General features: G+C 36.9%; 1 long non-coding RNA gene across 1 annotated transcript; it reads left to right on the top strand.

Moving 5' to 3' along the window:
- The first annotated feature begins 9,456 nt into the window (after positions 1-9,456).
- Positions 9,457-37,048, top strand: LOC309649953. The gene is made up of 2 exons (XR_014257372.1): positions 9,457-18,410; positions 32,093-37,048. It is a non-coding gene; the product is annotated as an uncharacterized lncRNA (long non-coding RNA).
- The last annotated feature ends 35,041 nt before the right edge of the window (positions 37,049-72,089 follow it).

Genomic DNA, 72,089 nt, shown 5'->3' on the forward strand with positions numbered 1-72,089 from the left:
CCACCATTACAGCAGGGAGAAGCCCAGCACCCTCAGTGCTGTGATTCCAGATCCTTGGGGCCCTGCCCCACCATTGGCCAAGGTGGCAATCACCATTGCTCTGGGGTTAAGCCTGGATCTCTCAGGGTTCCCGCTCCAACTGCTGGGGCCCTGGCTCTGCCCCCAGACAGTGTGATGACCAACATTGAACCTGGGATAAACCCTGGCTCACACCAGGCATTAGGTCTAGCCCCTCTGACTCCAGCCATACCCCTCTCCCATCAAGAAGGTGAGTGCCAGTGCACCCTGGGAGAAAACAGCCCATGCTCACTTCAGCCTCAGCTCTACCCCCAAAATCACGGGGAACAAGCAGAATGCATAGGGATGATCCCACATAAGGACCTGCCTTCAAGACTGAGATAGGTAAAAAAGAATTAGAAGACGGAAATATCTTACAACCAGAGAACAGGATAAAATCCCAGGATTAATGCCAAAGAAGCAGAGATAAGTAATTTACTCAACAATGAGTTCAAAGCAATAGTAGTAAAAATATTCACTGGATCTGGGAAAATAATAAAGGAACACAGTGAGAACTTAAATAAAGAAATAGAAAATATAAAAAGAACCAAGCTGAAGAACATAACAACTGCAATGAAAAATACATTAGAAGGAATTACCAGCAGATTCAGTGATACAGAAGAACACAAAAGTGACCTGGAGGACAGAATAGTGGAAATAAACAAATCAAGAGCAAAAAAAAAAATTTTGTTTAATTAAAAATTAAGATAATTTAAAGAACCTTTTGGACAACATCAAATCATACTAACATTTGCATTATAGTGGTCCCAGAGAGAGAAGAAAGGAAAAGGAGCAGGAATCATATTTGATTAAATTATGTCTGAAAATTACCTACCTGAAGAAGAAAACAGATACATATGTCCAAAGTGCAGAGAATCTCAAACAAGTTAACACAAAGAGATTCATACCAAAACATATCATGATTAAAATGGCAAATGTTAAAGATATAACTAGAATTTTAAAAGTGGCAAGAGAAACAAAGAGTCACATAAAAGGGAACCCCTGTACTTTATCAGCTGCTTTTTCACAAGAATTTTGCAGGTCATAAGCAAGCAGTCTGATATATTTAAAGTGCTGGCAGGAAGAAACCTACAACCAAAGACACTACCCAACAAGGTTATCATTCACAACACAAAGAGAGAGAAAGTTTTCCAGACAAGCAAAAAGTGAGAGTTCATCATCAGTAACCTACCATACAAGGAATGTTTAAGAATCTACTTTAAGCAAAAAAGAAAAGTCTATAACCAGAAATAAGAAAATAGATGAAGGAAAAATCTTACTGATGAAGTTATATATAGTACAAGCAGTGGACCAACCACTTAAATAAACTAGTTCAAAGGTTATAAGGCAAGAAATTTAAAAATTAAGTATAGCTATATTAAACAATTAAGGGATAGATATGAAGACATAAAATATGAAACCAAAATGTAAAACGTTGTGGAGAGAGTAAAAAATGTAGTTTTTAGAATGATTTTGAACAAAATGACTATCAGTTTAAAATAGATAGGTATAGTTATAGTTTGATATACATAAACCTCATGGTAAACACAAATCAAAAACCTACAATAGATACAGAAAAAATGAAGAGAAAGAAAGCCAAACATAACACTAAAGGAAATCATCAAACCACAGGGGAAAGGAAAGGGGAATAAAACAATAGAAAAGAACTACAAGAACAGCCAGAAAACAAGTAAAAAATGGCAATAAGTATATACCTATCAATAATCACTTTAAATCTCAATGAACTAAATGCTCGAATAAAAAGACATAATGGGGCTAAATGAATAAAAAAAAAAAAGATCCATCTCTATGCTGCATATAAGAGACTCACTTAAGAGTTAAGACAGACACAGACTGAAAATAAGGCAATGGAAAAAGATTTCCATGCAATTGGAAACACATGAAAAGCTGAGGTAAAAATACTCATATCAGACTAATAGACTTTAAAACAAAATATAATATAAGACAAAGAAGACATGGTATAATGATAAAGTTTCAATCCAAGAAGAAGATATAACATGTATAAATATATATGCACCTAATATAGGAGCACCTAAATATATAAAGCAAATATTACAGACATATAGGGAGAAACTGAAAATAACACAATAATAGTAGGGGATTTAATACCCAAATTACATCAATAGATAAATGATCCAGACAAAAAATCAATAAGGAAACAGTGTCCTGAAATGACACTTTGTACCAGATGTCCTTAGGAGATGTATACAGAACATTCCATCCAAAATGAGCAGTATATTTATTCTTTTTAAGTACACATAGAACTTTCTTGAGAGTAAGTCACATGCTAGGCCATAAAATGTCTCAATAATTTGAAGAATATTAAGATTATATCAAACATCTTTTCCAACCACAATAGTATGAAAGTGTAAATCAATTACAGGAATAAAAATGGAAATAAAAAACACCTCAAAAAGCATGGATACTAAACTACATGGTATTAAAAAACAAATCAGCCAATGAAGAAATCATAGAAATTTTAAAAAAACACCTTGAGACAAATTAATATAGAAACATAACCTTCCAAAATCTGTAGACATAGCAAATACAGTTTTAAGAGGGAAGTTTATAGTGATTCAGACCTACTCACAAAATAAGAAAAATATCACATAAACATCCTATCTATCTAAAGGAATTAGAAAAAGAACAATTAAATTCTAAGGTCAGCAGAAGGAAGGAAATAATAAAGATAAGTGCAGAACTAAATAAAATAGAGACCAAAATATCAATACAAAAGATTAATGAAGCTAAGAGATATTTTTTGAAAGATAAAAAAGATTGATAAATCTTTAGCCAGACTCATTAAGGAAAAAAGAGAGGCCTGAAATTAAAAAAAAAAAAGAAATGAAAGAGGACAGTTAATAAATGACATAACAGAAATACAATTATAAGAGAATACTATGAAAGTTATACAGCAATAAATTGGACAACCTAGAAGAAATGGATAACTGCCTAGAATAGTACCATCTTCCAAGACTGAATCAGAAAAAAGTAGAAAATACAAAGAGATTGATTACTAGCATTGAAACTGAATATGAAGAGAAAAAACCCCAACAATCCAAAGTCACAAATTCACAGTGAAATTCTACAATTTAAAGAAGAGTTAATACTTATTCTTCTCAAACTATTTGAAAAAATTGAAGAGGAAGAAACACTTCCAAATTCATTCTATGAATAAGCTTTACCCTGTTACCAAGTCCAGAGAAAGCCACTAAAAAATAGAGATAAAATGATAGGACAATATCCATTATGAATATAGATGCAAAAATTCTCAACAAAATACTAGCAAATTGAATTCAACCATACATTAAAAAGGATCATGCACCCTGATCAAGTGGGATTTATTCCAGGGATGTGAAGATGGTTCACTAACTACAAATCAATCAATGTGACACACCACATTAACAAAATGAAGGATAAAAGTAACATGATCATCTCAATACACACAGAAAAATAATTTGACAAAATTAAATATTAATTCATGATAAAAACTCTGGACAAAATTAGTATTAGTAGGGAATATACTTCAACATAATATAGGCCATTATGACAAACCAATAGCTAACATTATACTCAATGGTAAAAACCTGAAAGCTTTTCCTCTATGATCAGAAACAAGACAAGAGGCCCACTGTCAACACTTCTATTAAACATAATATTGGAAACACTAGCTACAGAAATCAGACAGACAAAAATGTATTTAAATTCAACTGAAGAAGTAAAACTCACCATTTGCAGATGGCATGCTACTGTATGTAGAAGACTAAAGAATCCATCAGCGAGACCTTCAAGATGGTGGAGGAGTAAGACGTGGAGATCACCTTCTTCCCCACAAATACATCAAAATACATCTACACGTGGAACAACTCCTACAGAAAAACCTACTGAACGCTGGCAAAAGACCTCAGACTTCCCCAAAGGCAAGAAAATCCGCACTTACATGGGCATGTGGCTGACAGGGTCTTGGTGCTCTGCCCTGATGTCAGGCTTGAGCCTCCAAGGTGGGAGAGCTGAGTTGAGGATATTGGATAACCAGAGACCTCCCGGCCCCACATAATATCAATTGGTGAGCTCTCTCCCAGAAATCTCCATCTCTACGCTAAGACACAGCTCCACCCAACTGCCAGCAAGTTCCAGTGCCGGATGCCCCATGCCAAACAACTAGCAAGACAGGAACAAAACCCTAAGCATTGACAGAGAGGTTGTCTAAAACCAAAGTTCACAGACACCCCACCGGCTGTGGCCCAGGCCACCAGAAAGACAAGATCCAGCCCCACCCACCAGAACACAGACACCAGTCCCCTCCACCAGGAAGCTGACACAAGCCACTGAGCCAAGCTCACCAACTGGGGAAGACACCAAAAACAATAAGATCTAAGATCTGGGAGCCTGCTAAAAGGAGACCCCAAACACAGTAAGTTAAACAAAATGAGAAGACAGAGAAATATACAGCAGATGAAGGAGTAAGGTAAAAACCCACCAGACCAAACAAATGAAGAGGAAATAGTCAGTCTACCTGAAAAAGAATTCAGAGAAATGATAGTAAAGATGATCCAAAATCTTGGAAATACAATGGAGAAAATACAAGAAACGTTTAACAAGGACCTAGAAGAACTAAAGAGCACACAAAGAATGATGAAAAACAGAATAAATGAAATTAAAACTTCTCTAGAAGGAATCAATAGCAGAATAACTGAGGCAGGAGAACGGATAAGTGACCTGGAAGATAGAATAGTGGAAATAACTGTCACAGAGCAGAATAAAGAAAAAAGAATAAAAAGAATTGTAGACACTCTCAGAGACCTCTGGGACAACATTAAATGCACCAACATTCGAATTATAGGGGTCACAGAAGAAGAAGAGAAAAAGAAAGGGTCTGAGAAAATATTTGAAAAGATTATAGTTGAAAACTTCCCTAATATGGGAAAGGAAAATATCAAGTCCAGAAAGCACAGAGTCCTGTAGAGAATAAATCCAAGGAGAAACATGCCAAGACACATATTAATCAAACTATTAAAAATTAAATACAAAGAAAATATATTAAAAGCAGCAAGGGAAAAATCAACAAATAACATACGAGGGAATCCCTGTGAAGTTAACAGCTGATCTTTCAGCAGAAATTCTGCAAGACAAAAGGGAGTGGCAGGACATATTTAAAGTGATGAAAGGAAAACACCTACAACCAAATTACTCTACCCAGCAAGGATCTCATTCAGATTGCATGGAGAAATTAAAATCTTTAGAGACAAGCAAAAGTTAAGAGAATTCAGCACCACCAAACCAGCTTTATAATAAATTCTAAAGGAACCACTAAGGGAGGAAATACAAGAAAAGGAAAAGACCTACAAAAACAAACCCATAACAATTAAGAAAATGGTAATAGGAACATACATATATATAATTACCTTAAATGTAAATGAATTAAATGCTCCAACCAAAACACATAGACTGCCTGAATGGATACAAAAACAAGACCCGTATATATGTTGTCTACAAGAGACCCACTTCAGACCTAGGGACACATACAGACTGAAAGTGAGGGGATGGAAAAAGATATTCCATGCAAATGGAAATCAAAAGAAAGCTGAGTAGCAGTTCTCATATCAGAAAAATAGACTTTAAAATAAAAACTGTTACAAGAGACAAAGAAGGACAATACATAATGATCAAAGGATCAATCGAAGAAAATGATATAACAACTGTAAATATTTATGCACCCAACATAGGAGCACCTCAATACATAAGACAAAAGCTAAGAGCCATAAAAGGGAAGTCGACAGTGATACAATAATAGTAGGGGACTTTAACACCCCACTTTCACCAATGGACAGATCATCCAAAATGAAAATAAATAAGGAAACACAAGTTTTAAAAGATACATTAAACAAGATGGACTTAATTGATATTTATAGGGCATTCCATCCAAAAAGAGCAGATTACACTTTCTTCTCAACTGCTCATGGAACATCCTCCAGGATAGATCATACCTTGGTTCACAAACCAAGCCTTGGTAAATTTAAGAAAATTGAAATCATATCAAGTACCTTTTCTGACCATAATGCTATGAGACTAGATATCAATTATAGGAAAAATACTGTAAGAAATACAAACACATGGAGGCTAAACAATACACTACTAAATCACCCAAGAGATCACTGAAGAAATCAAAGAAGAAATTTTAAAAATACCTACAAACAAATGACAATGAAAACACGACTATCCAAAACCTATGGGATGCAGAAAAGCAGTTCTAAGAGGGAAGTTTATAACAATAAAATCCTACCTCAAGAAACAAGAAAAATCTCAAATAAACAACCTAACCTTACATCTAGATCAATTAGAGAAAGAAGAACAAAAAAAGTCAGAGTTAGCAGAAGGAAAGAAATCATAAAGATCAGATCACAAAAAAATGAGGGCTTCCCTGGTGGCGCAGTGGTTGAGAATCTGTCTGCCAATGCAGGGGACACAGGTTCGAGCCCTGGTCTGAGAAGATCCCATGTGCCACAGAGCAGCTGGGCCCATGAGCCACAACTACTGAACCTGCACGTCTGGAGCCTGTGCTCCGCAACAAGAGAGGCCGCGATAGTGAGAGGCCCACGCACCGTGATGAAGAGTGGCCCCCACTCGTTGCAACTAGAGAAAGCCCTCGCACAGAAACGAAGACCCAACACAGCCAAAATAAATAAATAAATAAATAAATTTTAAAAAAATAGAAATAAATGAAAAAGAAACGAAGGAGACAGTAGCAAAGGTCAATAAAACTAAAAGCTGGCTCTTTGAGAAGATAAACAAAATTGATAAACCATTAGCCAGACTCATCCAGAAAAAAAGGGAGAAGACTCAAATCAATAGATATAGAAATGAAAAGGAGAAGTAACAACTGACACTACAGAAATACAAAGGATCATGAGAGAGTACTACAAGCAACTATATGCTAATAAAATGGGCAACCTGGAAGAAAGGGACAAATTCTTAGAAAATCACAACCTTCTGAGACTGAACCAGGTAGAAATAGAAAATACAAACAGACCACATATAGCACGGAAAATGAAACTGAGATTAAAAATCTTCCAACAAACAAAAGCCCAGGACCAGATGGCTTTACAGGTGAATTCTATGAAACATTAGGAGAAGAGGTAACACCTATCCTTCTCAAACTCTTCCAAAATATAGCAGAGGGAGGAACACTCCCAAATTCATTCTACGAGACCACCATCACCCTGACACCAAAACCAGACAAAGACGCCACAAAAAAAGAAAAGTACAGGTCAATATCATTAATGAATATAGATGCAAAAATCCTCAACAAAATATTAGCAAACAGAATCCAACAGCACATTAAAAGGATCATACACCATGATCAAGTGGGATTTATCCCAGGAATGCAAGGATTCTTCAATATACACAAATCAATCAATGTGATAAGCCATATTTACAAATTGAAGGAGAAAAACCATATGATCATCTCAATAGATGCAGAGAAGTCTTTTGACAGAATTCAACACCCATTTATGATAAAAACCCTCCAGAAACTAGGCATAGAGGGAACTTACTGCAACATAATAAAGGCTGTATATGACAAACCCACAGGCAACTTCGTTCTCAATGGTGAAAAACTGAAACCATTTCCAGTAAGATCAGGAACAAGACAAGGTTGCCCACTCTCACCACTATTATTCAACATAGTTTTGGAAGTTTTAGCCACAACAATCAGAGAAGAAAAAGAAATAAAAGGAATCCAAATTGGAAAAGAAGAAGTAAAACTGTCACTGTTTGCATATGACATGGTACTATACATAGAGTATCCTAAAGATGCTACTAGAAAACTACTAGAGCTAATCAAGGAATTTGGTAAAGTAGCAGGATGCAAAATTTATGTACAGAAATCTCTTGCATTCCTACACACTAATGATGAAAAATCTGAAAGAGAAATTAAGGAAACACTCCCATTTACCACTGCAACAAAAAGAATAAAATACCTAGGAATAAACCTAGCTAAGGAGACAAAATACCTGCATGCAAAAATCTATAAGACACTGATGAAATAAATTAAAGATGATACAAACAGATGAAGAGATGTACCATGTTCTTGGACTGGAAGAATCAACATTGTGAAAATGACCATACTACCCAAAGCAATCTACAGATTCAATGCAATCCCTATCAAACTATCACTGGCACTGTTCACAGAACTAGAACAAAAAATTTCACAATTTGTATGGAGACACAAAAGACCCCAAATAGCCAAGCAATCTTGAGAAAAAAAACGGAGCTGGAGGAATCAGGCTCCCTGACTTCAGACTATACTACAAAGTTACACTAATCAAGACAGTAAGGTACTGGCACAAAAACAGATATATAGATCAATGAAACAGGATAGGAAGCCCAGAGATAAACCCATGCACATATGCTCACCTTATCTTTGATAAAGTAGGCAAGAATATACAGTGGAGAAAAGACAGCCTGTTCAATAAGTGGTGCTGGGAAAACTGGACAGCTACATGTAAATGAATGAAATTAGAACACTCCCTAACACCATACACAAAAATAAACTCAAAATGGATTAAAGACCTAAATGTAAAGTCAGACACTATAAAACTCTTAGAGGAAAAGTCTTAGAGCAGAACACTCTATGACATAAATCACAGCAAGATCCTTTTTTTTTTTTAATTTTTAAAATTTATTTATTTATTTATTTATGGCTGTGTTGGGTCTTTGTTCCTGTGCAAGGGCTTTCCCTAGTTGTGGCAAGCGGGAGCCACTCTTCATCGTGGTGCATGGGCCTCTCACTATTGCGGCGTCTCTTGGTGCGGAGCACAGGCTCCAGACGCTCAGGCTCAGTAATTGTGGCTCAAGGGCCCAGTTGCTCCAAGGCATGTGGGATCTTCCCAGACCAGGGCTCGAACCAGTGTTCCCTGTATTGGCAGGCAGATTCTCAACCACTGCACCACCACAGAAGCCCCGCAAGATCCTTTTTGACCCACCTCCTAGAGAAATGGAAATAAATACAAAAATAAACAAATGGGACCTAATGATACTTAAATGCTTTTGCACAGCAAAGGAAACCATAAACAAGATGAAAAGACAAACCTCAGAATGGGAGAAAATATTTGCAAGTGAAGCAACTGACCAAGGATTAATCTCCAAAATGTACAGGTAACTCATGCAGCTAAATATCAAAAAAACAAACAACCTAATCCAAAATTGGGCAGAAGACCCAAATAGACATTTCTCCAAAGAGGATATACAGATTGCCAACAAACAATTAGTGATGTTGAGCATGAAAGGATGCTCACATCAGTAATCATTAGAGAAATGCAAATCAAAACTACAATGAGGTATTGCCTAACACTGGTCAGAATGACCATCATCAAAAAATCTACAAACAATAAATGCTGGGAGGGTGTGGAGAAAAGGGAACCCTCTTGCTCTGTTGGTGGGAAAAATTGGTAAATTGATAAATTGATACAGCTATTATGGTGAACAGTATGGAGGTTCCTTAAAAAACTAAAAGTAGAACTACCATATGACCCAGCAATCCCACTTTCGGGCATACACCCTGAGAAAACCATAATTCAATAAGAGACCTGTAACACAATGTTCACTGCAGCATTATTTATAATAGCCAGGACATGGAAACAACCTAAGTGTCCATCAACAGATGAATGGATAAAGAAGATGTGGCACATATATACAATGGACTATTACTCAGCCATAAAAAGAAATGAAATTGAGTTATTTGTAGTGAGGTGGATGGACCTAGAGTCTGTCATACAGAGTGAAGTAAGTCAGAAAGACAAAAACAAATACCATATGCTAACACATATATATGGAATCTAACAAAAAAAAAAACAAAAAACAAAGAAAACAATGGTTCTGACAAACCTAGGGGCCAGACAGGAATAAAGACACAGACATAGAGAATGGACTTGAGGACTCGGGGAGGGAGAAGGGTAAGTTGGGATTAGTGACAGAGTAGCATTGACATATATACACTACCAAATTTTAAATAGGTAGCTCGGGGGAAGCAGCTGCATTGCACAGGTAGATCAGCTCTGTGCTTTTTGACCACTTAGAGGGGTGTGATAGGGAGGGTGAGAGGGAGATGCAAGAGGGAAGGGATATGGGGATATATGTATACATATAGGTGATTCACTTTGTTGTACAGCAGAGACTAACACAACATTGTAAAGCAATTATACTCCAATAAATATGTTTAAAAAAATTTAAAAAGAAAGAATTGAAATAAAAAAAAAGAATCCACCAAAAAACTGTTAGAACTAAAAACAAATCTGGTAAAATGGCAAGATACAAGATGAATGTACAGAATCTTTACGTTTACACATACTAATAATGAACTACCAGAGAAATCAACAAAACAATCCCATTTATAATGGCATTAATAAAACTAATATACATAGCAGTAAATTTGATCAAGGAGGTGAAAGACCTGTATTCTGAAAAGTGTCAGATATTAATGAAGGAAATTGAAGATGACACAAATAAATGGAAAGTAATCCATTTTCATGGATTGGAAGAATTAATATTGTTAAAATGTCCATACTACCCAAAGCAGGCTATAGGTTTACTGCAATCCCTCTCAAAATACCCATAAAATTATTCACAGACTAGAACACGTAATCCTAAACTTTTTACAGAACCACGAAAGACCACAAATAACCATTGAAATCTTTAGGAAAAAAAGAACAGAGCTGGCGGTATCATGCTCCTTGACTTCAGACTATTCTACAAAGCTATAACATTCCTAACAGTATGGTACTTGAACAAAAAAAGACACATATATCAATGGAAGATAATAGAGAACGCAAGAATAAACCTACACACATATGGTCAATCAATCTATGCCAAAGGAGGCAAGAATATGCAATGGGGAAAAGACATTCTTTTCAATAAATGGTGTTTAGAGAACTGGACAGCTATGTGAAAAAGAATAAAACTAGGGCATTTTCCCACACCATGTAAAAAATAAACTCAAAATGTTTTAAAGACTTAAATGTAGGACCCCAAATAATAAAACCCCTAGAAGAAAACATAGGAATTATGCTCAATGATGTTGGTCTTTGCAATATTTCTTTGGATCTCTCTCCTCAGGTAAGGGAAATGAATGCAAAAAAAATTTTTAATGGTACCTAATCAAACTTTAAAACTTTTGACAGCAAAGGAAACCTTCAACCAAATGAAAAGGTAACCTCCTGAAAAGGAGAAGATATTTGCAAACAATATGTACAATAGGGGGTTAATATAAAAAATATACAATGAACTCATACAAATCAATATCAAAAACACTAACAATCTGATTACAAAATGGGCATAGGACCCTAATAGACATTTTTCCAAAGAAGATATAAAATGTCCGGTAGGCAAATAGATACTGAACATCACTAATCTTCAGGACAATGCAAATCAAAACCACAAAGAGATATCACCTCACACCTATCAGAAGAGCTATCTTCCAAAAGACATCAAATAATAAGTCTTGGCAAGAATATGGAGACAAGAGAATGCTCCTGCACTGTTGGCAGGAATGTAAATTGGTACAGCCACTATGAAAAATAGTATGGAAGTTCCTCAAAAAATTAAAAATAGAGGTAACATATAATCCAGCAATTCCATTCTTGGTATTTATCCAACGAAAATGAAAACTCTAATTCAAAAAGACATAAGCACCTCAATGTTCATGCAGCCCTATTTACAATAGACAAGGTATGAATGTAACCTAAGTGCCTATTGATAGATGATTGGATAAAGAATATGTGATATATATATATATATGTATATATATTACTGAGTCATAAGAAGAATGAAATCTTGCCACTTGTGACAGTGTTGATGGACCTGGAGGGTATTATGCTTAGCAAATTAAATTAGACAGAGAAAGACAAATACTGTATGTTTTCACTTATAAGTGGAATCTACAAAATAAATCAAATGAACAATATAACCAAACAGAAAGAGACTCACAGATACAGAGAACAACTAATGGTTACCTGAGGGGACAGTGGTAGGTATAGAAGCAAAATAGTTGAAGGAGATTAAGAGGAACAATCTACTAGGTATAAAATAAATAAGTTACAAGTATCTAATGTATAGCATAGGGAATATAGCCAATATTTTATAACTTTGTATGGAGTGTAATCTGTAAAAATTTTGAATTACTATGTTGTACAGCTGAAACTAATATAAAATTGTAAGTCAACTATATTTCAATTAAATAAAACGGCAAATAACAATATGCTACTAAACAAGAAATTGGTCACTGAAGAAGTAAAAGAGAAAATTTAAAAATTCCTGGAATCAAATAAAAGCAACATACCACAATACAAAATCTATGGGACACAGCAAAAAATGTTGTAAAATAGAAATTTATATCAATAGAAGTCTACCTCAGGAAATACAAATCTCAAATAAATGATCTAACTTTACACCCAAAGGAACTACAAAAAGAAGAAAAGACAAAACCCAAATTTAATAGAATGATGAAAATAACAAAAATCAGTACAGAAATAAATGAAACAGAGACAACAATTTTAAAGATCAATGGATCTGAGAGATGGTCTATGAAGAGATAAACAAAATTGATAAACCTGTAACCAGACTCATTTGGAAAAAAGGGAGAGGGCCAAAATATATAAAATCAGAAGTAAAAGAGGAGTTACAATTGACATCACAGAAATACAAAGGATCGTAAAAGATTACTACCAATAATTATATGCCAATAAATTGGACAACTTAGAAGAAATGGATAAATTCCTAGAAACATATAATTTCTTAAGACTGAATCATGAAGAAATACAATATGAACAGACCAATTACAAGTAATCAGAATCAGTAATCAAAAAACTCCCAACAAATAAATTTCCCCACAAGATGGCGTTATAGGTGAATTCTATGAAACATTTAAAGAAGAGCCAACAGTTATTCTCAAACTAGTCCAACAAATTGAACAAGAAGGAATGCTTTCTAACTCATTCTATGAGACCAGTACCTCCCTGATACTAAAATAATACAAAGACACCACAAAAAAAGAAAATTACAAACCAATATCACTGATGAACGTAAATGTAAAAATCCTCAACAAAATAATAGCAAACTGAATTCAACAATACATTAAAAGTATTGTACACCATAATCAAGCAGGATTTATCCCAGGAATGCAATATTGGTTCAATATATGCACATCATGTGACACACCACATCAACTCACTGAAGAATAAAAGTTATAAGATCATCTCAATAGATGTAAAAAAATTATTTTGACAAAATTCAACATCCATTTGTGATTAAAAAAAACTCTCAACAAAGTTGGTACAGAGGGAACATTCCTCAAAATAATAAACGCCACATATGACAAACCTAGGGCCATTATCATACCAATAGTGAAAAGAAAATCCTTCCTTCTAAGATCAGGAAAAAGACAAGGATGTCCACTCCTACCCATTTTATCCAACATATTACTGGATATCCTAGTCACAGCAATTGGACAAGAAAAAGCAATAAAAGACATCCAAATTGGAAAAGAAGAGTAAAACTGTAACTGTTTGCAGATGATATAATGATATTTAAAGAAAATCCTAAAGATGTCACCAACTATTAGAAGTAATAAATAAATTCAGTAAAATTGCTGAATACAAAGTTAATATACAGAAACCTGTTGTGTTTTTATACACTAATATCAAGCTTCAGAAAGATAAATTAAGAGAAAAATGTCATTTCCAATTGAATCTAAAATAATAAAATACCTAGGAATAAATATAACTATGGAGGTTAAAGGCCTGGACTTGGAAAACTATAAGACACTGATGAAATAATTGACAACTACACAACAAATAGAAAGCTATATCATGCCTATGAACTGGAAGAATTAGTATTGTTAAAATGATCATACTACCCAAGGCAATCTACAGATTTAATGCAATATCTATCAAAATATCAACGGCATTCTTTACAGAACCAGAACAAATAACTCTAAAATTTCTATGGAAACACAAAAGACCCCAATTGCCAAAACAATCTTGAGAAAGAACAAAGCTGGAAGTATCACACTCCTTGATTTCAAACTATAGTACAAAGCCACAGTAATCAAAACAGCATGGTACTTTAAGAAAAATATGGACATAGATAACTGGAAATGAATAGAGAGCTTAGAAATAAACTCACATTTATGTGGTCAATTAGCCTAAGACAAAGGAGGCAAGAATATACAATGGAGAAAAGACACCATTTTCAAGAAATGATGTTGGGAAAACTGGACAGCTCCATACAAAAGAATCAAACTGAACTACTTTCTGATACCATCTGCAAAAATAAACTCAAAATGGATTAGAGACCCAAATGTAAGACCCAAAGTTACAAAACTCCTAGAAGAAAACATAGGCAGTACACTCTTTGACACTGGTCTTAGCAATATATATATATGTATATTTTTGTATCTGTCTCCTCAGGCAAAGGAAATAAAAGCAAAAATAAACAAAAGGGACCCAATGAAAACTAAAAGCTTTTACACAGTAAAGGAAACCATCAAAAATTGAAAAAACAACCTACTGAATGGAAGTTATTTGCAAATGATATGTTTGATAAGGGGTTAATATCCAAACTATATAAAGAACTCTTACACTCAATTCAAAAAGACAAAAACAAAAACAAAACAAAACAAAATTTAAAAGTGGGCAAAGAACCTGAATAGACATTTTTCCAAAGAAGACATACAGGTCAACGAAGCACATGAACAGATGTTCAACATCACTAATTATCAGGGAAATGCAAATCAAAATCACAATGAGGTATCGCCACATAAGTTTCATATTGGCTATTATCAAAAAGATCACAAATAACAAATGTTGGTGAGGATGTGGAAAAAAGGGAACACTTGAGCACTCTTGGTTAAAAAGTGAATTGGCACAGCCACCATGGAAAACTTTATGAAGGTTTCTCAAAAAATTAAAAATAGAACTACCATGCAATCCGACAATTACACTCTTGTGTATTTACCTGAAGAGACTGAAAACACTGATTTGAAAAGATATATTCACCCCTGTTGTCATTGCAGCATTATTTATAATAGCCAAGATATGGAAGCAACCTAAGTACCCATAGAGAGATAAATGGATAATGGGGGTTGGGGAGAAGGGAGAATGGGAGAAAGCTGGTCAAAAGTACAAACTTCCAGTTTTAAGATAAATAAGTACTAGGGATGTTGTGCACAACATGATTAATATAATGAACACTGCTTTATGTTATATATGAATGCACCTAAGAGAGTAAATCCTATGAGTTCTCTTCACAAGAAAACTTTTTCTTTTTCTTTTCTATCTATATGAGATAATGGCTAGTCACTTAACTTATTGTTATAATCATTTCATGATGCTTGTAAGTCAAATCATTATGTTGTACACCTTAAACTTATAGTGCTGTATGTCAATTTTATCTCAATAAAACCAGAACATGTTCAGAATATTTAGAATAAATATTTTCAAATAAACTTTAAAATTAGAAAACTAAGGCAAATATCCAATGAAGGGAATTAGCTTTGCTCATTTTGAATCCAAGGGACTATATCTTCTAGTGAATGAGAGGGCAGTTACCCTCTGTCCTAATCATAGGTTGTGTAAAATACCAGGAATTTTTTATTAAGCCCTTCAACTCTTTGTTTTTGGGGGTAAAAATCAATGCACATAGTAGGAAAGATATTTTTAGTATAGAAATATTTTTAGTATGATGGACTCCAAATGTGGCTGAGCATCAGCATCACCTGCAGAGCTTGTTAAACTGCAAACACAAAGATGCACAGCCAGTTCCAGGAATGCTGGCCAATTAGATGTAGGTCAGAGGAAAGGTGCTTGGTGGCCCTTAAGGAATAGGTATTTTTTAAATCAAGTTGTGACCCTTAAGGAATGACCCTTAAGGAATAGGTTTTTTATAATCAAGTTGTGGTAATTTAATAATTCACACTCTCCCACTAAACATAATCTGGCCAAGACAAAAGATAGTCATGGAGCAGACCCCTGGATCAATGCTGGAGTCTTCAAATCTCCTTTGTTTTTCTCAGTAAAGACCACCCTCCATTTTTGCACCTGCCATTTTCAAACCACCCTTCTTCATGGTGGCAGATTTACCTAAACTACCATATAAAAGTATAGGGATTAAGAATATGAGTCTTGGAATTGGATCAAGACCTTAATCTGACTCTACTGCTTATCCATCCTGGACAACTCAGTCTCTGAGCTTCTTTTCTTTACCTGTCAGATGAAGCTAATGACATCTACTCTATAGGAATTTATGGGGATTCAGTGTAATGTGTACATTAATGTGGCTTATAAAGTACTAGGCATATTTTAGTTATGAGTTGTAACTGCTTCCTGCTGATGTTTAAAATAAACAGCCTTCAGTGAAATATTTACACATCATATTGCTGGATGCATTGCTCTTCTAAAAGTTTCTTTAGAAATTACCTTACTTTCCCATCCATTTTTTCATTATATTCTGAATAGTATCCACAAATTTGAGTTCTAGAGCACAATATATATCCAGACGTTTATAGAGTAGTGGGCACATATTATTTATTTTTCCAAAAGAAATGTTTGTGATTTCCTTCCTATGGGGACTACCTAACTCTGATGTCATAATAATCTTCATCAGTCTCCATCACCCCACTGATAAATTAAGAACATATCTTAACAATGGGTACCATAATTATTTTAGGGATAGGCATGTTGTACAAATCAGACCTAGAGTCCTTTCCTGTACTTTTATAGAAATTTGTTGAGAAAGACAACCTTTGATATCCTCTAGGATCAAGGATGCAAGGGACATGCAAATCTGAAATTGCTGATTGTTCTCTTTCTCATAATGTGGAGACCACCTCCCTGAAAATGAAGGCAATATGGATGAGTGTAGAAAAAGAGACAGAAACCAGTGATGCAGTGTGAGCACCTGGTTTCAGTCACACCTGTGAACACTGAATATTGGATACCTCCATGAGTATTCTAGTTTTAAAAGCTAATAAGCTTTTTTCCCCCCCCTCCAACCTAGTATGTACTGGGTATTTACTTTCAATCAGAAGAGTTCTGATCAGTGAAAATATACCTTTCTATGCATTTGTAGAATCCCACTTTATATGTGAATTCCTCTATTTTCTCATTTCCATCCTGGCTGAATTAATTATTCTACCCTTTGGGCATTCCTCCAATGTTGTCTATGCTTGCTGTTTTAAGTATGTGTCTTTCTCATAGACTATGAACTCCCCTAGGATATGGACTGCTTCTTATTCAACTTTATAGTTTCAGCATCTTGCAGAGTATCTAATGAAGTAGGAACTTAATGATATTTGTTGTGCAATCTGACTAAAACTAAATGATTACACTGTCATTTACAATTTTCAAATGCACAGACAAAAGTTTATTTCCTCCTTCCCACATCCTCCTATAACTAGACTCAAAGACTATTTGATCACTCATTGAAAGGGAGTATGGGGATCTGGGAGACAGTAGAACACATCTTCCACGATGGTAAATTTTGAGCTAATATAGTTCAAGTACTTTGCTTTCTGATGATATAACAACTTGGGAAATTTATAAGAATAGACTGTTTATATTTTCTCTAATATCATCTGTTTTAAATAATTTTTCAGCAGACACTGTCTTGTCATCAATTTATGATTGAGTTCTCTAGCAAATGCCAGTGGTGCAAATGGTCTCTCAAACAGGTTTCCCCACTGGGAAGGGAATGCACTGATAGGCTGCTGTGGACTGCTGGAATCCTGACAGTCAAGATTACCCCCAGTAAGTTATCAATGTGGCTTTCCTATGTAGGTTTGATTGGTATGAGCCAGGTTTTCTATCTGCTCAGCCATGAAACTTTTAAAGGGAAGGAGGGAAGTAATCTCAGTTAATCATTGAGGTAGGTGTTCAGAGTTGTTGCCTACCCCCACCGCATGTAAGCTCATTGATATTTTATGATCTTCCTCGTGATAACATCTACAAGATGTTATCTTGTTCACACAGTTTGGTCACACAGTTTGTTCGTGAGATTACTGAAGGGGAAGTTGGAAAGAGATCTGGTCGTCTGCTAATTACAGTAAGTCCCCTACATATGAACCTTCAAGTTGTGAACTTTCAAATATTCGAACGTGCGTTCCATCAACGTCAGGCTTGAGTGAAATTTCAGCTTGGCTTCTGTCTCCTATTGCTGACGTTCCTTCAGCTCTACCATCTCCCACCTCTTTTCCCTCCTCCAGTCAGTAACTCTTCTTGCCTGTTCACTCGATGCCAACCCCTGTATGCAAGCTGTCGTATTCTACTGCTCTACTTTTCAAGGTAGTGTACTGTAGGATTAAAAATGTTTTCTTTATTTTTTGTGTTTATTTGTTTTTTATGTATTATTTGTGTGAAAAGTATTATAAGTCTATTACAGTACAGTACTATATCGCCAATTGTGTTAGTTGTGTACCTAGGCTAATTTTGTTGGACTTACGAACTCATTCTTGGAATGGAACCCATTCATATGTAGGGGACTTACTGTACTTATTTTTCATTTCTACTTCTTTGATCTATGGAAAGAACTGACAAGTTATGGAAAGAACTGACAAGTTAGGCAAAGCATTGTGTGATTAAAAGATTTGAAACGTGTGCTTAGGCCAGAAATGAGTTGAGCATGGAGATGCCTGGTTTAAGGTTAAAACAAAAGGGTGTCTCCTGAAAGAGAGATCTTTCCTGCCAAAATCTGCTTATATTACCAAGTAAGCCATTCAGGCTTTGCACCTGAGAGATCAGTGTGTGGAGGCATGTTTTCAGGCGACCCATCCAGTTGTAGCTGTCAGTTTTTTTATTGCACTCCACTCCTTCAAGTCCAGTCTTGTTCTGATGGAGGCACACACTGAGCAAATCAATATTTCATCAGGTCATGCCTATCATTTTCCTTTAAATGTGTCATTTCCTGAATCCTCAAATATAGTGTTGATTATATCTTGGGACCACTCTTGACTTGGACTCTCATGTCTGAAATTAAAATATAAGACAATGGAGAGAAAAGATTAAATTTTTTAAAACTCTGATTTTATTTTTTTTACTAATTTTAAGAACAAGTATATTATTGAAGGTTGGAGAAACTATAGACTGTAAGTGCCAGTGGTCATGAAAGTCTTCCAAACTCCAGGGACCTTACCCCACTTTCTCCTAATTCTTGATTCTAGGGTTCAGATATTCTATCACTAACAACGACATTTCTCTGGAAAAAATTTTCCAACATCTTACTTAACACTATGTGCCATGGTGAAGCAGGAGATAGATGTGCTCCAGGCTAGAAATTTACAACTAGCCTCCTTTTCACACTTCCTGGGGTGAGGAAAAGATGGGCTCCAGGCCAGACATTCACTACCAGCCCCCTGTTTACATTTCCTGAGGCAAGAGATAAATGGGCTCCGGACAACATATTTATGACTTGACTCCTGTCTACAGTTTGAGACCTGCACTTCGATGTAAGAAACAATAGGAATAGGGTAGATAACCGGATATTAGACACTTTTATGGCAGGGACAGAGAGGGGCTAAGCCCTTTTAAAAGATCAAGAGTTCATACATTTCCCATCCTTAGGGCAAGAGAGACACTACACATGTGCAAAAGGCTTCACGGGGTCAAAAAGGCAGGGGAAGCCAGACCATAGTAAGTCTTGCTATTTTCCTCCCAGATGTCTTTGATGAAAGCCACCTTGACTGAGGGGTGCGTGCGCACCCAGAGGAGGGTCCTGAGACAAATTAGCCATGGGGTCAGAACAATACGATTGGCAAAGTAGAAAACAAAGACCTAGAAGACTACCCCCTTATAAAGGATTTAAACTTCCCAAAGGTGTGACTCTTGCGACTAACTCACTGAGTTCACATGTGTGTCTTTCCACATGTACTCTGCTTTTCTAATTAACACTTTACTTCCTTCTATACCTTCTGTCTCCTTGTGAGATTCCTCCTTTCAAGGCAGACAAGGACTGGGGACTTTTAGATTTTAGCAGCTGGCTCTGTGGTCTAGCGCTTAAGATTCCCGGTTCCCATTCAGGCAACCAGGGTTTGATTGCCAGTCAGGGAACTAAGGTCTCCTTTCCAGCTGCTGCTTCACTGCAAGCTACCACTCACTGCTGCGTGTGGCTGAAATCAATGGGTTAAAGAGGCAGTGTGTCATTCTTTGGTGTAAAGATTTCTTTAAGATAAAACAATGCTAAATCCTTTAGCAATTTGCTCCCGATAGTTGTGAAACAGTTTGTTTTGCAAACAATTGTTTAAGTTTCTTTTCAGTAGGATCTTCAGAACATACAGGACCCTAACAGGATTTAGGTGAGAAGGGGAAAATTTGGTTCACCAAAGAGGCAAAAAGGGAAACATAAACATTTATTGAACACCTAATATGAGGCTTGTGTATCAAATATGCTGTCAGCAAAATTCATGTAAAACTATGAGATGTCAGTTAGCAGAACAATCAGGGAGTCAAGACACTTGGGCTCAAATTACAGTTCTGTCATTTACTGACAGAATGACCCCAGGCAAGTTACTTAACCACTCAGAAACTCCATTTCCTCATTTGTAAAATAGTATTCATAACAATATCTAAAATCATACTTAAAAAAAAAGAAACAAATAAGGTAATGCCATCAATTTTCACCTTCAAAACCTGTTAGTATGTAATGGTTTTCATTATAAAACTTATCATTATTCATTATGTAATTAAATCAGATTAGGAAACCGAGTCTCAAATAAGATAACCAAAGCCATTTATGAATGCAGGCTGACCTTCTCCTTTATAACACTATTTTTTACTTTTGGAGGCAGAGATGATAGGAAGCAGGGCGAGGGGTGTGTATATCAGTGGTAGAGGGGTTGGGTTAGGATTTTTGTGGAGCTTTGAGAAACTGGATGATAAGAGAAGGGCTCACTGTTCTTTATATATTACATTATGATGGCAGCTGCTCAGTCTCCTAATATTTTTTTAGAGTGTCTTTTAGAACATTTGCTATTTTTAGGCTTCCTTGTCATGTCTTGATTTTCCTGATGTCAGAAATGGCTTTGAAAAGTTATACAATGCTGAAACAACTTTGGTCATTTATCAGCTCTCAAGCATCCAAAGTGTTGCCACTATTGTTCAGCAACATTGAAGGAAGGGAATTCACCCCTTGGGACTTTCTTTTGATTGTTGTTAGATTTTAGTCATAGCTAAAAATCATTAAAATCATTGCCCTCATAAGAAAAGTCTGCACTTTGGTGGCCTTGCAGTTTTCCATTACTGTGCCCAAGCTGTTCATTGAGATACAAAGAGGATCTAAGCAATGTCATCTATCTCAGTCATTTTTGACATGAGAGTAAAACCCAGTGTCTGAAATCTTTGTCTCTTGTCACCCTAAAATTCTATCCATCAATCTTTCTTCTCATCAGTTCTAGCATAAATGCCAGAGAGAGACATTTTCCTCCTCACTTTTAAGTTAAGGCAACTAAGCTTGCTTTTATATGTATCAACTGTATCATACTACACAGGTAGAGCAGAGCCTTAGCTGGTTCCATGATGAATGCTGGTGCTGCCAATGACTTTGTTTTGGAAAGACAATTTCCTGTTTTAACACAGTCCTTAGAAAATAGTGAACTGAAGCATGAACCACTCAAATATTTTTTCTTAGAGTCCACTTTACTCATTTGTCACTAAAAAATCTCAGTGTGCCATAAAACAAATACAGTTTTTTAATAACTTGGCTTCAGATCCAAACTGAAGCTGTATCAATAGTAGGAAAGAACCATTATGTAGTTCTTAACATTTTGATAAATATTTTCTTATACATTATAGTCATTTGTTAGCTTAAGTAAGCTGCAAAAATTTTAGGATATATATTACTGGGGGAATCATGTATTTTTTCCACCATGCACAGATAATTTCAGGATTACTGGCCAAATAGTCAATATTGTTAGGGAACTACAGTGATAAGAACAAGGGTGGATGTTCTTTCTCAAGAATACTGGGGTCTTGCTCTGAGACAAAAGCTAATAAAGCTGAATGAGAGGCCTGTCTTAAATATGCAAGGTAGGGCTTTATCAGAATATACCAGTATAAGGCTGAGATAGAATTAAATCCTTAACCATTTTAATACTATAGGAGCTTCCATGGATGATATAAAACTCTCCATTTTCTTGAGGGCCAGTTATGTCAGGTTTTCAGACTCTTAGGAGAATATAAAATGAATATAAAAATGAATTATAGAATATAAAAATGAATATGATTCTGGTATATGTTAGAAAATGTGGGAAATTCTAGATTGACTTTTTTAGATTGATATTTTTTAGGTCATTTTTAGAAGTGATACCATCTTGGCCAGATAGGGCACTACTTAGAAATACAGGATATGGCCCAGAAACTGCACATCAGAGATCTCAGATATCCATTTGTTAAGTATTGGCCTGGGAGTGATTCTCAGAAGACAATTAAGAAAAGACTGGATTAAGGACACATGAAATACCAGATATAGAAACAGTGTCAGATTTTTTCAAAATAATTCACAACTACTGAACCTCATAGGCCATGGAAGGTGCTGACTATCAAGTACTATAAACTAACAAGAATATTGCAGAGGTTAAAAGGAATCACAGCTCTCTGGCAAAAACGAGTCTGGAATATCCTTATTACCTTTCCATATAAGGACAGCACTAATATTTTCAATGTCCTGAAAGTCAAATTTTGGAACAGATCAAAGGGCTATAGGTATTGACTGCATTGAAGTCTCAGTTCATAAATAGTTTTGTGCCAAAAGAGCATGAGGGGATAAAAGGATAAATAAAATATTGTATATCCATACACTGGAACACTATTTGGCCATAAAAAGGAACAAAATACTGATGCATGCTAAAACATGTATGAATCCTAAAAACATGCTAAGTGAAAGAAGCCAGACAAAAAAGATCAGACCTTGTGATTCTATTTATATGAAATGTTTAGAATAAGCAAATCTATAAAGATAGAAGGTAGATTAATGGTTGCCTATTATATGGCTGAGGATGGGAAGAGGGAAGGACTGCAAATGAGTACAAGTTTTCCTTTTGGTGTGGTGAAAGTGTTCTAAAATGAGATTGTGGTGATTACTGTAGAACTCTGTAAATATACTGAAAAACACTAGCTTATTAATTTGAAATGGATGAATTTTTATGGTATGTAAATTTTATCTCAATAAAGCTATTAGAAGAAAAAAGAACAGAGAAAGTCTTTGTGGAGGAAAAATAAACACAATGAACTCTGAAAGACATGAACAATTGGCTCATTAAGATAACACTTGTCCTTCTTAACCAGGTATGTAGGCCTCAGGCATCAGATCACCATCTCATTTTCAGTGGAGAAAAAGAGAAAGGCTCACCAGGCTCTGAGTTCACATCACAGCTTCTGGGACACAGTTAGTTTAGTTGTCACTTAGAGGGCACTATTATACCATTATTGTAAGGGGAAATATTGGACTAAATCTTTGGATTTATTATTATCTGCTGCTGTGTGCAGGGATGCTGCAGACTCAGGGCTTCAGGAGGCATGCTCACATAATATTCCCTGTAGGTGACCAACCTTACACTTGGGCTCTGTTGTACTGGTTATTGGTCCTCTAGATTGGGCAGGAGGATGCTGGAAGCTAGGAGGGTCTCTGAAAGCCTTAGCCAAATTTATCTCCTACCTCACATGGCTAGGAGAGATTCTAGGAGAAAACCAAACTCAGCATATTCACACAGGGCTGAATTGTTATTATGAGCTCTAGAATCAAAATAAATAGGAGCACTAGAAAATTCCAGGCTTCAGGAGATAGCTTGTGAACATTCACGGATGACCTAGACTGGGTTTCAGTGGGCCTCAGAGATAGGGGCCATGTGAGAGTGGTCCACAGCATCAGCAGACACAGAGCACAGTTGACTCTAGTCTAATTCCCTGAGTGGAGAATATCAGGTTCTGTAGCTGTAGGGCTTGGGACTAAGGTGAATAATGATGGCAGGAGTTTTTGCAACAAAGGGCAGGTCGTCAGAATGTCAAAAGGTTATTGTTAATTAAAGAAAACCAGATATCTCAAGTTAAATAATTTAGTGCTATTCTATGTATGGGAAGATGCAAGAGTCTGGGATCACTGAAATCATTCCTTTGATATGCACCTCAGCTATCTGGGGCCAACATCTTGTGTATTCTAATCCTGAGTTTCCTCAAGCTGCACCATTGTGGGTGGCTGCAATCTGATGACAGCTAGATGGCGGGCATATCTTATTTCCAGCTTGAATTCTCTCAGAGCTCACCATTGGGGGTGGCTGCAATCACTGATGGCTGTGACACCCTTTGTTTACTGATATGGCAGGCAACATTTAGTCCACAGTGTCCCTCATGGTCATAAATTCGACCAATGTTTGAGAGGCATTTCATGACCAATTTTGTCCCATGGCACTGGGAGTCTCTTCCCAGATTAGGCAAAGATTCTTGTTGATATGCCAACTCCAGGTGCTGATTTCTGGATTAGGCCCTGTTGATAATTTAAAATTCTCTGGATCCTCTCTCTTACTAGTCTATTGTGATCCAGGAAATGTTTCTCCCTTGTTGCTCCTTTCCATGCCTAGAATCACACTATTACCATTATTCTGTAAGAGTCATATGTGTGATCTATTTCCTCAAGATGTTTAGCCATCATCAATTTTTTTGGAGGTCTGGTTGCACATTGGGTACTGTAAGAGACAATGGTCTTATAAAATAGACAGGATATAAGCTAGTAACATTGGCAAAGTCATAGTGCAGCAGAGAGACACAAAGCATAAACAATTTGGAAACAAAGAATAAATTAAAATGATGATTAGTATAACTAGCTGTAATCTGGTTGCAATAAACCATCAAGTCTACAGGAGAGCTAGCTGGAGAAGCCAAATTCTGGATGGATCAGATAGAGAGGAAAAGATAAATGTTTCATCTTTGTTTACAAAGTTATACTTTATCAAATTCTTGTAGGTCAGAGCATAAGAGAAAAGTATTTTTCTGGAAAACAAAGATTAAAGCCGATATATTTCTCCCCAGAAGTCATAAAGTTATAAATCATATTTATCAGCTCATTCAATCCCTTGTAATTAATTCCTGTTGACCTGGATGAAGTCATCAGGTTTTCCATTAGAGTTTTGTCATTTGTTACCCTGTTCAGTGGATTATCTAGAGGCTCTCAGAAACTTATATTTGTCAAAAAATTTCTTTTATGAGCCTTCTTGAGGATCTTCATTTTGTAAAAGCATCAGAGTAAAATAATGACTGTCTATAAAGGGCAAAACTTAAAATGGCATGGTTAAAGGTTTGAGTACAATGCAATTGGTAAGAAACTTGGACATTTCTGTGACATGTAATACATTAAGATAATAACTAGAATTATAACATTTTGTCAGGGCATATCAGATGTTAGGAATTATATATAAATTTTGGAATATCTATATCAATGACATTTATCTATATACTATAACCTAAGGTTCATCTGCAACCACTTGACAATGTTTCACAAGTAATTTAACATACCAACTAAGCGTAATTAGTTTAACATTCCTTTCTGAGATGTCTCAGGGTTCCTTGGAAACATCCCAGAGTTAGCTGGAGGCTAAAACAACTTTAGTTAGAATTTGATATTTTGGAAAGTTTGTTAAATGTATCAAAAAGGTTTTAAGACACAATAGGATCATAGGTCACTGTGAAACAATACTTACTCATTTAATCAAAGTCACAAAAAGATTTTAAAATATCACTTAAGGGCACAGAAACTCACAAAATCTGTTATCAAAAAGGAGCACTCTAAGATATGTTGTGCTCTTAACAGAGAGAGAAATCAAAATCCAATCTTGTACTAGCTTACTTAAAAACAAAATCCATTTACTTAATTAAATTCAATCTAAATTTAGCTAATCCATGCATTAAACTTTTTTCTTGGGGGTTCCTTTCCACAATCTTTCATCACTTTTTGTATCCATGTTAGTTTGTCCCTTATTTTTCCATCCAAAGCCAACCATCTCTAAGACAAAATTACTATCTTTTCCCTTAATAAAATGCAATCCCATTCCTTATAGCTTCTTTACTGAGAACACACATCCTACTTTCCTATTTAAATGTTTTATTATTTCTATTGGCTTCTATTACGTATTTAAAATAGAATCCTCAACTGTTAAGAAACCTTAATTTCTAGTGAAAATTAAGAAGTAAGCAATTATGAACTGTCTTTTACACTAGCATTCTGTAGATTGGTGAACATAAATACCAGTGATAATTTCTAAAAACATTTGCTTTCTCATAGAGAATATCTCAGTTTGGCAGCAAATATATTCATTAATAGTCCTAAATACCTTTAGTTTCTCTGTTTAGTAATTGATGTCTCAGTATGTTATTTTTTTTGGAAATGACCTAGCTATTCAACAGACTTCCATCATTTAACTTAAATTAGCGCAAGTCTAGAATTTTAAGTTATAAAATATTTGGAGAGATCATTTTAAGTAGATATTTGTAAAACAATTATTTTTAAAGAGTTTACTCAAAAGCTCTTATCTCATTTACATTTAAAGTTTCATCATATCAAGCTGTTTTCCTTGCTGAAAAATTTGCAACAGATATAATAAGTCTTGTTTGACTTCTATTAAACCTAGTACAATAAAAGTATTATACTTAATGCTGATGACTCTAAAGACATGTCTATATTAATTAGATCAACAAACAAACTACCTTTAATACCAGGTATCAACTTAATATTGGATATTTCCCAGTTCACTTGAACCTGAAAGTCATTTTGCCTAGCTTCTTTTATAGTTAATTTGTAAGCACTTACTTTTAAGTCAGTTAAATGGAGTGCTCTATACATTCAATTTTGATAATGATTTCTAGAGGTAGATATATATCATATGTATAATGTGTTCACAGATATATAAATAGGCAAAACTTGAGATCTCATGACTTTGCTTAAAAAAAAACAGTTATAAATCAGGCATTACAATATAAACTTACTAGTTTACAAAGAAGTGTTGGAATACATTAAAGTTGCTTGCTCAGATGACTAAGGCTTTAAAATTTGTGGAAAAGACTTCTAAGATTTGTATTTGTTCTTGAGAAAGATTCTAAGGAGGCTATGAATTAGATTTTCAGCAGAGGGAGGCTTTCCAGTGCTTCGAATTTTAAAACTGCCACCTTTGTCATTTGTTTTTCTTGTTTTCAAGTCTTTCCTGATTGAGCTAATTAGACTCAGTCTCAGGTCCCTGTGGCCTGTATTTACATGTCTGATTTGTAGAGATTTGTATGACAAAGACAGTTGCTTTTCGATATCAGTGAGAATGTTTCTAACGAAATTGAAATTTAAGTGTTCTATGTTCTAGAGTTTTAGAGTTTAATTTATCATTCCTTTACAATTTGTATAAGGCATTCAACAAAGAGCTTCTTTCTGAGTTTATGAGTTAAACCCAGAGCAAAATCACTATTTTTATTTTTATTAGTCCCTTAATATGAGTTCCTATTTCACTTTATTGTATGGCTCAGGTACCCTATTGGTTTCCTTTAGTATGTTTACTATTTCCTGAGGGGCAGATCTATATGCCTTGTCTTACAATATCATGCAGGGGAAGCATTCCCGAATGAAACATGTCTATCTCACAACATAATTAAGCAAAAGAGATGTAACCATCTTAAATAAAGCCCACTTAAATAGACCAATTTTATATGCTTTCTTCTCAATTCTGTCAACTTTTATACCTTTAACTTTAGTTTTCACTAGGATCCAATCAACAAGCTTTGATCTTACCAGAGGAATCTTAGAAGTTTTTCTTTCTTTTTATTCCCTGTCCATTTTATTTTTATATAAAATGTTCTGGGATCCCCATAGAGAGGAGATGAGCTAAGGAGCACAGGCCCTTTTATCAATCTTGATTAATTGGCCTAATTTTTGCCCCAAGTAATTGTTGGTCAGGTATCTCAGTGTAACTACTTTTTCCAGCCACTTAAATATATATATATATATGTGTATATATATATATATGTATATATATATAATATATAATAATAATATATATAATAAATACATATATATTAAATTGGGGTAAATAAAGCAGGCTTGTTTGGCTTTTAATCTTGGGGACCAGTAGGGGTTCCCTTTTGGCCCATTTAACCTTAGGTATTGTAATATCAAATCCTTGTGTTTTAATCACATAAATGTCCATTTTATTTATTCCACTCTAAATAATAATCTAAAGATTTCTTTATCCATTTGGGATGTCTTTTTAAAAATTTCTACCTTGTTGGAAAAAGTATCTAAGCTTTTCTTACAGGTTTTTTTCCTGTTAACATTAGTTACTTTTAATTATTTTTTTTAAGCATCTGTATGTCACCTACAAATTGGCACTTGCCATCTAATTCTACAAGGATCAAATTATGAGCCACTGCAGTTGCTGACCACCAGGGAGATCAGGAATGAGGCCCTCTTTGCTCTGTGAAAAGCTGGCAGAACAGGTCTTCAGATAGTTAGATATTTTCAGGGGATGATTTTATAAGTCCAATTCTTGCATCTCCTCATATCTAGAAAAGCACTAAAATCCTTCATGGTGATGTCTGCTGCTTGTAACTAGCAGTAACCTTCACGAGCCTAGCAGAAACTTTCTGTAAAAAATACATGATTGATTGCATGTACTCCCCCTTCACCAAAATCACATATATACTGACCTTCCCCCCTACCTCTTTGGAGCAGTTTCTCAGAGCTGTCTGAAATGCTCTCTCCTGGGCTATAGTCTTCATTTTGCCCCAAATAAAACTTAGCTCTCACACTGTGCTTTTTTTTTCCCAGTCAACATGTAAGATCCATTGAGGGGAAGCAAAGACCACAAATAAAGCTTCTCAAACTGTTTTTTTGTTTGTTTGTTTGATTTAAGCTAATGGAGTTCTTAGGTTAACCATTAGATATACTTCTTTTTTTTTTCCACCTTTAGTTTGATTTTTGTTTATATAGGTACCAGTAAAACAGTTGTTTATAATGAGAGCTCTCTAAAAAAATTACCAATTTAGAAGATTCTCCAATTTAAAAGATCCATCATTTGGCTATTAATCAATAAGATGCAAGTGGCTTTCGAATAAGAGCGTGGGAAGGATGCCACCTAAATAAAAGATCCAGAAAGTGTACTCCCCAAAATAGCGTGACAGAGATCAAGTTATTTTTTTAAACACACACACACACACACACACACACACACAACATCCTAAGAAGATCAGTATAATATTTACATCTCAAAGACACAAGAAGAGAAATGCAAGTTCCCCCTAGAAGGCCGTTGTTTAAAGTCAGAATTCTGAAAATATATTTTTATCAAGCTGGTTTTTAAAACTTAACTGCATTCGCAATAAAAGAGCCCCTTCTTTTAAGATGAGATTTCCTTTAATTCCCAATTAAGTAAGTATTTGTAAGTGTAAGTATGTATGTACATAAACCTGGCTGGGGTATTAGTTGGAGGCTGACAATCTGTCGTTCCTTTTTTGTTGTTTGTTTTGAAAGCTTTATTTCTCATTCTGAGGTCGGTTTGTTGATTGATAAACTTGCTAATGCTGATCATGTGGTGGGTCAATGTGCTGCTTAAGAGCTTAACTCCTCTTTTTCCTTTTTTTTTTTTATTCTTCCAGAGTTGTTTTAGCTCCCTTTTACGTGTCTCGGGTTTTACCGGTGGCAGCGTAAGACAAGCACAGGTGCTCAGATCACGGAATGGCCAGTTCTTATTCATGCCCCTCGTTGAGCAGGTTGTTAATTAAAACGAGTGGGTTTCCCTACAGGGACAGCTACACAAAGGCATGAGGCCTTTGACTTCACCACTCCTCAAAGTTTCTCAGTCCCCTGAGAAAGCCATTGCCAGCCGGGATGAGAGGGTCCCTTCTTCAGAGATAAGAAGTTTTCATAAGATTTAAGTTTTATTTCAACAAACTATATTAATGTAGACAATTCAAGGAAAAATGATAGGCCAGTCTTCCCCCTAATTACCCAGTCCAACCGTATTCAGTGTTTAACTGAGCAAAGTCTTCCTAAGTTTTTTGACTGAGGATAAAACTACTCGGTGTCTAAACTGAGCCTGAATGTGTTTCAACCAGGCTCCCCTAATATTTTTCAATTAGGGGGCATTTTCTCCTTTTTCAACTGGGCTCCCCTAATACCTTTAAATTAGAGGGTCACTCCCCTATATTTTTCAGTTGGGGAGCCAGGTACATGTTAGACATTATCAAATAAAACTCAGGATCATCAACCAAAAATTGGGAGAACCAGGAGAGACTCAATTCTTCTGGACTCTCCAATGAGGCAGATGGGCACAAGAGGCCTCTGCTGGTACCAAGGATCCAGTTCATCATAGAGTTCAGGTGAAGGAGATACATCTGCTCTGGGTCCTTTATTCATGATATTCAAAACTGTTGACTAAAAAAAAATGTACAACTTAAAAGTTAAGAGTTATGTTTTATTTAGTGGACATTCTTAGGACTTCAAGCCCATCAGATAGTATCTCAAATAACCCTGAGAAAACTGCTCCAAGGAGGCAAGGGGGGAGCCAGGATATACCAGTGTTTTTGCAAAAAAGACCAGGTAGTTGGAACGTCAAAGATGATTGTTAATTAAAGAAAACCAGATATCTCAATTTAAATAAGTTAGTGCTTTTCTATGTATGGGAAGAGGCAAGAGTCTGGGATCACTGAAATCATTCCTTTGATATGCACCTCAGCTATCTGGGGTCAACATCCTTTGTTTTCTCATCCTGAGTTTCCTCAAGCTGCACCATTGTGGGTGGCTGCAATCTGATGACTGCTAAATGGCAGGCATTCCTTGTTTTCATCCTGAGTTCCCTCAGGGCTCACTGTCAGGGGTGGCTGCAATCGTTGATGGCTGTGACATCATTTGTTTACTATATGGCAGGCAGCATTCTTAGTCCACTGTTGCTGTTTCTTCTCCTGGCTTTTTTGTTGGTAAATGAATTTATTTTGTTGTGAATTCATGCATGAGCCCAAGTATGAGGGTCTTTCTGAGTTATGGCTAAACATTTGTAGGAAAAAATGGGAAAATTTATGCTCACTTGAAACACAAGAATTCTCTTTTGGACTTTTTTTTGGTCTTGAAATGACTTTGTCTGATTTTGGAATCAGAGTAATGCCGTTCTCATAAAATGGGTTGGGAAGTGTTCCCTCTTCTATATTCTAGAAGGATGTATGTGGAATGGGTTTCTTTATTTCTCTTTGGAATTTATTTCATGGGTGTTGACTCACTGTTTACATCACTGTTATTGCAGAGGAAATTTGTTTTCCATAAGGCAGAATCTCTAATAGTCAGATAGAACCACTCAACATTCTTCACCATTTTCCACCTGAGGAAACCTTACTCCCATTTCCTTACAGCTCCAAGTGCCCTTTTGGTATCTTTCTGGAGCACAGTCTTTCATATCAGACAGACTTGGGTCCAAATTCTAGCTTTGCTTCTGATTTTTTAAAAGACTTATTTTTTAGAACAATTTTTAGGTTTACAGAAAAATTGCATGGAAAGTATAGAGAGTTCCCTTTTTTTCTCCCTCCTACAAAATGTCTCCTATTTTCACAATCTTGCATTAGTGTGGTTCATTTGGTAGAACTTATAAACCAATATTGATACATAATATAAACAAGAGTCCATAGTTTGCAGTAGAGTTTACTCTTTGTGTTGTACAACTCTTTGGGTTTGGAAAAATGTAAAATGTCATGTATTGATCATTACAGAATCATATAGAAGTTTTACCACCATGTTATATGCTGTGATACATTTATTCATCCTGTCCTCTCTGCCCCTGAACCCTTGATAGCCACTGATCTTTTTACTATCTCCATAGTTTTTCCTTTTCCAGAACGTCATATAGTTGAAATAATACAATATAATCTTTTCAGACTGCCTGCTTTCACTTAGTGGTATACTTTTAAATCTCTTCCATATCTTTTAATGGCTTGATAAACTCATTTCCTTTTAACATTGAAAGGCTGGACTGCCAACACGGAGCGCATCATGCAAGCCCTGGCACTTCGGGACAACTCGACCATGGGCTACATGATGGCCAAAAAGTATCTGGAGATCAACCCTGGCTACCCCATTGTGGAGACCCTGCGGCAGAAGGCAGAAGCAGACAAGAATGACAAGGCCGTCAAGGACCTGGTGGTGCTGCTGTTCGAAACTACACTGCTCTCTTCCGTAGAAGAGAATTTGTATCTTTTCAAATGCTATTGTTTGAGTGTGCCACAGTTTATTTATCCATTAACCCACTGAAGGATGTCTTGGTAGCTTCTAAGTTTTGGCGATTATGAATTATGAATAAAGTTGCTATATGGACATAAGTTTTTTTGCATGGACATAAATTTTCAACTCATTTGGGTAAGCACGTAGGAGTGTGATTGTTGGATTATATAATCAGACTATGGTTAGCTTTGTAAGAAACTGTGCTTTCCAATGTTGTTACTGAATTAAGTTGTATGTATTTCTGCTTGGGCCTTAGACCCGCTGAGGCCCTCTGCCTTGGTGGGGAGGTTATTTTTCCATTCCAGTTCATATAGCTGAAAACAAAACTGAAGCTGAGATTGAAGCACCACAAGCTTCATTCAATGGCCAGAGGATGGAGAAGTGAGGTCATGGTTCACAAATACATTTCTCACCTTAATGGAGAGAGGAATTTCCTTTTAAGGAGTAAGGACAATGGAGGGAAGCAGAGAGATTAATGATGGGGAGATATATAAATAGTTTTCTGGGTAAGAGGCAGGGTTTTCCTGGAAATGGGGTGCCCCCCCTTCTCTGTCTTTCTCTGTCAGTGACTTCTTGTCGTGGTCACCAGTTGGTGTGTCATTTAGTATGCTAATGTAGTAAAATCAGTATAAAATGAGACTCGGGGTCTGTTGCAGGTCAGATTCATCATGTTTTTTAAAAATTTTATTGAAGTATAGTTGATTCAGTGTTGTGTTGACATGTGTTAACACTTTCTGCTGTACAGCAAAGTGACTGTATATACAGATACATATATACAGACATATGTATATATATATACACACAAACATATATATATTCTTTTTCATATTCTTTTCCATTATGGTTTGTCACAGGATATTGAACATAGTTCCCTGTGCTACATAGTAGGACTTTGTTATTTATCCATCCTATATATAAGAGTTTGCATCTGCTAATCTCAAACTCCCAGTACTTCCCTCCCCCATCCCCCTCACCCTTGGCAACCAAAAGTCTGCCCTCTATGTCTGTGAGTCTCTTTCTCTTTTGTAGATATGTTCATTTTTGTCATATTTTAGATTCCATATATAAGTGATATGATACAGTATTTGTCTTTCTCTTTCTGACTTACATCGCTTAGTATGACCATCTCTGGGTTCATCCATGTTGCTGCAAGTGGCATTATTTCATTCTTTTTAATGGCTGAGTAATATTCCATTATATATATATATATACACACACACACACACACACACACACACCATATCTTCTTTATCTATTCATCTGTTGATGAACATTTAGGTTGTTTCCATGTCTTGGCTATTGTAAATAGTGCTTCTATGAACATAGAGGTGCATGTATCTTTTCAAATTACAGTTTTGTTTGGATCTACCCAAATTCCCAGGAGTGGGATTGCTGGATCATATCTATTTTTAGTTTAATGGAAACATCCATAATGTTTTCCACAGTGGTTGCACCAATTTACATTCCCACCAACAGTGTAAGAGGGTTCTCTTTTCTCCACACCCTCTCCAGCATTTATTATTTTTAGACTTCTTAATGATGGCCATTCTGACTTGTGTGAGGTGGTACCTCATTGTAGTTTTTATGTGCATTTCTCTAATAATTAGTGATGATGAACATCTTGTCATGTGCCTATTGGCCATCTGTATGTCTTCTTTGGAGAAATGTCTATTTAGGTCTTCTGCCCATTTTTTGATTGGGTTGTTTGGTTTTTTGTTATTGAATTATATGAGCTGTTTGTATATTTTGGAAATTAAGCCCTTGTTAGTAGCATTATTTGCAAATATTTTCTCCCAGTCCATAGGTTGTCTTTTGTTTTGTTTATGGTTTCCTTTGCTGTGAAAAACTTATAAGCTTGATTAGGTCACATTTGTTTATTTTTTGCTTTTATTTCTATTGCCTTGGGAGACTGACCTAAGAAAATATCGTTACAATTTATATCAGAGAATGTTTTGCCTATGCTTTTTTCTAGGAGTTTTATGGTGTCTTGTCTTATATTTAAGTCTTTAAGCCATTTTGAGTTTATTTTTGGATATGGTATGTGGGTGTTTTCTAACTTCATTGATTTACATGCAGCTGTCCAACTTTCCCAGAACCAGTTGCTGAAGAGACTCTCTTTTCCCCATTGTATATTCTTGCCTCTTTGGTGGAAGATTAATTGTCCATAGGTGTGTGGGTTTATTTCTGGCTCTCTATTCTGTTCCATTTTATGTTCCATTGCATGTGTGTTTTTGTGCCAATACCATGATGTTTTGATTACTGTAGCTTTGTAGTACTGTCTGAAGTCTGGGAGGGTTATGCCTCCTGCTTTGTTCTTTTTCCTCAGAATTGCTTTGGCAATTCTGTGTCTTTTATGTTTCCTTATAAATTTTAAAATTTTTTGTTCTAGTTCTGTAAAAAATGTCATGGGTAATTTGATAGAGATCACATTAAATCTGTAGTTTGCTTTGGGTAGTATGGCCATTTTAACAATATTAATTCTTCCAATCCAGGAACATAGGATACAATTCATCACCATCTTGATTTCACCTGGTTTTATCCAGTTTTTCTTTTTCTCTTCCTATAGCTTCCTTTCTCTGTGTTCAGATTCTGTGACTTAAAGACATATGTTAAGTCCTAATTAAAGAAGAGGTTGGTGGGTTTTGAGCAAGGGTCTGTTGGCAACTCTGGCAACAATGTGACTATACCTTTTCTCATTCCCACCAGCAAAGAATGAGAGTTTCCATTGTTCCACATCCTTGTCAGCATTTGGTGTTGTCATTATTTGGGGATTTAGCCATTCTAAGAGGTGTGTAGTGGTATCTAGATGGTGTTTTAGCTTACAATTCCATAATGATATATGACATTTAGCATATCTTTATATGCTTATTTGTCATTTGTATGTCTTCTTTGTTGAAGTGTCCATTGAGATCCTTTGACTAATTTTTAAAACTTTTTTTCTTATAGTTGAGTTTAAAGATTCTTTGTAAGTTTTGGATACAAGTCCTTTATAGGATATATGCTTTGCAAATATGTTTGCTGTCTGTGTCTCTGCCTCTTATTAATTGTGTGACCTAGGCTAAAACTCTTAACCTTTCTCAGCCTTAATATCCTCCCTTCAGAAAATGAGAATGGCAATATCCAACTTACATTTTTTTTTTTTTTTTTTTTTAATAGATGGAGTTGACAAGTTATATGAAAGAACCCAGTCCACTGCCTGGCTCAATAAAAGTTAGCCTTGTGTCTGTGCCTTTTCTTCTCCCATCCTCCAAGCATACATCCATTTACTACTTCTCATGTTTTATATGTGGTTGTTTTTATCAGTACTTTTCACACTTTAATAAGCATAGAAATTCAGTAAGTCTGAGGCAGAGCCTGAGATTCTGCATTTCTAGAAGACCTAAATAGACATTTCTCCAAAGAACATATACAGATAGCCAACAAATGCAAGAAAAAATGCTCAACGTCACTAATCATTAGAGAAATGAAAATCAAATCTACAATGAGGTATCACCTCACACTGGTCAGAATGGCCATCATCAAAAAATCTACAAACAATAAATGTTGGAGAGGGTGTGGAGAGAAGGAAACCCTCTTGCACTGTTGGTGGGAATGTAAATTGATACAGCCACTATGGAGAACAGTATGAGGGTTCCTTAAAAAACTAAAAATAGAACTACCATATGACCCAGCAATCCCAGTACTGGGCATATACCCTGAGAAAACCATAATTCAAAAAGAATCAGGTACCACAATGTTCATTGCAGCACTATTTACAATAGCCAGGACATGGAAGAAACCTAAGTGTCCATTGACAGATGAATGGATAAAGATGATATGGCACATATATATATATACTATGGAATATTACTCAGCCATAAAAAGAAATGAAATTGAGTTATTTGTAGTGAGGTGGAAGGACCTAGAGACTGTCAAACAGAATGAAGTAAGTCAGAAAGAGAAAAACAAATGTGGTATGCTAACACATATATATAGAATCTTAAAAAAAAAAAAAAAAAGTAGTTCTGACGAACCTAGGAACAGGACAGGAATAAAGACGCAGATGTAGAGAATAGGCATGAGGACACGGGGAGGGGGAAGGGTAAGCTTGGACGAAGTGAGAGAATAGCATTGACATATATACATTACCAAATGTAAAATAGATAGCTAGTGGGAAGCAGCCGCATAGCACAAGGAGATCAGCTCGGTGCTTTGTGACCACCTAGATGGGTGGGATAGGGAGGGTGGGAGGGAGACACAAGAGGGAGGGGATATATGTATACATATAGCTGATTCACTTTGTTATACAGCAGAAACTAACATAACATTGGAAAGAAATTATACTCCAATAAAGATATTAAAAAAGATAAAGATTGTAAGTGATGTTGGGGCTACTGTTCCATAGAACATACTTTGAGTAGCAAGGGTTTAGATTTCTTTCTCCTCTTAGAAATCAATGCTGTCAAACTTCTTTCTTGACCTATTAGTGAGATATGAAATCAATTTTGTCAATTGGCAATCATCATTTTTACACACATAGAATACAATAAAAAACATCACAGGGAGTTAACCACTAACAATATTGTTTCATGAAAAAACATTGTGATGCACAATATAAATACTGAGGTCAAAGTAAAGGGTATTTGATGATTTACTGTATTATACTGAAAGAAGGCTAAAATCTTGCTTATTCATACACATGCTGTCAGCTACTGAAACATGTTTTTGCAACTGATAGGTAAATTAATACTTGTTTATTTCAACTGGGATGTAGAGACAGTAAGATGAGTAAGTTTTGGATAGTCTGAATAATCCTCATGATGAAGCAAAGACATGGATTGGTTTTTGAGGAATACATAGGATGCCACTTGGTATAAAGGAAGAGAGGAAGGTGGAAATGACTCGAGTTATAAATAGAAAGTGTACAGTGTGGGCTAGCCTGTGGTGTGGAGCCAGGGGAGAGAATGGTCCAGGTGTGGGAGGAAACAGGGAGCTGAGAACGTCTATAGTTGCGTGTTTAGAATTGAAAGATAAAAGCAGAAGCACACGGTGGTTTAAAAGGAGTGGGGACAGTAAATGGAACTGAGGCAGGAAACCCAGATAAATTTCTCCTCTGTTGTATTAATACAGGAATAAACTGATAAGAGCCTGAGTTAAGTTAATGACAGCAAAAATGAAGATCACAAATCATTCTAAGGATAACTCTGCCCCAAAGTTACCCTTTATCCATACTGCTGTGGGGTACCTTAATTAAGTGAAGAAAGTGGACCCCTAAGCTTCTTTGCCTACATTATCAGATGTCATGTGTTGATGGTGATTGATACCTAGCAGGGCTCTGTGGGGCTCCTGGGCACAAAGCCTTTCTGTCTCCCCCTTTTCTTTGATTACAGGAAATAGCCTCCATCAGTCTCCATGACCTTCCCTGAGTTCCAATAGGCAGATTCAAGCAGTTGTTAATTAGGTAATGGAGAGGATATGAGACAAGAAAAAACAAAGTCAAGAGAAACAATAGTTCAGCCTTGCAGCAAGATCCTGGTTCCTCAAAAACGGACACACACAACAATATCTTTGAGCTGTTTTGCAGATACTGAAAGCCCCTCCAGGCAGGAAAAGTTAATGATTAACAATACTGTGCTGCCTACAAGCACATATACCCCAGACCAGTTGGAACCAGAAGGTTGATGATGCTGACTCCCACTTACCTCACTACCAACAAATCAGAAAAACATCCACGAGCTAATCACGTCTTCTTTGAACCATTTTTATAAAACTTCTCACTACCCTCTCCAAGGGGCACAATTTCTGGAGGTGCTAGCCTGCTGTGTTCCCTCTTTGCCTGGCAAAGAAATACAGCTACTCTTTATCTTTCCCTCAAAATTCTGTCCCTGTGTTTCTGTTCAGCATTTGTGCACAGAGAGCCACTATTTTGGCATCAAATTTTGGGGGGCTCATCCAGGATCTGCTCGCAGGCAAGTGGCCCCACAGGACCCCTTGGCTTGATTGAATGCTTGGGGATTTCTCTCCATGCCAACCTCCTCCTGGAGAGTGGAGGTTTGGAGGACTTCTCTGAGGCCAGATAGCCAGGGTTCCCTGCTGCAGGACGGTGCCCCAATCACACCAAACTTGCTGACTCGGTTGTGGATCTCCAAGGCTGGGGTGGAGAATGAGGGAGAGGTTGGCCTAGCAGCTGCTGAGGCTTTCTTTGCTTGAGGACATTTTCTCTTGTCCATGCCAGTCCAAACTTTCACTCTGAGAAAGACACCAACTTCTTGAGGACCAGAAAGAGGGTATACAGAAGTTGCCATGCACCTGTCAGCACCTCTGGTGAGTCTCCTGGAGTGCACACCAGAGACTTTGACTGTACCCATACAGAAACTTCAGTTTCAATTTGCACATTTCCCTGAAAAGGGAAATCCCAGTGTGGAATTCTCTCAGCAAAGGGAAATTCTGATGTAAGACACCACTTAGGGCAAAAGTCCAGGTCTAGTGGGACTTGGAAGTCAAGTTTGTGTGGGTTTCCACCATATGTTTTTCTTTTTCTTTTTGAGCATCTCTTTGCTGTTTCCTCTTATGGTTTATGTTTTATGTGTGGCTTCCAGCTGTCAAGGTGAATGTTTAGGTTTTGATTTGAGCACGTTAACATCTAAGGTTTATTGTCAACTGCTCAAGCCAAAATGGGAAACATTTCCTCTGAGGTTCCACCCCGACCTGGGAGCCCCTTGGGAAAAATTTTTGAATGACTGGTTGACCTATAGTTATGATCCAATGAAAAAAAGAAAGATTTGTTTTTGACACAGGATGGCCACAGTATTCTTTAGACTCTGGAGAAAATTGGTTAAAATAAAACTTTTTTAAAAACTACAAAATGAGTTCTTTTTGCATGTACAATTAGAGGAAGCTAGCTTACTGAAATACTTTTTCAGAATTCTGACCCTGAGAGGACAAAAGTATTCTTAGGAGAAAAACTTGAAGTTAACTCTTATCATGTCCTTGAGATACACAGCCCACTTTGCCTGAGATTTCAGCCTTGAGTAAATTAGTAAAACTTCAAGCCCCCCCCCCCCCAGAAAAAAAGAGAGAGACAGAGACAGAGAGACATTTTAAGTCTCAAGCAGAAAGCTAGGTCTCTCACTCTGTCTGTCTGGATATATGTATATCTCAGTATGTGTCTTTGTATTTGGATAATATTTCTGAGGTTAATTTGTAAATGAGCTCCATTTAATTGGTTTAAAGAAAAGTAAGCTCTTACAAATCAAACAATTCTAAATACAAGAGAAATTAAGCTAAATAAATTTCAGGTTCATGTGAACTGGGAAATATTCAGTATTAAATTAATACCTGGTATTAATGTTTAAGTTTGTTGATCTAATTAATATAGACATGTCTTTAGAGTCATCAACATTAAGTATAATACTTTTATTGTACCTAGGCTTAATATAAGCTAAATAAGATCTTATTATATCTGTTGCAAATTTTCAGCAAGGAAAGTAACTCAATGTGAAGAAACTTTTAAGGAAAGAAAATGCAAATCAGATAAGAGCTTTGGGTGAAATTTTTAGGAACAATTATGTTTTAGGAATGTCTACTTAAGAATAATCTCTCCAGATATTTGACAACTTGAAATTTTAGAGTTGTGCTAAATTAAGTTAAATGATGGAAATTTATTGAATAACTAGGCCATTTCCAAATAAAATAAGATACTGAATCATTAATTACTGAACACTGGTTTACTTTCACAGATAAACAAAGGTTTAGATTGATTTATAAATCTGTTTCATGTCACACTGAGATATTTTCTATAAGAAAGCACATTTTTCAAGAAATTATTATTTGGTTTTATGTTTACCAATCTACAGATTGCTGATATAAAGGACAGTTCATGGTTGTTTAAGGAAAGTAGGATGTGTGTTTTCAGTAAAGAGAATATGAGGAAAGGAATTGCATTGTATTAAGGGAAAAGAAAGTAGGTCTGACTTACAACTGGCTGTTTCTGGATGGAAAAATAAAGTGATGGATACAGAAAGTGATGAAAGTTTTGTGGAAAGTGGACGCCAAGGAAAGAGTTTTGTGCATGGTCAGGGTTGACTAAGTTTAGAAAAAATTTAAGTGAGTAAATAAATTTTAAATGTAAACTGCTGCAAAACTTGAAAGTGGCTTTTCTCTCTGTTCAAAGGACAAGTTTTAAAAAAATGTTGAGCTGCCTTTGATAACAGATTTTAAGTTTCTATACTTTTTAAGTGATCTGTATTTGCCTTTGAAAACTTTTATTGCCACTTTGGCTACAAAAATAACTATTATTTCACAGTGACCTATAATCCTATCTGACTAAGTGTTCTAAATCCTTTTTGATTTTTTTTTTGACAAAACTTCCAAATCAAACTGTAATGAAGTTTCTTTGACCTCTAGCTAACTTTGGGATGCTTAAAGGGGCCCCTAAAGCATCCCAAAGAGAGATATTAAACTAATTATGTTCACCTGGTATGTTAAATTACATGAGCAGTATTGTCAAATGTGTAATAAATCTGCTTAGATTATATTGTATGGTAAATGTTACTAATATAGATATTCTAGAAATTAGATGGAGTTTCTAAAATTCTGATATGTCTTGGTAAAACGTTATCAGTCATAGTTCTAGTTATTATCTGAAAGTGTTGTATGTCACAGCAGTAACCAAGTTAGTTTGTCAATTGCATTGTAATCAGATTTTAAACGTGCCTTCTTAAGTCTTTCGTCATTATAGACATTTATGGTTTCACCCTAATGCTTTTGCAAAAATTCTGCCTCTTCAAGAAGATTTATAGAAAGGACTTTTGGATAAATACAAGTTTCTGATTTTCAGACCATAATGTTAAACTGGGTAAGAAATTGAAGAATTCTAATGGGAAACCTGATGGCTTCATAAAACTGTTAACAAAAAGGATTAGTTACATAGGCCTGAGTGAACTGGTGAATATGGTTATAATTTTTATGGTTTGTATCTGAAAAATTACTTGTTTGAATTTGTTTTCCAGGTATAAGGAAATCCTTCCCCTCAAACTAATTATGGTTTACAGTAATTCGGTAAATGATACCTTTAAAAGCAGAATTTGTCTGCTTTTATCTGAAACATTTATCTTTTTTCTCTATCTGTTCCCTTCAGAGATTGGAAACTCTTAGGTTCACAGCAGCTTTGTCAGATAAATTAAGAAAGCTACCTCACTAACAGGAACAGAATTCTCAAAGTATTTTGGGGACCTTGAAAAGGGAGGAATTCACCTAGTTCTGTTAGGCAAAATCTGTGACAAGCCCTTGGCGTGATTTTCCTAGCCCTGAGAGGTCTTTTAAAAGTTCAGTCTGAAACTCCTTATAAAAGTTTCATCAAAGTAAAAAAAAAAAAAAAAGCCTATATGGTCAATTACAGTTATATAAATCAACAGGCCAAGTTTATTGAGACCAGACTTATTTTGCAAACAAACTAGTCTTAATTTTGTTATATTTGGTAAAAATTAGGGTAATTTTAGAGAGAAAAAGATTATGTTTCAGTAAATATTACATTCCAGTTTTGTTAATGGAGGTCTGTATTTACTAAGACTCACCTCCCAGATAGTTCCCCATTGTTGTGTTATATTTGTAAAGTTTAATTGAATTATTAAAGGACACTCTGTTTCTGAAGCTTATTTTAGTAATCTAACTTTGGATGAAGATCAGATGCCTCATGACCTGCAACCAAGGGATTATGCATACTGGAAAAATAATTTAAAGGACTATCTCCAACCTAGACACAAGAACTCTTATCAGGTACTCTTAACTAGCTCATACACCATGAAACTGAAGGGAATTGACTCTTGGATTAATTTCTACTCACAAAGGGCGCCTGCACTGTACTGGCCTATAGAGAGGACTGCTGACCTCAAAATCACCTTAAAACAATGCTCAAACTGAGAAGAAACTACACTCACAACAGGATGAGAAGAAGATGACATCAGAAGTAGACAGCTAGTCCAAGATCCTGGACCTGACTCGAATGATCTTTTATAATGTTTTCTTGACTTCTTGGACCTTTGCATATGAATCAAATGTTTTTCTATTATAGGCATGATTCTATGCTAGTTTTAAAAATCAGTCCAATTGTTGGGTTTGTGGCCAGTTACCCATGTCTAGCACTTCTGGGTTACCTTGGTGGATTTCTCCACTCCAAGGCTCTAATTGGTTGGCTCTTAGGAAATTTATTTTAGAAAAAAGAAATTATTGTCCTGCTTAGGCCACTATTGATATTACTAAGTGGGATTGGGATCCCCTCACCTGGCCAATTAATAATATCTGTTCTGACCCTGACCATAAATATGAATTTTCCTCTATTACTCAAGTTCAATCAGAGCAACAAGCAAAATTTCAGCCAAGAAATAAAACTTCCCATGATTGTGTGATGGATTTATGTAGTTAACACCAGGCTATGGTAATTTAAGTTTAAAGACACCTCTATGCTGAGAACATTTAAATCATACTAAGGATGATCAGTCTAGTAACACTAGGAAACTGGGCTGGGTGCCTTATGGACAGTGCCAGTATATAATTTCCCTGAAAGATAAGGATGGTACAGAACAGACTAAGTCAGATGACCTGGGATATACTGGGCAGCACCTAATAGAAGTTCTTGAATTACATTCTTACTTATGACCTTACTAACTATATTGACCTTACTAGCTATATTGTTTCCTATATTGCCTTTTTTCAGAAAACTGTTGTTTCTTACATTACCAAATGTGTGACTGAGCCTCTGGTAAAATGACATATAGTTCCATGTGAGATCAGTGATTGTAATAGTGTAACTTTAGATATGGGAAGAAGCAACAAGAGGGAATGTTTTTCTGGACCATAAGAGACTAGTAAGACAGGTGGTCCAGAGACTTTTTGCACTGTTAATAAGGACAAGTCCAATAATAGCACATTGAGTGGCCTATCAATGAAATCTTCACCAGACCTGGGAATGAAAGTTCTTAGCACTGTGGGATGAAATGGTCATTAAATGTCCCCCAAACCAGGGTCAAAATTGTGACACTGAAGGGGCCCTGCCAACAGGCAGAAAATTGGCACTTGCCTTCTGCCTCTGCAAGGATTAAGTCAAAGGCTACTGTGTCCACTGACCTTCAACACCCTGTGAAATGAATTCAGGGTGGAGAACAGAAATGAGTCACTCCATGCTCTGAGAAAACTGGCAGAACAGGCCTTTAGATATTTTCAGAAGATCTTATGAGTCCAAATTCTTGCATCTTCTCATATCTAGAAAAGCACTGAAATTAATAACAATGACATCTGCTTTAACACTGCGGAGGGGAATACATTTGAAAGTCAAAATGGAGTAACTATGGTGAAACTAGGTGACAATTGTGGATATGATTTCAGACACATTCATTCCTGTATTTTTGCAAACTTGAATTCTCTGAGCTATGCCACAAGGATTTAAATATTCCCCTACCCTCTTCAATGAAATTTGGCTAAAGATTTGAGAGGATTACTCCTAGATCAAGGTTGAATAGAGGCCTTTCCAGTCAGAACAGAAAAAGCATCGGAAGTGACAAGAACTCTTTTAAGGACATTATTAAGAAAACTCTTACCAAGCTATGCCAGAAAACTCACCCAAAATGGGACAATGTCTTGCCAATTGCTCTTCTCCATATACTGATGGCTCCTAAAAGCAGGCTAGCATTGAGTCCTTATGAAATTATGTACAGGAGACCATTCTTAGCTCCTAAGAGTAAGGAAAGAGAAACATTTCTAACACAGAAGGAAAAAGGAAAATCAAACAGTATGTTCAACAGATTGGTCAATTGTTAACCGCTATGTATGAGATTGTGTTCCACAGGTCCCGCCCTCACCTAGAAGATCTTTTGCATCCCCTCAAAGCAGGAGACTGGGTGGTGCTGAAAGTGAAAAAGAGCAATGACCTAAGCAACCATTTAAAGAAAAATGGAAGGGATCCTATGACGTTTTTCTTACTACTTACACCTGTCTAAAATTGGATGGAGTAAAACTGTGGGTACATCACACCAGGGCAAGAAGATTGCCTACAGCCAGCAAGCAGACTCTTGAGAAACAGACATCTCACCCTTTGGGAAACTTAATTATTTGTTCTTACAAGAGGAATGAAAGTTCTGTTGTCTTATCTTTTCTCATAAATTTTACCTATATATAGATTCATATACTGATTCTTTTGGTAATTCTAACTGCTAGATAAGTAGTCAGCTTCTTATTTCTGGATCTTCAGGATTGCCTTGATGGGTTTCCCCATACAGGAAATGGTTTGGAAACAACTGGCTACAATTAGTCTCTCTGAAGTGCTGATTCCAGACTGGGCTTCAGACTTACTCTCCTGAATTCCTAAGGAAATGAAATCTATTTAGTCTACTAAAGTTCTAGTTATCACTCTTCTTACCTCTAACTGGGTCTATTGCACCAAAATGGTGGAACAAGGGATTGAGATCTTAATAATATAACACTCGGATCCAGGACTTGAAACTCAAATATTTCTAATTCAGTATCTATTCCCCAAAATTTAGGCAAGACTACACCCCATCTCAGGAGGAAGTAGTTAGAGAAGTCACCACCCCATTCTCTGAAGGAATTGGGGAAAGATAAAACCAAAATGAGGATTAAAACCAATTCTCCCTAAAACCGAGTTTATGATTAACGTCTCTATCCAAAACAATTATTCCCTTCCTTGTCCAACACCTGTTCTCCTCAAGATTGAGGGAGTATCAAAAAAGGGGGTGGGTTCATACTGAGCAGTGCCCTGTGGGGCTCCTGGGCACAAAGGCTTTCTGTGTCCCCCTTTTCTTTGATTACAGAAAACAGCCTTCATTCAGCCTCCATGACGTTCCCTGAGTTCCAGCGGGCAGATTCAAGCAGTTTTTAATTAGGGAAGGGAGGGGATATGAGATAAGAAAGAAACAAAGTCAAGAGAAACAATAGTTCAGACTTGGGGCAAGGTCCTTGTTCCCCATCAACGAACACACACAGTATCTTTGAGAAGTTTTGCAGATACTGAAACCCCCTCCAGGTAGGAAAAGTTAATGGTTAATGATATATGCTGCCCACAAACACGTAGACCCCAGACAAGCTGGAACCAGAAGGTTGATGATGCTGACTCCCACTTACCTCACCACCAACCAATCAGAAGAATGTCCAAGAGCTGATCATGCCTTCTTTGAACCATTATTATAAAAACTTCTCACTATCCTCTCCAAGGGGGCATAGTTTCTGGAGGTGCTAGCCTGCTGTGTTCCCTCTTTGCCTGGCAAAGAAATACAGCTACTCTTTCTCTTTCCTCCAAAACTCTGTCTCTGTATTTCTGTTTGGCATTGGTGCACATGGAGCCAATATTTTGGCATCATTATTACTCTACTTCTATCCCTAGGGTAGACCCAATGTGTCAGTGATGGAGGGCACAGAAAACGAGGTGTAAGAAGAAAGAGGTAGGGTGGGAAGTCTGAAATCCATCTGTTTCTTTATCTTTGTAGTACTCTTATCAAACCTATCCTCCACAGTTTCTCACAGCACCAAATAAGTAAAGACCCCATCTAAACCAGCGATTACATACCAAAGTTTTACCGTGTTTACAAGCTTCCCACTATGCACTAGGAATGTAAGAGCTGAAAGGAACCTGAGGTATTTTGCAGGCTGACGATCTAATGTTGCAGAGAAAGAAAGGGAAAGTAAGGGTTCATATAGTCATCAGCATAGCAACTGGCAAGGGACAACTCCTCCATAGATATTTTCTGAATGAAACAAATTAGATATTTACAGGGACAAGATTAGACCCAGAAACTCTGACTTCTGGACCATTATGCTCTTCTGCTTACCCCTCAGCTGGTTCTTCACAAAACTATTATATCTGAGTAAAAATCCAGTCTCTAAATATTGAGACCACACAAGGAAACTAGAGTTCATCCTAAGATTCACTGCGAGCGAGTTCTGCCCTTTTAGTAAAAGGCGTGGATAGTGTGGAAGACAAGTATATGGAAACACCATGAAATTAGATACATTAAGAGCTCTGAAAAAATCTGGAACCACTTGTGAAAGATTGAAATAGAATAATTGATTGGACTGGCCACAGGGCACCAAATGTTCATAGAGAGGAATAAGTGCTAAAGATACCAAGAAGAAAGCCATTTCTAGGAATTCCTCAAAGCCAGTGGTACTTTGTTTCCTACAACTCCACTTTTACCTGGTTGTGTTTTTCACGTTGTTTCAGGTGGGGCTATTTTATTAAGCCCATGGTTCCCTCAGACAGGTTATGTAGCAAAAGGGTGAAATAAAAGGAGAAAAAAATTTGCTACACAAGGAGAAAATAAAGGAAAGGAATATATTTTTGTTGGGAGGATCTGGAAACCTCAGGTCACTATATCTATGCCTACTCCTTAATTTTCTTTCAGTTTCCAGAAGTTAAAACTACAGGCAATAGGAAGCCCAAAGGGAGGCTTTGAAGAGGGAGTGGCAACACTTCTTGGTGTGTTGGAAATCCTAGAACTTCTGGGTCAGGAGGAAGGCTGAGGGGATTTTTTGGCTCTGGGAAAATAAGATTTACATTCCTGGGTCCTGAAATCAAAAAGGCCAATTTTGACTCTTGGCTCTGTGATCTTGGGCAAGTGCATAACTTCCTCATTCAGTTTTCATTTTAAAAATGGAGATAATGATCATGCTTATTTTATACAATGTTTAAGGATTAAGTGGGATAATTTATGTAAAGTGTTGAATATAGTCTGGTGCACAAGCAACACAAAGCAAATGATGAAAATTATTATGATTACTAGGGATTATTATCATAACTAGGGAGCTTCTTGGAGCAGCTATGGGGTTGGCAGTATTGACAGTGTAGCTGCAGCATTGGCAGCAGATATAGATGGAAGAGGAGAATAAACCAAGATTCTGACCTCCAGAGTTTTGGGTTTCTGTCAGCCCTAACACCTTCCAGGTGCATTTATCTTGGAAAATCCACCAACCCTCTCCAGGTCTTGATTTCTTTATCTCTGAAGCGTGAAAAATTTTAAATAAATGCCCCAGGGAGATTATGGGCTGGATAGAAACTTTTATATACTGAACTGTGAGAAATGGAATATTTCCTGCCATATCAGTAAACTAAAGGATGCCACAGTCATCAGCGGTTGTAGCCACAGCCTATGGTGAGCTGGTAAGCCCTGAGGGAACTCAGGAAGGAAAGAATACCTGCCATCTAACAGCCATCAGACTGCAGCCACTCCCTAGGGTGAGCCCTGAGGAAACTCAGGATATGAAAACAGAGGATACTGGCCCCAGATAGCTGAGGTACATATCAAAGGAATGATTTCAGTGAGCTCAGACTCTTGCATCTTCCCGTACATAGAAAAATGCTAAATTCCTTAAATTGATATGTCCGGTTTTCTTTAATTAACAGTAATCTTTTGATGTTTCCAATTACCTGCCCTTTGTTGCAAAACTTCTATATATCCTAGCTCTCCCTTTGCCTCCTTGGAACATTTCTCTCAGGGTTACTTGAGATGTTGCCTTCTGGGCTTGAAGTCCTAAAAACTCCCACCAGATAAAACATAACTCTCAAATTTTAAGTCGTGATTTTATTTTATTTTTTTTAGTCAACAACTGTTATACAAGCAAATAATTTCTTGTTATTTGTAGCAAATCTGGTCAGCCTTTTCCCTTGCATACTCAGCTCCCTGCCATTATAACCTTTGAAGCCAATCTTAGAGTTGCTACCCAGGGTGATAATAATCATCAAGGTGAAAATTGACTATGCCTTCCTGTTTGCTTGCTGTGGTGACCCACACTGAGGTTTTGTTCAAATTTATTGTCACATCATACATTCTCCCAGAGGAGATGTGGGTCACTTATCCTTACTTCTCCACCTTTCTAACTCTTTCCACCTGCCACATCCAAATAGCAAGGGGACACTATCCCACTGCCTATGAACCAGACTCATGTCACATGGGAGGAGCCTCAGTCACTCAGAGCAGGAAAAAGGGATGCCTTTCAAGAATGCCAGTAAATTTGATAGTTATAAACACTATGCTCTATAGATCACCAGAACTTATTTATCTCGCATAGGCTAACAATACAGTATAATATGCTTAAAGTTTGCTAAGAGGGGAGATCTTATGTTGAATGTTCTTACCATTGGGAAAATCAATCAGTCAATCAATCAATCAATCGGGCAGGAAGAAACTTTTGGAGGTGATGTATACGTCTATGGGTTTGATTGAAACTGAGCAGGACACTCTGGGGCCTTCCCAGGATAGACCCCCTCCCCCATATCTCTGCTGTACCTCCTCTCTGAAGTACCTAAATAATGGTATCTGATGTACATTTCCTGAGTTGTTTTACAGATGCTAAAACCCCCACCAAATGGAAGGATTTGACTGCTTGATGACCATGAGCACCTATCTCCCAGGCCTCCTGGCACCTAAAGATTGATAATCTTAACCCCTGTGACGCCACCCTGTTACATCGCCATCAGCCAGCCAGAGAATTGTGCACAAGCTGATCACATACCCTGGAACTGCCCTCCCTCACCGTGCCTTTAAAAATGTTTTGCTGAAACCTATTGGGGAGTTTGGGTTTTTTGAGCATTAGCTGTCCTGGACTCCTTGTATGGTGCTTTACAATAAACATTGCACTTTCCTTCACCACAACTTTGTGTTAGTAGATTGGTTTTACTGTGTGCAGGCAAGCAGACCCAAGTTATGGTTTGGCAACATGATGGTGGTGATGATTTCATGGGTGTATACCTAGCTTCAAGTCATTGAGTTGTATACATTAAATATGTCCAGGTTTTTACGTGTCAATCATACCTCAATAAAGTAGTTTAAAAAAAAAAAGAAAGAAAGAAAGCCATCCTGTGCTGTGTTTGTAGCAGTGTGGCCTCAGTTCTCCTTGGCTGGTTTATACAGTCTCCTTTAACAGACAGATCTGTTTCTGAGCCCCTGGGAAGGAAAATAAAAGCAGAGAAATCCTGTTAGCCTGGGGGAAGAATCAAACTTGCAGGTTGAATTTTGTGCTCAGGCAACATTTTGTCAGCCAAGTCATGCCTATTTGCAAAGGTCCTCAGATCAGATCCCTTAGAGGTGAGTCTGCATAGGATTCATGTCCCAAAGTAAGCATCTGGGGGGTTGAGATGAGCATAAGGCAGAGAGACTGCTTTTTAGACAAGTCCAGCACTCCAGCATCAAAAATAATTGTACCCTTCAAAAAAGATACTACCGGAGGCTAGTACTTATTCCCTTGTTGTTATACTCACTGTATTAATTCTCACCATGTAAAATATTGGAGATTTTTCCTTTGGTATGGTCCCAGAGGAGGTTATAAATTACAAACAAAAAATGGCTCATCTTACATTTGATTGCCGAATTGTATTGCCCAACTTTATCAATAATGTGACTTATTTATTTTTTTCTTGAAAACAACAATATATAGAACTTATTAAGTATGTTAAATCACTGAGCTATGTGTTTTCCAACAATTTTCAAGGTCGGAACAGTCATCCTGGAGATAATCCCCAGCTTTTAGTTGTCATTTCAATAAGCTTCTCAGTGTAAAGTTGCACTCAGAATTTTTTAATTCCGAAGTTAATAAAATTTCCATTAGGGCAAAGTGATTGTTTCTCCAAGTTTCAATCCTTCTTTGACTGATCAAATATTACCAGAGAATGTGCTATTGGGAATTCCAAAAGTGGTTTTCTAAAATATAGCTGGCTTTATTGGAATAAACTTTTACACTCACATAATGTGTAACCACTTTGAAGGAGGGGTTGCTCATTTCCTACCACATATTTCATGTGTTTATTTGGAAAAATGATTTCCACTTCAATTCTAATCTATGGGTTTTCCTCTTATTCTGTCTTTTTATTTTTAGCCTGAAAATAATTTCTAGAATGTTTGTTAGAGTATATTTATATTTATTCTAGAATATTTATTAAGGTATATCTTGTTGCCTGACTGGCTCGGGGGACAATGATGAAGTCTTCATTAATTCAGCACACTAGTATGCCCAGGTGCATACTATGGCTGCAAGTCATATCCAACGCAGCTTTTCATATCTCCAAGCATCCTTCCAGTTGCCCTTTATCTGATGGTTGAGTAGTCTTCTACCTCAGAGATACTACTGACCAGCCCTCTCACCAAATACAACAGAAAGTCAAGCATGATAAATATCTAAAGATGATGTAAATTGCACCAAAGATCAGCATTACAAGTGCTTACCAAAAAGCATAACCCAAAGTTAATGAAGTAGGTATGAAGGAATCTATTACAGTGCTTGGCACAGAGAAAATGCTATAGATATTGATTTTTTCATTTTCTTTGAATTGTCTGCTTTGCATCTCATGTGTATATATGAGCTAAAAGATATATTGTTTCAGGAAAAATACTCTAAGGGGGCATGTTGTACTCCTATAGATATTCTGAACTGTATCTCAGAACCACCTGGATTGTAAATTCACATTGCCTAGCCTCTTGACCAGTGATTATCTACTCTGTTTCAAGAAGCTCAAAAACTTCAAAAATTATCTTCCAGAGTTTCATGAAAGCCTTAATGGTTTTAAAAGTCATAGATCTTTAATCCATTTCATAACATTGGGATAAAAATCACTGCTGCTTTGAATCAAACTGTTACGTTGGAAGGACAGGGAATCTTGAAGATCCAGCTGACTTCATTTCAAATTCCAGTTTCATTGCTTACCTGCTGTATGATCTTAAGAAATGTATTGTACATCTTTATGCATTATTGTTCCTCTGTGAAATGTAGATATCTTTTTTTATTTCCACTGGGCTGTTGTTACAAGGATACACACACACATATACATATATACACACATACACATGTATATATACATATATATTATATATACATATATCATATATCCATATGATATCATATGTTTATGTATCTATATGTATATTGAGAGAGACAGAGAGAGTGTGAGAGAGAGAAGATTTGGTAAGTAGATAATGGTAGGGAAGAGAGAAAAAGAAAGAGTCTATTCAAGGTATCTGTTTCCCTCATTTTTCCTGTTTGGTCTACAACAAGCTCTCTAATTAGTTTGCTCTGCAGCTAGTTCTTTATGCATTCCGGATATCAACCTTTATCAGAAATGTGCTTTGCAGATGTATCTTTTCATTTTATAGGTTGCCTTTTCACTCTGTTGATTGTGTCTTTTGATGTACAAAAGATTATAAGTTTGATGTAGCCCTGTTACCAAGTCCAAGCTTGCTCTGCTCATGGCACAACAGGCCAATAAATCAGGAGAGGAGGTGTTTAGGCAAGGAATATGACTTTATTCGGAAAGCTGGCAGACCAAGAAGATGGCAGACTAATGTCTCCAAAAAACCATCTTATCAGGGTCTGGATGCCAATTTTTTTATAGAACACAGAGGGGGAGGAGATGAGGAAGTAAAGTAAAAAGACCATACCTTTTGCAAATATCCCCTGGAATGGCCAGCCTTGGGGCGAGAATGTGTTAATTTCTTCTTTCCTGCAGCCATTCATAGGTGGACAGGCTCAGGATACTTCCATGAACAAAGGCACTTTGGTTTAACTTTCAGGCGGAGGGGCAGGGTTTCCTGAGGCAGGCCATTAAGTATAGACAGTAACCTTTTAGTAAACAAAAGCAATGGGAAGCAAAAGTTAAAGAAAGAGCAAATACGTAGTCAGATTTGGCTCTTCCCTGTTACAGTCCCGTTAACCTATGTTTGCTTTAGTTGCCTATACTTTTGGTGTCATATCCAATAAGTCATTGTTAAACCCAATGTCATAAAACTTTTCTTCGATGTTTTCTGGAGGGAGTTTTGTAGTTTTTTTCTTACATTTAGGTCTTTAATCCATTTTGAGTTTTTGTATATGGTGTAAGATAAGAGTTCAACTTCATTATTTTGCAGGTGGATATCTAGCTTTCCAAACTACAAGGCATATAATTTTTCAGTTAGCAGCAGAACTCAAACTGCATGGCTCAAATATCAAGGTTAGAATTTACTTCATCTTGTACATGTGTATTGGGAAATTTTTATATTCTAGTGTCAGGTAGATCTGAAATAGTTGCTACAACAACTTGAAGAGCCATGGATTGAAGTCTACCTATTTCCCTCATTTATGGATTCCAACCCAGCTGGAGTTAACCTGTATATAGAATTGCATACTTCTGACCTTGTTATTCTCCTGGTTTGAGCCTGAATATTTTTATATTCCTACCAAAATTTCACATTTTGCCTCTCCCCATTCATATGGATTTATAATTGTAGGTGACGTCTCTGGACAGTGTCCTGGAACTTTATGTCTTCCGCCTACGTCCTTACTGTTACTATGGACAATTCTTAACTAGAATTCTCCTTTTGACTTTCTTAGGTCTTCAACTCCCCAAACATGGAAGCATGTAGTCCTTAAAATAAGGTTGAACATAAGTATTCAAAAGGAGGTAGAGACTTAATAGAGTTAGAAACATTTAGAAAAGCAAAAGAGTTTTGAAAAAAAAAAAAGAGAAAAGAAAAAAAAAAAACCCTTTGATTCACCCTACATTATATAAGACTAATTATAAAAGTATAATACAATTATTCCATAAACTTATATCATGCCACCATTTTAGACCTGTGGCAATTTTAGTTTACACTCAATTTGAGCTCTCATTCAATACAGATATTAACCAGTTGTACAAAATTTATATTTTATTATTTTGCTTTCATTTCTGTACTAATTCCAGCTTGGCTTACCTCTTGAGCCAGTGTTTCTCAATAAGGGATCCATGGACCAACTGCATATGAATCATCTTGTTACTCATAAAATTCAGGTACTGGGTGGGCTCCACTACATTCTTCTTGATTTGGAAGAACAAAATATCAATGGAATTTTGAAAACCAGTGTCTTACATTTTATTTTTTTAATTTTTTTTAAATTAATTAATTAATATATTTATTTATTTTTGGCTGCATTGAGTCTTTGTTACTGTGCACAGGCTTTCTCTCATTGTGGCGAGTGGGGGCTACTCTTCATTGTGGTGCGTGGGTTTCTCATTGCAGTGGCTTCTCTTGTTGCAGAGCATGAGCTCTAGGCATGCAGGCTTCAGTATTTGCAACATGCAGGCTCAATAGTTGTGGCTCTTGGGCTCTAGAGCACAGGCTCAGTTGTGGTGCATGGGCTTAGTTGCTCCATGGCATGTGGGACCTTCCTGGACCAGGACTCAAACCTGTGTCCCCTGCATTGGCAGGCAGATTCTTAACCACTGCACCACCAAGGAAGACCCTTACATTTTGTTTTAGAAGTACCATTCTCCTCAGTCAAAAAAAAAAAGACTTGTTCCCTAACTTGAGTTTCATCTGAACTCTAACCAATATTGCATGCATTGATCTTGTGGACTGATCCTTGGCACTTCATCTTCTTTTCCTGCAATCCAGTGAACCCTGATTCACTAGATCTAAGACAAATTTCTGCTTGCCTACCTTGTTACCAAACCAAAACTTGGGTCTGCTTGCCTAAACACAGTAAAGCCAACCTTCTGACCCAGGTTGTGGTGAACGAAAGTGTATTTATTACTGTAAGACACCAGACAAGGAGTCCAGGACAGCTAATGCTCAAAAAGCCCAAACTCCCCATTGGGGTTCAGCAAAGAATGTTCAAAGGCAAGGTGAAGGAGGAGGAGTCTCAGGGTATGTGATCAGCTTGTGCACAGTTCTTTGATTGGCTGATGGTGAAGTAACAGGGCAGTGTCACAGGAGTTAACATTATCAATCCTTAGGCACCAGCAGGTCTGGGGGCTATGTGCACACGGTCATCAAGTAGTGAATTTCTTCCATTTGGTGGGGGATTTTAGCATCTGTAAATCAACTCAAGAAATGTGCATTAGATACTATTATCTAAGTACTTCAGAGAGGAGCTAAAGCAGAGGATATGGGGGAGGGTTCTGTTCTGGGAAGGCCTCATAAGGTTCTGCTGGGTTATAATTCCCCCCCTTTACTTTGATACTTCTCAATCCTGAGGGGAATAAGGGATATGACTTCTCTGGTTATTTCTTGCTAAATGAGGGCAAAGTCAAGTTTTCAGGATTAAAGGAGAGAAAGTTGTTGACTTTCATTTCAAAGAAGTATTGAGTCCCAAGCTTAGCACCAATATTTTATATTATGAAAATATTACTCTACTTTTGATTGCTTTATTATAGTACCTGACAGATATTTGAAAATTAGCAGACATATTACAATCAGAATAGTGATCAAAATGCATCCTTGTAGTATTTCCCAAAGGAGTCTTCCTATTCTAGATGGCAACCAGGACAAAAAGTTATGGAGTGGGTCCTCTCTACAAATATCTTTTAACCAAGTAGACTTTTGAGTTATTCTATTTATTTCTGTTTCAGTTTCTCCAGGGATATTAATATATATCTAAAGAACCTAGTGCATTCTGCTGGGAGACTATAGCCTGAACTGTCTTGTTTGTCACTACTATATCTAAAGTAAAAGAAAGAGTTCATGCTTACAAGAGGAGACCTTCAGACAATAAGGTTGCAGTTAGCAGCTGCTAGCAGATATTGTTTTAGAATGCCTGTTGGTGTTTGGAAAATTCAAGTTCTCAGCAATACACAGATGTCTGAAATCACATCGACAAATGGCTACCTAGTTTTACCTTGGATGTCTGAACCATAGCTACTCCATTTTGAATTTTAAATTCATTCCTCTTCTCAATGGCAAAAGCAGATATACAGTGTATGCTTAATAAGCCACAAAACAGTCCAATCTGATCAGTAAAGTTTACGTTAAACCATGTATAAGGCAGAGTGATGTCCCCATTCCTCAATATGTGAATATTTTTCCATTATTTCCCCTTCTCATTGCAAATCTTTCATAGACTGAAGTACAGTAAGTCCCCTAAATATGAATGAGTTCCATTCCAAGAGCACGTTCATAAGTCCAATTTGTTCCTAAGTCCAACAAAGTTAGCCTAGGTACCCAACTGACACAATCGGCTATAAGGTGCTGTACTGTCATACGCATATAATACTTTTCACACAAAAAATACATAAAAGACAAACACAAAATAAAACATTTTTAATCTTACAGTACAGTACCTTGAAAAGTATAGTAGAACAGTACAACAGCTGGCATACAGGGGCTGGCATCGAGTGAACCAGCAAGAAGTTACTGACTGGAGGAGGGAGAGGAGGTGGGAGATGGTAGAGCTAAAGGACCATCAGCAATAGGAGACAGAGGGCAAACTGCAATTTCACTCACACCTGACACTGATAACACAGGTTCTGACTCCTTGCTGGATTCAATTCTTTCTACCCTCTTGAAAAAACAATCCAGTGATGTCTGGGTAGTAGCTCTTTTTTTCTCATCATAGATGACACGGTAGCACTGGATTGCATTCTGAATGGCTGCTGCAACCTTCGGGTACTGTTCTACATTCAGGCCCTGTGCTCAAAAACTAATGGTGCCTCCTCAAATAAAGAAAATCCCCTTGCTATTTCCTGCATTGTGAATGTCTTCAGTTCTTTGGTTACTTCTTCTTCCTCTTGTCTCTCTTCATCCTTTCTCTAGGCCTCCAATTCCATCAGGTCTTTATTAGTAAGCTCCTAATGTTGCACAGCAAGGAATTCAATGAAGTTGTCCTCTTGCAGATCTACCTCCAGCTTCTCACTGAAGGTCACTAAGTTGCTGAAGACCTCTTTGGACTCCTCACTCACCTTCCCAAATCCATGAAAATCATGAGCAAACTGAGGGCAAAGACTCTTCCAAACCCCATTCATGGTGATGTCCATAACCTCACGCCAAGCAAAGTCAATGTTTTTTATGGACTTGTAGATGTTATAGTCCTTCCAAAATTATCACAAAGTTGTTTCTGATTCATCACTCACCATTGCTGCTTGATGAAAAGTGTGACATAAATAATATTTATTGAAAATTGTTATAACTCCCTGGTCCATAGGTTAGATGAGTGACATAGTATTCAACTGGCAGATGCACTACTTTCACATTAGGATGAAAGACGTCCATGAATGGGGAGGTGGCCCAGAGCATTGTTGTGCAGCAAAAGAATAGGACATCCTTCTCCAAGCAATATTTCTCTACCTCCTGGATAAAGTAGCGGAAAAGCCAGTCCTGGAAAATGGCTTGTGTAACCCAGGATTTGGGGTTCTCTTCCACAACAAGAAGAGAGCCCTTGGCTATGTTTTTAAGGGCTCTTGGGTTCTCTGAATGATAAACAGAGAGGTTTCAGCTTCATCTCACTGGAAGTATTGCCACCAAACAACCGAGTTAGCCTATCTTTTGCTGCTTTACAGCCTGGCATCAACATTTCCTCCTTACTGATGTAACCTCAGTCTGGCATCCTCTCTGGTACAGTCCAGTCTTGTCTCATCCACATTAAAAACCTGCTCAGATAAATATGTACTTTCATCAATAATTTCTCGAAGTGTTTCAGGAAATTCCTGGGCAGCTACCATATCTGCACTTCCTGCCTCACTGCTTATTTTTACATTGTGAAAGTTGGCTCTAGCCTTGAACAAATGAAACCAGCCATGGCTGGCATTAAAATTGCACCCTCTGATTCTTTGCTGTGTTTCTTCTTCAAGTCTTCATAAAGGCTTTTAGCTTTCTCTTGAATCAGCATTAAGGTGAGTGGGACTCAATGCTGATGGTGATCCTGCATCCACACACTGAGGAGTTTCTGTATCTCCTCCAACACTTTTCCACACTTCAGTATTATTGTCAACATCATTGGTACAGCAGACTTCACATGTTCCATGATCTTGTCCATGTTCTTTAGAATCGTGGCATGGTTGAGTGATTGATGTTATAAGAATGAGCAATGTCTACCATCTTTTCACCTCGCTCCTCTCTCTCAATTGTTTTCACTTTTGTTTTCATTGTTATTGCTTGGCACTTCTTAACAGTACCAGTTACATCACCACTGCTTTATGCTTGCTTCTGGACATCCTGGGCTTGAAATAAATATACTGTACTACTGTACTCTATACAGTACTGTACAGTAAAGTACACAAAAGCACAGCCACTTGTGGAGGATGCACACACATGTCAATGTACACAAGACACATGAACTAACTTACGTGATTGGGCATGCAAACACACATCCACATCTTTAAAAGTTTGTAACTTGAAGGTTCGTATATAGGGGAATTACTGTATCTGTCCCCTGATGCCTGGGTGGCTGCTGTCTTCCCTGGGTCCATCATGTCCTTCAGTGCTAAGCCTACTTTTTGTTTATATACATATTTGTCTAGTTATCCATGTTGGGGGAAAACTAATCATACATAGTAATTAGCTCAGAGGTATGTTAGCCAGGAAACATTATACAGGCTATACATTTTATCAATTATACCTTATTTTTACACAAGCATTGTACATGTGCTTTCAGCAATAGACTTAAAACAAGCAACATTACAAATCGTGAGTAGTTACTCTGTGACAACTCCACTAGAGAATTCTCTTCACATCCTAAACATTCAGTACAACAGTGTGGTTAAAAGTAAAAGAATAACTTTCAATGTTGATAGGGAAAAAATATTTGGCAAACAGTTCAATTAGATTAGTATAATAGGTCTTACAGCCTTGGTCCAGGCTCCTGGTTCAGCTGTCCATCACTGCTGTTTTCTTCTCATCCTGGTGTAGGTGTTTTTTGGGATCAGCAGTCCCTTATACAGATGACTCCAATGCAGAAGTCCTTCTCAAGTGGGAAATATAAGTCCAAGAGTCAATTCCATTCAGTTTCACTGCACATAAGCTAGTTGAGAGTACCTGACAAGGGTTCTTTTATCTAGGTGGGAGACAGTCCTTTAAATGCCCATTCCAGCATGCATAATCCCCTGGCTGCCGGTCATGGGACATCTGATCCTCATCCAAAGATAGACTGCTGTGATTATCTTCAGAAACAAACTTAGAGAATTCTTTTAGTAGCTCAACTAAACTTTGCAATAATATAACAAAGGGCCATCTGGGAAGTGAGTCTTAGGCAGTAAATACTGACCTCAGTTAACAAACCTAGAATTTAACATCCATTGAAACATAATTATTTTCCCTCTAAAATTACCCTCCTTTTTACCCATATGACCAAATTCAGGCTAATTTGTCTGCACATAGGCTCTTTTAAATTCACTGTGCTGGAACTTTTCATAGGAATCTCAGATTGAACTCTTAAAGTCACACCAAGAGCTTGTCACAGATTCTGCCTTATAGATTTGGGTGAATTTCTCTCTTTCTGAGGTTCCCAAAATACCTTGAGATTCTTGAGCCTGTTAGGAGGTGGCATTCCTTATTTACCTGGTACTGCTGGGAACCTAAGAGTTTCCAATACCTGGAGAGATTAGGTAGAGAGAAAAGAAAAATGTTTCAATTCTACTTATGAAGGTAAAATTTACAAAGTTGCTGCAAATCATAATTAGCTTAAGGGAAGTCTCCCTGCATTTGGAAGACACAGATTAAAAGCCAGTAATATTTCAGACAATACCCAATAATTATAAACACATTTATCAGTTTACCCAATTGCATGTAACTAATCCTTTCTGCTAACAGTTTTATGAAATCAGAGTTTCTATTAGACTTTTTAAAGTTCTTACCCAGTTCAGAAGTATGATCTGAAAGTTATCAGAAACCTGTAGTTGTCCAAAGTCCTTTCTATAAATCTTCTTGAAGATGAAGCATTTTTGCAGAGCATCAGCTTAACTGTCTATGAATGACAAAATACTTAAAAAGGCAAGGTTAAATATATGATTACAATGTTTTTGACTAAGAGGCTTAACCAAGTTTCTGTGACATACATTTTAAGATAACTAGAATTATGACTGATAAAATTATACCAGGTCATTTCCAAATTTTGGAAACAATATAATTTCTAGACTGTCTATATTAATAACATTTACCCATACAGTATAATCTGAGAAGGCTATCATTCATTTGACAATGCTTCCTGTGTAATTTAACATAGCAAAAAAACCTAGTTTATTATTTCTCCCTGAGATGACTTAGGGGTCCTCTGAAGCATCCCAAAGTTAGCTGGAGGTCAAAAGAACTTTAATTAGAATTTGATAGAAAGTTTGCCAAAAATATCAAAAGGATTCAAAACTTCATCAAATAGGATAATAGGTCACTGTGAATATTTATTCACTTAACCAAAGTGACAGAAGATTTCAAAAGCAAATATCACTTAAAAGCAAGGAAAACTTGCTTTTAAGCAAGATCACTTAAAAGCAAGAAAATTCACACAATCTGTTATCAAAAGCATTATTCTAAGAAAACTTTGTTCTCTTAACAGAGAGCGGAATCAAATCTAGTTCTGCATCAGCGTACTTTCAATAACGAAATCCATTTACTTAATTAAATTTAATCTAATCACAGCCCAACCATGCACAAAACACCTTTATCAGTGCTCCCTTTCCACAAACCTTCCACAACTTTCTGTATCCATATTAGTTTGTCCCTTATTTTTCCATTCAGAAACAACCAGCTTTAGGATAAATCTACCATTTTTTTCCTTTGACAAAAATGCACTTTCATTCCTCACACCTTCATTTACCAAAAACACACATCCCACCTTCTTGGCATACTAAAATATTTCCCTTATTATTATTATTATTATTATTATTATTATTATTATTTTAATATTTTATTTTTCTGGATTGTGTGGTGTTTGTGGTAGTTGTCAGCATTTTTTTTTTAATTTTATTTATTTACGGCTGTGTTGGGTCTTCGTTTCTGTGTGAGGGCTTTCTCTATTTGCGGCAAGTGGGGGCCACTCTTCATCGCGGTGCGTGGGCCTCTCATTATCGCGGCCTCTCTTGTTGTGGAGCACAGGCTCCAGACGCGCAGGCTCAGTAATTGTGGCTCACGGGCCTAGCCGCTCCGCGGCATGTGGGATCCTCCAAGACCAGGGCACGAACCCGTGTCCCCCGCGTTGGCAGGCAGATTCTCAGCCACTGCGCCACCAGGGAAGCCCTCCCTTATTAGTTTAGTACCTTTAATTACATATAATTTTAACCCCTAAAAACCTTAATCTCTAGCAAACACCAAGAAGCAAGCAATTGTGAACTCTCTGTCATATCACCACTTCCTGATTGGAACTTATGAACATATTCTATAACCTCTATTTGAAATGACCTAGATGTTCAATGAATTCTCATCATTTAACCTAACTTAGCAAAATTCAAGTTACCAAAAATCACAGAAAGTATTTTAAATAGACATACCCAAAACATAATTATTCCTAAAAGAGTTCACCTGAAAAATCATGTCTCATATACCTTTATTTTATAACTTATGAAAATCATACCAATTTAATTTTTGTGGGTTTTTTTTTTTTGGTTTTTGTTGACAAACTCTGTAACAGGAATAACATGAACTTATTGGTCTTTGGTAAACCTAGGTAGAATAAAAGTAAGACATGTCTTTGTTAAATAAACCAACAAGTTTAAACAAGGTTTAATATCAGATATTAATTTAATATTGAGAATTTCCTAGATCAAGTGAACCTGAAATTTGTTCTGGCCAGTTTCTTTTATATTTAGAAGTATTTAATTTGTAAGTTTAAAACACCCTCTCTGTTTTTCTCAGTCTTAGGGACTACACAAGATCAGATGAGTTCCTGAGACCCCAGGTAGAACATTTACATTTTAAAGGCATGGGGAAGGAAATGCAAGTTCCTCCCAGAAAACATGCTTCCTCTAACTACACATGTTAAAACCAGCCATCATGGCCATTTTCAGGGATTAAAAAAAATAATAATAACAGTAATAGAAAATAATACATATTATTCACTCACATTCACATGCCTCACTTTCAGAGAAACATGAATCAGCATTCAAGTTACTAAGACCATTTAATGAAGGTCAAAACCAGGAAGAGAGAACTGGATTTGGACTCAGGTAACAAGACATACACACACACACACACACACACACACACACACCAAAATGCTCATTCTGATATAATAGCAGAGCCATTAGGGGACATTTTTCTCTAGATCTCAGAGAGTCCTGAGGCCAGTGTTACAATAAAAATATCATTTTCTTTCATTTATGGGAGTATAGCTAAGATCTCCCAGTTTTGCAAAATATACCTTAAGGGGACTAGCAGATGGAACAGAGCTCTGATTACTCATAATTAATTACTTAGGGCTGGTGTCAAATATCAAGCAAACAAACAAACCAATGCAATGCAAAGTTCTCTCTCAGGGTCACAGTTCCTTAGTCTCAGTAAGAGAGATTCCCAATCAGTGCCTCATCAGTCAGAAGCAAAACCAAAAACAAAGCTTGAGTCCAAAGTGGAGAACCCCAATCAATCCCCCATCAGAGATGAAGTTGATGACTAAGCCTTAGTCCAAAAAAGAAAATAGCAACCAATGTTCCATCATAGGCAAAGCCAATGCAATATGGAAGGATACCCTAATGTTGTCACACATGAGCTGTGTTACTTACCAAAGAAGTCTCAAACAGCCAATTCCAGTGCCTTGCTCCCTTTACCACAAAAATCAAAAGCATCATGGCCAACAATGCCTGGTCAGCAGTGAGTACTTGGAACTGTCCTTGGCACAAATGTGCTCAGGCAGCTGCTGGACAAGGGCTGGTGTGCTATGGGTGAGATGCCCACTTGGAACTGGGCTCCATGTTGGGCACAAAAATTGTTACTGAACCAAAACTTGGGTCTGCTCATCCATGTGCAGTAAAACCAATCCACTGACCCTGGGTTCTGGTGAAGGAAAGTGCAGCATCTACTGTAAGGCACCATAAAAGGAGTCCAGGACAGCTAATGCTCAAAAGCCTGAACTCCCCAATGGGTTTCAGCAAAGTATTTTTAAAGGCAAGGTGAGGGAGGAGGAGTCCCAGGGTATGTGATCAGCTCATGCACAATTCTGAGTGGCTGATGGTGAGGTAATAGGGTGGTGTCAAAGGGGTTAATGTTGTCAATCCTTAGGTACCAGCAGGTCTAGGGGCTATGTGCTCATGGTCATCAAGTAGTTAATTTCTTCCATTTGGTGGGGGTTTTAACATCTGTAAAACAACTCAGGAAATGTGCATCAGATACTATTATCTGGGTATTTCATAGAGGAGTTAAAGCAGAGGATATAGGAGAAGGTTATGTTCCAAGAAGGTCCCATATAGTCCTCCTTGGTTACAATTTGTTTCACACAGTGTATGCTCTACTTTAACAGGTCTCTGCTATTTCATCCTAGTAAGTGTTGGTGACATCTCCATCTCTTTACTGGAGATGGCATTAATTGTCAGTGCTGCACAGACATTTACTGATTATTGAATAGCTATATATACTCCTCTATATTCTTCAGCCCCCTTGCAGTTAGGTATGGTCATGTGACTTCTTTGGCTAATAGACTGTGAGGGAAATAATAAATGTCACTTTCAGGATGAAACATTTAATAGTTGGTGCTCAACTCTTCTTTTCTCCTTTTCCTATAGAAGCAACATGTTGGTATGGCAGACTAACAAATTCAAAGCAGCCTGAATCAAAAAATCACTTCAAACAGGGCAACATCACTAGAGATCTCACCTTCCAACTCACATCAGAATTTGTATAAGCAAGCAATAAATCTTTATTGTGTTAAGGAATAGAGATTACAGGACTAAGGTTATTACAACTCAGTCTAACGTATACTCCTTAACATAGTTGGTGTACATATGAATTTATTTGGTTTGCCACATTGAGCTTTGTGGTTCTAGTGAGTTTGTGATACAGATGAGTTTTTTCTCTCTTTATTGACCATTTGACTTTGAACTCACGAGACATAACCTGTCTACAAGGTATTTCTAGTGACTAAGACTTGTAGTCATTTAGGATCATATTAGGCCTTGTCCAAGCCCATGTAGACTGTAGCATTGGTTACAAAACTTCTTTCTTTTTGTTTATCTGGGCTCCTCCATGTCTTTACTGAGTGCTGCCTTCTGTGACTCTATTTTCAAATTTTAAGAGAAATTCTCTCATTGCCATTGAAAGAAAAAAGAAACAGTATAGAAAAAAGGAGTCAGTTTTACCCAAGGGCACATTCTAGAAATTAGGTATCCTGATGAGAGTAACATTTCTAGTAATCGGGTCATTTTTACCTCTCTGGTATGGATCCTAGTACAGTGACTTAGAAACAATAGGTGCTTAAAACATGTTTATTGGAATGAACTTGTAAATGTATTCATATTTTCTTTTGCATTATTTGCCTCTTGAGAGTAAAGGCTGTGTCTTGTTTCATTTTTGAGCTCTATACAATGCTTTGCTCATATTAGAATCTTGGCAAATATTTAATTCAAATTTAGCAAGTAAGTCTGACAGTGATCAAATTGGGGAGGTGTAGTTCTTGGGCCATCAGATATGACTAGTGAGCTTCCACCTCTTTTTCACTCTGATTGATTAGTGTTGATTAAATATTCAGCAACAACGTCTCAGTGAGCCATTAATTTACTGTATTTCATGCTCCTCCCACATTCAATATTTAGTCATAACATTTAATGGACAATAATACTAGCAAATAAATATTCAAGGTCTCTAATTTCAGCATAGTTTGCTTCTGAAAATTAAAACTATGATTTTTAAATGTCAGTGAGATCAGTACAGTCTCATAACTATCTTTCATAAGATGAATGTAACTCTTGGGTAAATACCAATTATATATATACATATGTATATGTATTTCTTCAAAATAAATTAATTATGCTTTAATGTTCCCCTTTGTTACAGGAAAGTTTCCACAATGAAAATATTATTCTTCTTGGGAAAAAAATGACTGCACTTTTGGTATTTGAAATGATTTGCAAATTATTGTGATTAATTGTTGGTGCACCTGGAATTACTTTGGTCATATTTTCCTCATGTAACAAGATATGTTTTCCTACTTATCTACTGAATGTCCATTGCTCTGTTGATGTGAATATCATAATTAGTAATTCAATATGTCTCCTTTATCTAGAATCAATTAATTATAGTATTTGGTAATGTGTTTGTTTTACTCTACTTTGGGATGTTCTTCCTGCTTGATGCATAGTGGTGTAAAGAACAAAACAATTTATGTTTTTTTATATAATGTCTACTTATGTAGGGCTTTGCAAAAATTATAATATTTTAACATGAATCTTAAAAGTCTGGATACTGATAATTATTTTTAAAAATAGAACTTTAAAATATTTCTTGGTAGAGTTTCTAATATTTTCAAAGTTTAAACATCATATTGTTGATTCTTCAAATTAACTCATGTTTAATAAATTAGTATTCATCACCTAACACTGTGCTAGGCTCCAGAAATGCAAAAAAAAAAAAAAAAAGGATTATACAGAAACCCCTACTCTCAAGGAACTCATGATCTAGTCAGTAAGATATGCATAAATTCAAAATGTCAACATCATGGTGAATACTTTTATTAGGTTACTTAAGAGGAGAGAGAAGAGGTTAGACCTAATACCACTTATAGACAGGTTGGGGCAGAAGGGAGTGAGCAAGGAGGAAATAAGTTCAGAAAAATCTAAAACTGAGTTATTTCTTAAAAATATTACCACATGGAGAGTGTAAGGCCTTGTGTAGCATCCCAGGCATAAGGAACAGCATAGGAGGCATACACAGCTTATGTTCCTTGATATACATTCATTCCTATAAAACCATGTTTCAGGATATACAGGAGAAAGAAGGAAATTAGACTAGAGAGAGATGCAGGGTCAGACCACAAAGATATACCAAATCAGAGCTAAGCCTTTGCCTAATAAGAAATACACAAGTTGTGAAGGGTTTTTAAAAAAAGAGTTGCACAATCAGTTATAAAAATTTGTAGCATGAAGTTTCATAATTAGGGAAGAGAATCTTATAATAAATTACTGTTTTCACAATCTTTACACCTTATTAAATTTAAGTTAATTTTAACTCAAATATTACAAATTTTACAGCAGATGATTTAAACTGTGGTCACATTTTACAGTAAGAAACTGAATCTAAGTGTTCCACATCTGTACACCCTAACTATTAGGTAGGCCCTTATTTCTAGAAAATTCCTTCTGTTAATCTTGATAATCCAGAGGGCTTTTTAGATATTTTCCCCAATTTTGGTAACTAGCTAAGGCTACTTCCTTCTATTGCAGTCTCTGGTGTTTGGTTAACACCATAGGGATGTCTTGCTAACTGGTGTTCTATGGCTCCTCTGCTCATATGCCCAGTGCTACTTTGCTGGTTTTAGACCATCTTCCCCATCACTGCTGTCTTCCCTAGACTGCTATCCCCAAGCAGTCCTCAGATGTGCTCACTCTGTATCACCAAATTCTTTCCCATTTCTGTCTACCTTTCATTGAGGGGTGCAACAGCAAATCTGCTTGGGATCTTAAGGACAGTTATGTTTGCATGTGATAGTTATTCTCTTTTCAGAGTGATAGGGGTAGATTAGAATAGTTACACAGGTAGTTTTAGAAATCACACTAAGGGATTATAGATAGAGAGGGAAATTTAGGGAATCTGGGGAAACGACTGTTAAACCATTAACCTGTTCCTAAGTTAATGATTACTTGGGAAAGCTATCAGAATATCATGAAAGGAAGCAGGCTTGCTCAACAATAAAGTCATAAATAAAAGCACAAGATATGCCCCAGATCATTAAGTGAAAAAATAGGACCTGCATCCTGCTGGTTGAGGTCAGCAAGATAATGATCCTAAGGACATGCACTTCTGCACATAACAAGGACAGGAATATAAGGGAAAGGTGACATTTCAAAGTAGAAGACCCTCATTACAGTGAAACTTGAGATGATTTAACATATTTTAGTATATGTAAGCACCCTCCTGCTGATTTAAATAGTACCATGACAGTCTTGGTTTGACCATTTAGGGTCAAAAACTCTCCCACTTGATGTGAAGGAGGAGCTAATGATGTAAGCCTGCCATCTATTCAATGAGTGAGGGAGAAATTGGTCTTGTTTCCCTCCCCACTTTTCCTTTAATTATAAAAATTAGTTCTCAGGGTAGAGCCCTCTTGCCTGCCAACTTGTATCCCTCACAAACATCCTATATTAATAAATCTACTTCTTACCTATCACTTTATCTCTTGCTGAATTCCTTCTGTGCCAAGACATAAAGAACCTGAACTTCATTAAGTCCTGAGACAAGTTGTGTGGTTTCAGTTGGAACATTGTGGGTTCGAGTCCCATCTGAGGTATGACTGCATTCAAGTCCCATGTGATGTGTGGTTTCAAGAGGGCACAAACACTTATAATGGTAGGGCTAGTCAGAGAATAAGCATAAGCTTGTGTAGTAATGCAGGCCAGGGAAGTGAATCTGCCTGATCCTGACAGTCTTGAGGTAGAAGGTAGATGAGCTTCAGGCTGAGCAGATGGAGTTTGTGACGATATGCAATTGGAGCTTGTCTCCTCCTGACATTTCAAGAAAAACAATAAAGGCAGGAGCAGAGAGGAACTAAGCTCTGATGGAGTAAGAAGATAAGATGGCCATATCTTTCATTGAGGTCAAGGAGACCTCCCCGACTTCACATGCACAGAAATCCTCCTCAGGGGTAGAAAAGAGAGGGAGTGCTAGCCCATAATATCTTCTGTGATATGTTCTGTCAACCTCCCAGAAACCTCACACTGGAATTCATCTTGGCTGAAGGATGCATGCACACATCAGGAAGGGCCCTGAGTCAGATCAGATACGGGAACAAACAAGACGATTGGCCAGAAAAACAAAGACCTGGAAGACGGCCCCTATATAAGCAATTTAAACCATCCTTTTAGTGCTCCTCATTAGTGAGGACGCCCATACTCTTCTTCTCTCTGACTTCTTCTCTCTGTGCTCTGTTTTGCTTCTGTCCTAAATAAACTGCTTCTTTGTGTGCTCTCCTATATGTACTATGCTTCTAATAAACTCCATGATTGTTTTACAACAATCTACCTCTTTGTAAAATTCACTTTTCAAAGAAGACAAGAGCCAGGTCTCTGCTTCTAGCCTCTGGTGGTGTAGCAGTTAGGATTCCTGGTTTTCACCCAGGTGGCCCAGGTTCAATTCCCAAGCAGGGAATTAAGATCTCATTTCAAGCCACCACTCACTGCTGACACCCTGAGGTCAGTCTCTAGTTTAAAATAATATTTGTGTGTTTGCACACTTTTCCAGTTGTGGAAGAAAAATAAGAACACAGTTTATCAAAAGGAACGACAATTAAAGAGAAAATTTACCTTCTTTTCCATATGGTTCCTGGGCTCCAAATCAAAGCAATGAATTTTTCTGTTACCTATTTCACTATTTCCATAACTGCTTGAAAGTTAGGATATTCTAAGATGTCTTAGGGAGAGGTTTTACCTTAGTCTATGTAATGGCTAATTTAGCTCTGGCTGAGCTAACAAAGCCTAAAATATAACACAGCTGATAGACCTAAGATGATTATTAGTCATGGTATTTTAAGAAATATTTATTAAATGTACACAGTGTTAACCCTGTGTTAAGTAGTGCTTCTATTGAGTAAGATGATTGTTGGGGATCTTCATCTTTTCCAGTAGATCACTTCTGAGGGAGAGAGCTCCAAGGGTGGGAAGAATATGTTTTGTTCTTATTTCTCTCCTTCCCTTATTTTCTGAAGGTAACTTTGTAACTGAGCATAACATTATGGGGCATTCCCGATACAGACCCCTCCCTCCCATGTCCTCTGCTTTAGTTCCTCTCTAAAGTACCTAGATAACAAGGTCTGCAGTGTCTGATGCATATTTCCTGAGTTGTTTTACCGATGCTAAAACCCCCACCAAATGGAAGAAGTTAACTACTTGATTACTATGAGCACATAGTCTCCAGGCTTACTGGAGCCTAAGGATTGATAATATTAAACCCTGTTGCCTTACCATCAGCCAGAGAATTGTGCACAAGCTGATCACATACCCTGTGACTTCCCTCCCTCTCCTTGCCTTTAAAAAATGCCTCCCTGAAATCCATTGGGAGTTCAAGTGTTTTGAGCATTAAGTATCCTGGACTCCTTGCTTGGCACTCTGCAGTAAGTGCTACATGTTTCTTCACCATAACCTGGTGAGAGTATATTGCCTTTACTGTGCACATGTGAGCAGAGCCAAGTTTTGGTTCAGTAACAATTATAAGCAAATCCCTGGGATGTGTGCATTTGAAATGATATAGAAAAGTATATTTTCACCCCTCAGAAAGGGTAGGGTTTACCACTAATGACTAAAAACAAAGAAAAAATTTTAAATGTGATACATACTAGCTACTTTTTGGGTTTATTCTGTCCTTTATGCCTTCCTTTTTAGAACTTTCCTTATTCTATGTGATCCTGATGGAAAAGCCAGGCATGTAACATCTTATTTCCTAAGATAAAGTTGAGCATATGACACACATAGGCAGGAGTGTGCTGATAATCTGTCTTTCCACACAAGAAAGTCCTAATATTTGCATTTGCATTTGTAGCCTCTCCCACTCTCCCACCATGGCTGACTTTAAGCTCCCAACATGACATCACTAAATGTGGAGTTGTGGAGAAAATTATAGTATTGGCTCTGTCAAGTTGAGGTAAGCCCACTTCATCAAGTCACTGCCCACAGGCCAATCCTGATACATTATATCCCTCTGGACACAGAGACTGGTTCAGAATCAAGTACATAAATCCAAACAATGCTGATAAACACCATTGTGGAGGTTTGGTACTGAAGTTTGTGGGGAGAAGGTCATACATGTCCCTCTGTGATGAAGACTGTGAGGAATATGTAAACATAGAGCTGCTAGTCACCACTTTTGCTACCATATGAAGGAAGTATGTAAAAATAAAGTGGGACAATTGCAGAGCCAAGAGGTGGAGAGAGAGAGTCCTGTTGGCAATTTGAGGCCCTTCTTCTGTTTTTACCTGGCCATATTCAGCCCTCTGGGACTTTCTAATTATATAAGCAAATGAATTCACTTTTCACACAAGCTAATTTAAGTCAGTTTTCTGTCACTTGCAAGTAAAATTAACCTTCATCTTAAAGGGTAAAGAATGTCTTAGAATAGGAAATCGATATTTTTGTTCTGAGATTGGAAATATTTGAAATCTTCAGGGACCCAGAAAAGGATGGTTAGGCTTTCCTTATATAGAAGGTGTGCATAAGAAAACCCAAAGTTTCCTTGGGGAGCAAAATAAGTGAGGAGACTGCAGAGCAAATAGGAGACTGGCTTAGAACAAAAAACTCACAGAGAAGTATCACTCAAGGGAAGGGCCATGGGCTTTGTGTTTCTTAACACAAGAGTCTTCTCTACCCCTTTAAATCAACTGTATGTGCATATAGGAGAGGGGTGATGACAGTCTTCTCGGTGCTAAACTCAATCTACTATGAAAATTCTATCCTTCACATTATTGCGAGAGTTATCTTTATGACTGAACATCTGATTACTCCATCTGAAATGTAAAATGCTTTCATTACTTCAGTGGAGAAAACAAAACTCTTTTGCATGGAATGTCAGACCCTTTATAATTTCTTTTTGAACTTTAACCCTATTTCATTTTACTCTCCTCTAAATACCTTCATTCCCATAATTTTGAACTTCCTGGATCCCTAATAGATCTCGTTCACATATGTCTTTAGATATTTGTGTGCCTAAAAGGTGCTCACCCTATTGTTGGCCTAGTTATACCTACTTATCATCTGTGTCTTAGCAGTTTATCATTTTCTTTAAGAAGCATTTTTAGATTCCTCCAGAAGATATCCATGACTTCCTCCTCCATTCTCCTTTACCATGATATTTATCTCTCTATTGTGGCAATTAATAGTTTGTTTGACTGTTCTCACTAGACTGGAAGATCCTTTAAGATCGGTTCCTATCGACTAAATCTCTTAAAAATGTACTAGAGTAAAGGATGTTTGCAAACACAAGCAAAGTTGTAAGTTGTCTCAGACCTTAGAATAGCAGACTGATTCTGTTCCAGAATATTTATTGTCAGACATTCTTCAAGGAAGTAGAAATATTAGCATGACATGGCTTAAGCTCTTTACATTCTAGGCAGGTAGAGAGGTAGATAGGTAGATAGATAGATAGATAGATAGATAGATAGATAGATAGATAGACAGATCGATCCTTAAGGAGTATAGGAGGTGGGTACCAACTGCAATGATACCCTAGGAGACATTGCAAATAGAACAGCTGCAGAAGGCTGCACGGAGAAAATAACATTTTAATTGAGTCTTGAAAGGTATATAGAAACTCTTCCAGAAGGAGTGGGTGAAAGGAAGAAAAATAAGCTCATTACAGACAGAATTTTACTGTACATGTAAAATCACAGTCAAGCACAGAACAAATGTAGTTCATTGTGTATAAGCAGATTGCAATGACTATTATAATAATATTTAGCCTAGTTTCTGGCATATAGTATGTGCTCAGTCTATATTTGGTGGTGAATAAATGTAGGCTGCATGAGTAAGAGCAATTGGAAAGTATGTGCAAGGTAATTTGGTACCTAAATAAAAAGGGTCTTAATATGTTAAGGACGGAATTAGTATTTCATCCAGACTTAAGGCCGTATTTCTAAGTGGTTAAGACCAGTTGATAGTCAGACTGCTGGGTTTGCATGTTAGACACATTATGTACCAGCTTGTAGCTGTAGGAAAGCCTAAACCTTAGCTTGTCCACCTATAAAATGGGGTTAATATTTTGTAGAGTTGCTGTGAGGTTTAGAATTAAAGCATTTAGTACAGAGCTTCACACATGTGAGTTTACAATAAAGGTTAACATAACATTACTATTAGCTCTTTATACCCTGGAAAGTTTTTGAAGAATGTTAAGGGAGAGAGTGACATGAGCAGGTTTTGTTTCTTTAAGATGCTACAGGGTGATTGGCATGCTAGGCTCAAGAGAAAGTCATTTTTCCTGATTTTTTTTCTGACCTCTTTTGATTGGGAGGGAGAAAAAAACCCTCACAATTCCATGAAAAACATTGGTGATTTCAAACAGGTGAGAGGCATAACGAAGTATCAGTTAAGGTCTGGGACTAGATAATGATATATATCATTGCTTGAAGAGACTGTTTTTGCCTTGGAGGAGGGACACAAGTAGCTTGGTAATGGGACTGAAGTAGGACCCTTAAGAATGAGAGTTAGAAAGGCTAGTATTAAATACCAGGTTTAACTGGGTATAGGAGAACAGGCAAAGAGAACTAGAGAAAATGAAAAAAAATGGCTAAATGACAAATAACAGTTACCAGAGGAGGAAAATGCATTGAAATGTGTAACCATCTCACTCTCTCTGTCCACTTCTAAGCCTTTTAAGAGCAGTCTAAACTCTCATATACTGTCATTTAGGATAAGTGCAGCCCCGGGTGGAGTGATTTTGGCCTGAAGCCTGATTCAGAATGAGATGGGGAAGAATGGGAGAGCAGGTAGGGAGATTTCCAGTCCCTTTCTGCAATGTTGACTTGATTATTTTGCCGGTTAGTTGGTGTTCTGGTGCGTGAGATAAACAAAGATCATTATTCTTAGCAACTACATGTCTACATCTATGAATCCCTTTGCACACCAATGGGATCTAGTTGTAGGAATTTATAGTTCACTTGCAGCAAATAGAGTAACACTTGGAGTAGTGTTGTCCAGGCTATTCCTTTGAGGTTTTGTGAGATATTAATACATGGTCTGTGAAGAAGTGTTTCTCTGGTCCTATTAGTCTGGAAACAGTGACTTAAGCAGAATGAGATCAGTTTAATCACTGTAGGATTTCTCAGATGCTTACTATGCTAATGTTTATCATTAATCTCCTAGAGGGAAGAGCTAGGAAGAGGGCAAGATTGCAGGACAAGGAATACAGGGTTCTGCTTTCAATGTGACCAGT

The sequence above is a fragment of the Balaenoptera physalus genome (assembly GCF_965194825.1).
Source record: "Balaenoptera physalus genome assembly, chromosome: 20".
NCBI classification, from domain to species: domain Eukaryota; kingdom Metazoa; phylum Chordata; class Mammalia; order Artiodactyla; family Balaenopteridae; genus Balaenoptera; species Balaenoptera physalus.